The 72089-nt window shown below is 43.7% G+C and overlaps 1 protein-coding gene across 1 annotated transcript; it reads left to right on the top strand.

The window, feature by feature from the left end:
• Nucleotides 1-16361: 16361 nt before the first annotated feature.
• On the top strand, nucleotides 16362-49629 carry DMBX1 (diencephalon/mesencephalon homeobox 1). Its single transcript, XM_035123753.3, has 5 exons — nucleotides 16362-16554; nucleotides 41963-42129; nucleotides 43302-43480; nucleotides 45638-45992; nucleotides 48664-49629. The coding sequence occupies exons 2-5, from the start codon at nucleotides 41976-41978 to the stop codon at nucleotides 49062-49064; spliced, it is 1089 nt and encodes a 362-aa protein (XP_034979644.2). The 5' UTR covers nucleotides 16362-16554; nucleotides 41963-41975; the 3' UTR covers nucleotides 49065-49629.
• The last annotated feature ends 22460 nt before the right edge of the window (nucleotides 49630-72089 follow it).

Genomic DNA, 72089 nt, shown 5'->3' on the forward strand with positions numbered 1-72089 from the left:
GTGAAGCTTACAGAAAATTCCTGCCACACTTCACTAGCCTACCACCACACTTGTGAAAGTTTTTTCCTGTGATTTATTAAAAACTAAAGGCTCTGGTAACATTTCCTCTGTGATACGTTGACTCTCTAAATGCCAGCTGACACCATACATCACAGAAGACATTTTAACCAACCATGATAGCCATTTCATTCCAGAAGGCCAGTAGGGTTGCAAGGTGATTTGTACTTCCTCATATTCAACCAAATTTTCTTTGTATATGCTGGGATAGAATTCTGACTCCCTTTGAAGAAGCCACAACAGAGCCATAGAGTTAGAGAGGGCCTTGTAGGCCATTAAGCCCAATTGCCTGCTCTGTGCAAGAGATCCAGAACTGGAGCATCCACAACAAATGGCCATCCAACCTCTGCTTGAAGATGTTCAATGAGGGGAAGACCAGTGCTCCTGTGGGTAAATGAGTCCAACGTTGAACCTTCAAGAACAACATATTTGTGTTATGAATAGTGTGTGATCTTACCCATTGGTGCTAGGGGTGCGGGGCGCCGGGCTCTCAGGGGCACCAGGCCGAGAGTCCGGGGCCTGAGAGTTAAGTCTGGGGAAGAGCCCGTTCGTCTGTCAGAGCGCCATGACGGGCTCTTCTGCTGCGGGCGGGACGACTGAGCCAGCGAGATGCTGAGGCGGCTGGCCGGCTCCATCCTCCTGCGTGCCTGGGACTGGGCAACCTGGGGGGGGGGTTGCCAGGCAGATCTTTGTACCCTGTGTGTGATGTTCCTTCGTAACAGGTATGGGGAACCCTTGGCACTCCTGTGTTGCTGAGCCACAATTCCCATCATTTCTGGTCATTGACCATGCTTGTTAGGGCTGCTGGGAGTTGTAGTTCAGCAACATCTGGAGGGCCAACGATTCCCCTACACTTGCTTTATAACTAGGTCACTGAGCATTCTGCACACATGCACAGAAGCCTGATCCAAATCTGAACCACAAATACCGTGAATAGCCTGGGAGCCAAATTAAATGTGATTGTGGCAGCTTCACCTGTTTAAATCTGGGTTCATCCTGCTCACCCATAAGGCAAGGGATCTGTGCCTTGATTTTTAGATCAAAGGGAGTGTGCAGGTAGAGGAGTACTCAATTCTTCTCCTGCCTGTGATCTACCACCCACAATCTGCCCCTCGTAAATCTCCTTAACTAAGCTCTAATACTGAAGTTCATCTAGGAGAAAATTGCTTCTAGGAAGAGGCTATGGGGAGATAAGCAGAGATGGCTCCACACAAGTGAGCTCTCAGCCCTTAGGACCTGAACAAGCTGTCAATGGTAGCAATTTCTGAACATGGTGATGGCTTCCATGGGACCAGTACTGTATCTGGAGTCAGGGTTCAGCATCTGCACATGGGAACGAGTTGTGCCCTTATTCTGGTACAAGCACTCTGCTGCCCAATCATATGAGCAACAATGGCAGCTACTATAGGATAAGCTCCTTAGGCTAGAGACAGTTCAGACCTAGGGTGGTCAACATAGTATTCCATTGGCCATATTGAATAAGGCAGATGGCAGGACAGGACATTGGTGCAGAAACTTAAAGACAATCTGAAAGAGGAATTCCTGTTTGTGATGTGACCACCATTTGACTTGGGCCTTTAGTAAACAGGTTTTGCAGGGCTTTGCATTGTTCCCACCCTAAATAGCTGTTTGATCACAGATAGCAGCTAGGCAGAAGAACTATATGTAAATGTCATGGAAAGCAATCCCATCTGGGTTACTACATAAACAAAGGAATCACACATGCATCATTGCTGTGGAGCAGACCCTAGGAAGTAGCCACTTGGTTGGTTGATTGATCTATCGATATTGATTTTGGGGAAATGGGTGATTATGCTTAGTTCTTAAAGAAGTGACATTAAAAGTAGCAGAATTAAGTCAGCAGCTTGATGCCTTTTCTGCTAGCAATGAACATTGCCAAGCAGCTGAAGCATTTTCAACTGACCTTTGCTTTTGCCTTTTGATTTTTTTGTCCCCAAAATACTCCATAATACTTGTATTTTGTCTCTTTTAAGATTATCTCTGATTGATTAAGCTTTGTATCAACCTCAGCTATAGCTGAAAGACTTATCAAATCCCAGAAAGCAGATTCATCCTGATTTCAAAAGGGAATTGCTCTTTTATCCTGTATAAGTCTTTGTGGCATTTTAGATTTTGTATAGGAAGAAGGATGCAAGCAGGAGATGTTTGGCTTTAGGTCTGTTTAAAAAAAAAAAAGCAAGAGACTAAAGCAAATATATATTTTTGCAGTAATATCCATAGATAAGGGAAAGTACAAAAGGATAAGAAGGAGCTGATGCAAAATATAAATACATTGCTATGTGGTTGCACCCGTTGTCAGGAAAAAAAGTAAGTACAATGAAACCAAATCAAATCCAAGTTGTTCAGGCCCATTTTAATTCCACTGATCAATTTCACCACTATGCAAGCATTTAACCAGGCACACATCAGAGGTTCTTTAAAACTCTGTGACTCCTGGCAACAACAAATAAATGAACAATCAAACCAGCATACTTTGTGCTCCCAGAGCAAACCAGAACTCCAGTAAAAATTGAATACATTGGCCACATTTTTACAATTTTTTCCTAATGAAACAGAAAACCATGTGCATTCTTGTTATCAGCCTCTCCATTACAGCGCAGATGAGCACATCTGCTCATAAAGGCCACCAGATAACTGACAACAACACAAACAGGTTATGCCTGTGCAGGAAACATGTTTCCAATGGATTGCCTCCTCCCCAGTCATGAGAAATGCACAGAGAGGAGAATTATAGCAGCAAACAGCCATTGAGAAATCTGGTGATCATGTGTGGTTCTGTCTATTAAAAACCCCACATAATTTCGAGCCTACTGAACAGAAGAATCAGATTTTTTACATTTCTTTTTTCTAATGAAACAGAAAACCATGTGCATTCTTGTTATACATGCTCAGTACTGCAAATGAGACTTGTGACTAGTATGTATGTTGCTGGAACAATGTGGGAGCCACAACAGAACCATGATTTCCATGGCACAGTGACATGATGGTGGACCATAAGGGTAAGAAGTCCATAATGCAGCTCTTCGTCCCCATGCCAGTTGACTGAATTAAAAACAGCGAGTGACCCTCACCTGCACAAACCGCCTGCACAACCACAGGGAGTGACCCACATCTAGGCTCCTCCCAGAGGAGGAAGCATACTCCTATGGCTCCTGTACTGCTGCAGACTGAGAGACATGAAGATGCCTTTGAAATGGGTCCAGGATGCATTTGATAAAGGCATTTGGCCTTTAACTATTGGGTGGGATCTTTTAAATGTATTTCTTTTTCCTCTTGATTTTAATGTCTCTATGTGGGGTCTTCTGTCTGCCTGTTCCGTTGCTTGTAAGTCACTTTGGGTTGCCCTCGGCAAGATAAAGCGACCATCGAATAATGGTAATAATAATAATAATAATTAATAATAATAATAATAATATATGGTCCAGAATGTTAGCAGCCTGGACTTGCCACACCATTTAAGCAACTACACTTGGGAACTCCCTGCCTTTGGCTATCGATAAGGTGCCTTCACCGTATTCCTTTTGGTGCCTGCTAAAAATGTTTTTGTTTAGCCAAGAACACCCAGATGTTTAGAAATGCTGGTGTGAATTTTTTATTCTTTAATTTATTTATTTAAACTTATTGTATGTTCTAATGTGTTGTGAATTTACTCAAGAAAACACACAGGCAAATTAATGTTAATGGCACACGCACATTGCTGCAAACCTACTTGGTCTCATATAATTCTTCTTCTTTGGCGATCACTCGTAGCCATGCCCTGAATCTAAATCCACAGAAAGTAGAGAATGCTAGTCCACTTTGCAATAAATAAACAAGAAAATAAATATTTGTGTGTGTGTTTTTAATTGTCCCAAAGGAAAACAGCAAAGACATTTTCAGTGCATATTTGAATGGAGCTGAAACCCACAAAATAACACATCAGTGGATTGCAAAATGACCAAACCAACACTTCAGCACAACTGACCCATCAACCAGGACTGATAATTTGCATCCAGCCAATGGGGGAGGCAACATGTGATCCAGTGCCATCCTTGGAGCCAGAATGAAAACCATGGAATATCAAACTAGTATAATCATAATATTCCAGATATTATGCAGATGGATATTTGACATGCTATATACTTACCTGGGCTAAGTCCATTTGAAAGCACTTCCTGGTCAGTCTGCATAATCCCCAACAGGCCTTCGGGGGGCATGCATATAGTAACTGTATTTTGTACATTTTCATCCCTTTTTTTCTGCAGTCCAGGATCCTTTTAACCACTTTCAGCTGTTCCCCAGCACAAAGGGGACTGCAGAGAGGGGGAAATGTTACACCTTCCCACAATTCTGATAGAAATCCCTATTAATAGTAGCATAGGGCCAGTCATCATAGAAATCTCAGGTGAGGGAAGATTCAATCATTATGTGCATATTCCCCAGCATATTCTGTTGGGGATTACCTATATTGACCAGGAAATGTGCAGAATTTCCTCTTCATTGAAGGCTTAAAAGCATATTTTCCATGATGCTGGTGAATGTGCATAATAGCCAGTTATTATGCACATTAACTGCTCAATTTACTGCTCAATCCTCTTAGCAGTGCCCATGGCTTTACAGTGAAATGAAATCAGCCCAAATGTGACCCATAGCTATAGCCTTTTCTACCACGTTGACTCTTCCCCACTTTAAAAATGGCGCAAGTTAAAATAATTGTATTCCCCTGAAATAATACAAAACTAGCTAAGTGATGCACTAGACTGTGTTTGAAAATCCACACATATTTAATTCCATAAATAGCTTGGAAGCAGGGAGGGAGACTAAGCCAGAGCACCATAATTCTTCATCATAGCTTTGCAGGCTTAGCAGCAGACCCACTGCTGAAAAATGCTTCAAAAAACAAAATAAATGATCTTCTGGTTGCAGAAGTATTGATTTTGCCCAGATCCAGTAATAAAGAGCAAGTCACCTGTAGGTAAAACTCTTGTAAAATATATTTTATACTCTATTAGTTCTAGAGATAGAGCTATGTGCAGCTGAGAGAAAGGGAGAGAGGGAAAGATGGCAAATATTTTCTGCTGAAGTATTTCAGGCATGCGTTTTCTGACACTTGTTGAATTATCTGAAACTGAATTTTCTCCTTCCATTACTGGAAACCTATTAAGCATGCTTTTGGGGAATCAGTGTTCTAGGTCTTGCTTTACAGAGGAGCAACTGACTGTAAAATAGCGTGCCTGCAGGGACCTGATCCATGATATACTGATGCCAGGGCTTCCAAATATGCCGGAAGATGAATTGGAATCAGAGACTTACTTTTTAAAAAATCATTTTAATTTGATTTTTCAAATATTAAATTGTAACCATCCAAATACATTTCCATATATTGAGATTACTCTGAATCTCGCAACTTGCCCACCCCCTTCATGGGGTCCTATTCTCAACATTTACAACTGCATATTATTCCATACTCTAAATTTTATATCAGTCCATATTATCCACAGTACTTGTTACATTACAAGTGGATTTAAAATCCTGCTAAAGTTTCCATCTGCTTACAGTGGTCTCCTAAATACCTTATCCATTTTTCCCATTCTTTTTTTAAGTTTTTGTCCTCTCAGTTCCTGAGTTTTCCAGTCAGCTTTGCCATCTCGGCATAGTCCATCAGCTTAGCTTGCCATTCCTCTCTGGTAGGGACTTTGTCTTCTTTCCATCTCTGGGCCGGAATCAGAGACTTTCAACCCACTCTAGTAAATGCCAGAAACTCAGAGCAACGAGGTTTTTGCTGATATAGGTAAAGGTAAAGGTAAAGGGACCCCTGACCATTAGGTCCAGTCGTGACCGTCTCTGGGGTTGCGCGCTCATCTCGCATTATTGGCCGAGGGAGCCGGCGTATAGCTTCCAGGTCATGTGGCCAGCATGACAAAGCCGCTTCTGGCAAACCAGGGCAGCACATGGAAACACTGTTTACCTTCCCGCTGTAGTGGTTCCTATTTATCTACTTGCATTTTGACATGCTTTCGAACTGCTAGGTTGGCAGGAGCTGAGACCAAGCAACGGGAGCTCACCCTGTCACAGGGATTCGAACCGCCGACCTTCTGATCAGAAAGCCCTAGGCTCAGTGGTATAACCCACAGTGCCACCTGGGTCCCTCAAGACAAATGCCACATGGCTTCTACCAGGTCCCCTGCACTTGTTTAGAATCAGGCCATATCTACTAATTGCTTCATTATGTGGATACCTCATGTCCTCTTCTTCATTGCATCCTCCTCCTGTCATATGATCAGGCAACGGCAAGTTTATGCCTGTATCCTGCCAGGCCCAGCTCAGGGTGTTGGAACTGGTGTAAGTTTAGAAAGCCCTAAGCAACTTGGGGCCTAAATACTTTAAGATCAGTAGCAGCTGGTGACATGGTGTGGACAGCGGCGTAGCTAGCCACTCGGGTGCCTAATGTGGGGGCGTGTCCTGCAGCTGGGGGCGGGGCGATCCGCCCATGGGGGCGGGGCGAGCTTCTCTGACGCTTGGAGCCTCTCCGCCGCCTCCCCCGTAGTCTCACACTGCCGTTTCAGGAAGCGCAAAACCTGCAGGCTCCTATGCCACCACTTCACTCCTAAAAAGTTTCGTGAGCCCAATTTAAAACTAAAACAAAACCTCTTTTTTGTCACCCTCTCTAAGTGATGACACCTGGGGCAGATGGCACCCTCCCCGCACCCGCCTTCCTCCACCACTGGGTGTGGAGGCACCTACTTGACCTCCCAGCGAGTGAGCTACTGCTGCTTACTGGAAGAGAGAGGCAGGTGGGTGTGGCAGCAGCCGTAACAGCATGCACCAGGAGGAGTGCCGGATTGGCTCGGCCAGTATATCTGCACTACCCCGGCCTCAACAATGCCTTGCCACTTCTGTGCCCCTTCCAGTAAGCAGCAGTAACTCACCTACTGGGAGGTCAGGACAGTGCCTTCACCCCACCCCATCCCCATCTGCTACTGTTTAAGCTTCACCTGTCCCCCTACTGGCTACCCTGCGCTCTGCGAGCAACAGGGAAGGAGGCCCTGCTCATGGTTCCATTGATGGGTATGGTCCATGGAACAGTGAGGTGAGACAGAGCCTTCTCTGTAGTGATGTCCTGCTTGTGGAACGTCCTTCCTGGGGAAATGTGGCTGTTCCCTTCACTGATAACGTTCATGCATCAGCTGACATATTTATTTATCCATCTCTTCAGTACAGACACTAAGCAGTCCATCTGCTCAAGTATTACTGTATTTGCTGTCTCGGCTGCTTTTTTAATTTTGATATAGATTTCATTTACTATTTTAACTAAGGTTTTATGATTAATGTATCATGTGTGCTGCCCTTGGCTCCTGCTGGAGGGAGATAGAATAGAATTAGCAGCAGCAGCAGTAGTATTTATTGTTATTATTTAATATTTCTTTTTAATAATGATGGTAATCATTTGACTTATAGTGACTTGGACGGGTGTTTGGTGCCATTTAGTGTTCACCCAGATCTTCATTTAAAATTGGATAGAATTTCTTGAGTTCTTAAATTTCAGATTGGTTTTAACCTGTTAGGGTATGTTTTATTCTGTACAATATTATGTTTGACTGTGTATTGTGTTCTGTTTTTCATATTATGTACCCCATTCTGGGATTAATTTTAATGATGAAGGGCTAGAAATACTCTAAATAGATAAAATGTTCTCCTACTGGCATGAGCTACATGGGCACGAGGCCAAGAGATTAGTTGCCCAAAAGATACAGATCACAGTAACCATCACCCCAAACTGCAGGGTTTCTCTGGCATAGTCACCATTGTAACCATGCTAGACAGATAGGTAACACACCACCAACTAGTGTATGAACAGTCTGAAACACTGATTTGTACCACAGAGCCTAGGGCTTGCTGATCAGAAGGTCGGCGGTTCTAATCCCCGCGACAGGGTGAGCTCCCGTTGCTCGGTCCCAGCTCCTGCCAACCTAGCAGTTCAAAAGCATGCCAAAGTGCAAGTAGATAAATAGGTACCGCTCCAGTGGGAAGGTAAAAGGCATTTCCGTGCGCTGCTCTGGTTTTGCCAAAAGTGGCTTAGTCATGCTGGCCACATGACCCGGAAGGTGTACACTGGCTCCCTTGGCCAGTAAAGCGAGATGAGCGCCACAACCCCAGAGTCATCTGCGACTGGACCTAATGGTCAGGGGTCCCTTTACCTTTACCACATATATTATAGCATATGACACAGCCCTTCTTTTTGTACCACTAGAGAATGCAGGTGAACAAATGTATGATTGAACAGGACCTCTCACATCCATCTAAACTTTCTGTAGTTATAAAAAAAAATAGCTGTGACATGCTACCTTTCCAGAGGCATAAATTTTTATTTTATTATGGATCACTCTTGCAGTTTCCTCATTTGCAGTACTGTCTGAAGTGGTACAACCCCAGAAGAAATCCACCAAGTACTCTTGGATTGTGTCCAGGATATTAAGGCCAGGTGAGTAGTATGTCAGTTTTCTGGCAAAGCATTCACCAGTGCAATCCATGTATACAATGGCAGCAGAGGCTATTCAAGGAAGAAAGGTTTGACATCCAAAGTGGGGAAATTCTCTCTCTCTCTCTCTCTCTCTCTCTCTCTCTCTCTCTCTCTCTCTCTCTCTCTCTCTGTGTGTGTGTGTGTGTGTGTGTGCGCGCGTGCCTTTTCTATACACATGTTGTAAGGACTATAGAGATTCTAGTGGAAGGGCCTTCATGCCCAGTGTCTCAACAGTGTAAATCAGAAGGTGCATTTGCAGAAGAACTTCTCCCACCCATGGGAGAGGTTTGACAATTTGCTGACAAACTAACATGACTTGAAATAAATCATCCCATAAGGAAGCAACAAGCTGACCTGTGAGAACCCAATGTTGATATTGCTCCTTTGGTTGATTGGCCCATCTTGCCTGCTCGGTTTGTGGCTACCTGCCATTGGACTTTGTTCTCATCTAACACAGAACCACTATAGGCTCCATTCAGTTTTCTTCTCGCTTGCTGGGGGCACATGCATTGAATGAACACATCCAATGAAAATATCCCTCCCAGGGCCTGGAGGAGAGTACCCTGTGCATCTGTAACATGGATATTCACAGTGCAAGATATTTCGTGAGTTTCACCAGATAGGTTCCAGCCTTATTAAAGTACACCCTGTTCTCAATTAACCATAGCTGCTATTTCAATGGTTGGCCAGAAGGCACATTCAGCTTTTTATTCCACATTCACACATGCAGAGTTGTCCTATGTCAAAATGCTCTGACTCTTTGTATGGGACACTAGGATCTTGTCAAACAGACATGCTTCCTTGGCTTACAGCGCAAGCCTAACCTTGTCTACTCAGAAGTATGTCCTGTTGAATTCACTGAGGCTTACTCCCAGGTAAGTGAGGTTATGATTGCAGCCTGAGGTTTTTTTTTTAAAAAAAAGAGCTTTGCTTTACATGCCTGTATAAAAGGAAAGAAATATAATAATAATAATAATAATAATAATAATAATAATAATAATAATAATAATTTGTACCCCGCCCATCTGGCCGGGTTCCCCCAGCCACTCTGGGCGGCTTCCAACAAAACATTAAAATACAGAAATCCATCAAACATTAAAAGCTTCCCTAAACAGGGCTGCCTTGTCAAACCTCTCCCATGGGTGGGAGAAGTTCTTCTGCAAGAGAAAAGATTATTTGTATCGCAAACGTGGCTTCAGTAAACACCAGTGAAATCTTCACTCAGGGATCTTTCAATCCAGAAAGAAAAGGAGGGCAAAACAACCCAGAATCCTTGGCAGGAACCAGTACCTGCGATGCCTCGTGACCCTGGGATCACCTTGCATCAGAATTAGAAATCATCAAAGGGGTGACACAGCAGTCAAGGTGCCCACTTTCTACTCAAAAAGAGGGCAATCAGTTGCTCATGTCATGAATATATATCAGAAAGTGGGTTGGGACTGAATCAGCCGAGGTGTAAAAAGGAGCATGTCAGGGAGCAGGCCAGCCCTTTAAAGCAGGTACCTTGAAAGGAAGTGGGGGGGGGAGGGTGAACCTCTTTAAGATGAAGTCTGTGCTAATAACATGTCCAGAAGATGGCTTCTGGCAAATTGCTTTGTTATTCTTGTCAAAAAAAAAAAGTCCCTTGGAAGCAGTCAATTTTAAACCATATATCAAAATGATTAATTGCCCTTAAATGAGCAGATGCTGAAGTACCCTTGAATAGAGGCAAAGAGGCTAAAGCCTTTTTGGATTGTGAGCCTAATGTATTCATTGAGTTGGCAAAATATCATTAGAGCTATTAATTAGCTGCAAGAACGCATGCTTTGGAGAGTCCAAGGTGTTCCTGTTTGGGGTCTCTCCCCACCCCGCAGTTTTTTTTCCCCTGGGGGAAAGGGTCTTCCTGGGATAAGGGAAGCAAGTATTTTAGCCTGTGGAGAAAATGCTTGATGTTACACAGGTTGCCTGTTCTTTTGTAAACGGAAGCAGGGCTGTAGCTTCGCCTCCCTGGGATCGGAAACGCTCCAGAGCGGTCCTTTTGGACAGGATCCTAAAAGAATCACGCGGAGGGGGGAAGTCAAGCTGCAGCGAAATGGACGGCTCTCACTTCCTAAGGAATGTATGTGTACAGGCGGCCCGCCCCGGGGCTGATCTTGAGTTGGCTGGTATCGAGGAAACCGGAGCAAAAACTGGACCAGGCTGGCTCCACCGTAGAAAGGCGATGGGCTTTGCAGAAAAGCTTCATTCGCAACCATCCAACATCATGTAGAATGGAAACAATTTCGGGACCCTGCCGAAATGGTTGCTTTTTGTAAAACATTTGCTGCCCTGTGGGCGTGTAAAAGAGAAATGCTGTTAAGAAAGATTTGGGTTGCAAGAGCCAAAGGAAGGTGTTCTGCACCCACAAATCTGGGACCTTCCTGCTAACTTCCCCCAAGGACTTTGGGCATGGGGGGGCCGAGGGGGGAGCGGGAATCCTGAGTCCCCTCAGCCCACACTTCAGACTCTCCGGGTATCAACAAATCCCTAAAACTCAGCCTGCTCAGGGTTCTTTTGAAATCCTGCATCAAATATGTTTTCAATGAATTCATGGAAAGGGGGTGGGGGTGGGCTATGGTGGAGGGGGGGGAGAGGGAAACTTTTTAAATCTGTTTAAGTTTATAAACAAGATTAAAGAAACAATGTCAAGGGTCTTATGGAAATGGTGATAGTGCCCCTTTAAATAACAGCAAGCGGAGATTTTCTATATCACTGTGCAGTTTAAATCTGTCTTGATGGACTGGACATTAGTCCTCCTTAAATCCTTCAGAAAGCAGCTTTAAGGAAAAAGGCTGAGAGGAATTTCTTCTCGCTTTAATTGCTTAAGAAACGGTTCCCACAATGAGCGGTGGCCTAGATTCGCCTCTCATTTAAGTTCTGATTTTTAAAAGTTCACAAGTTAATCCCCTTTCAGTCTCACACGAATGCAGTTGGCACAGGGGGACAAAGTAATGGACAATGTGCGGGGGGGGGCATTTAAAACCAATTTTTTTAAAGGGGGGAAATCCAATCCCTTCCCCCACCCCAGCTAAAAAATAAGGCGGAGGGGGGACGTAACCGGCATGGTGTTGATTTGGTTAAGCAGCTATTTTAAGACCTTGTTATCATTAGAATACGAGGTGACTTTATACATCATGGCGAACTATCTGATATAGGCAAGGAGATGAAAGGGCGCGCCCTCCCCTTTAACTCTCCGTGCTGGAAGGACGCAGAGAAGTCAAAAAGGAATAATTCCAACATATTTCCAAGGAAATATGGCTAACCCACCCACACATAAAAAAGCACCACCACATTTCTTACGCCACTAATTAGGATGCAATGAACTTTCAAAAGGGGTGTGTGGGGGTGAGCACTCGAGAGATGCTCATTTTAAAAACTCTTTAAACTTAACAGTAAGGTTCTTCTCATTTTATTTTATTTTATTTAAAAAAGACGCTAAAAGTTGTCACTCGAAAAATAACGGTGAGGTGTGAAGTAGTATTTTTTTAAAAAAAAAAACAGAACCTAGTGTTGCACTAAAATAATTATCAGAGGAAGTGGGAATAAAATGGGTGATGCTGGTGAAATCGCAGTTTTGACAAAGATTGGAAACTTTGATATGGAATTTAGAGAGAACGGTTCGAATTAAGTCAGTGGTGTTCATTCCCATACAGGCGCTTCGAAATCTCCCATCAGTCAGGTACAGGAAAGATTTTGTTATGTAGAAAGAAACTGGATTTCTTTTTTAAAAAAAATAGATCTAAACTCAGATTACCATAAAAATAAAGAAAACATGGGGGTGTTATGTGATAAAGTTGTACCAAGTGAGTTTTCATATAATCCATAGTAAGATTAATGAAATGAAAGCTGATCTTAGAACATTGTTGCATCAGAAGGAAAAACGTTCCTCTCTAAAAACGGTGGAGTTTTTGACATCCATTTTTAACCAGTTGCCGTCTAGGAAAGAGAGTTTGGGCCGCATGGGTGTATATTATTTCAGCACACCTGTTATAATTTTTAAAAGTAGTGAACAAAAATAATAATTTTATTAAAGTTCATAGAAGGAAGTAAAATATGTTTTACCAAATTAGAATTAAAGCTTCTGCTTTTTTTGTATAAAATTTGATTTACGAAATCGGATCCTGCCCTTTTACTCAACAGATTTGTTTGGTCTTCCGCATTTTACTTTCAAAATCTATTCTTTATAGATCAACTGGCAGGGTAACATCGCCGCAGGGTAACCTAACCAAGCAGTATATGGATAGGTTCTCCTCTGTGTGTGATCTTTAAAATAATAATAATAACGTTTCAACCCAAACTACGATAATTAAGAAGACCAGAGAAACTTGTGACCTTTGCTAAGTCCATCTCTCTCTCCCTCTCCCTCACAGAGTAAGACAGAATAAGGTATGCTGTAAAACAACAGACGTGAAAAGGTAACTTTTGAATCGAACTTCTCTCCCGCTTCTGCCCAGTCAAAAGAAGCGCAGGGTATTTATTTGTTTTGGCAAGTGCCCCCCCCCCCATCCACCAATCGCCGTCACAACTCCGAGGAGCTACAGGTTTCTAAGGAAGGAGCTGTCCCTAAAAGGGCAGCGTGGGAGCGACAGAAGAGAGAAGGGGACCGGGATAGAGACGAGGGCGTTGCGAGGCGTTTGGGAAGAACTGTTTCCGGGGATTTGCAGAGGAACACCTAGACTAAAAATAGGAAAAGGGTTCTGGTCTCTTTCCTCCACCATCGCTACTTCCTCCCTCCCCGCCAGTTTTAAACTTAAGTTACTGGCTTAAACAGACCAAAGGCAAGGAAGATTGATTGAAGCAAAACGCTAAGCGCTTTCTTTCTTTCTTTCTTTCTTTCTTTCTTTCTTTCTTTCTTTCTTTCTTTCCTTCCTTCCTTCCTTCCTTCCTTCCTTCCTGTCGCCTTCTATTCCGATCAGTCTCGTTTTTGTTTTGAATGATACACCGCTTTGCCATAGCTGCCAAGTTATCCCTTTTTTACAGGGATTTTCCCTTATGCTGAATAGGCTTCCTCGCGAGAAAAGTGAAAACTTGGCAGCTATGCGCTTTGCTGAAAACGGGTCTCCTTCAAGTTTTCCCAAGAAGACCCCACGCGTTATCAATGCTTTTTGAGAAGCCTTTCAAAACCGAAAAAAAGTTTGCACGAAGCACGTGGGGCGGGGGAGGGAGAGAAAGGTGACAAGATGGCAAGCTGGGTTTCTGACCTTTCCTACTGACCCGATTTCATTTTCCTTGTCAGGAAAAGAGAGAAATAGATAGCTCCGCGTGACACCTGCAGGCCAGGTGATCAAACTTTTCTGAATGAATCAGAAGAGGAGGAGGGGTGGCTAGCGGCGCGGGGAAGTCTCCCCACAACCCCATCTCCATCTCTGGAGAGCCTTCCAAAGGAACATTTAAAATAAAAATTCATCTTCAGTTATTTTTCTCTCTCTTACCCCTATTTGTTTGGAAATAGATTTAAATAGCTTTGCTCTTTCTGGGGACATGCGCGTTAAAAAATAATAATCATATTTCGTTTCTCTCTCCCCCATCCCCCCTTTCTTTAAGTATTTCAGCGCCTAAGACTTTATGATCTCCACTGCGTCTTCCACACACACATACACACTTTTTTTTGCCAGAAAATATATAGGCTTAAATTAAAAGGTACTCCTTCTCTCCTCACTCCCCCCTTTCAGTCTTTCTTGTTCCCTTAATTCCTGCCTAAACGGTTTTGCTCTGGGAGAAGAAATCTTTTCTAGAGGAGGGGAGGGGGGAGAAGCCCTCAAGAAGAGAAGGGTATTATTGTTTTAATCCTCTTATCCGCAGTCATTTTAAAACAGGGCGTTTTGGAACCTGAAATGGCGTCTTGTCCTCCCCAATCCCATCCTAAATCCTTCTGGGATGGGAGAGACTCGAAAGGCAAAGAAACCCCCTGGCATCTATTAGCGGTCCCCGCGAAGGCTTTCAACAACTGCCCTTTTCGGCAGCAAAGGCATGACAAAGCCGAAAAGCAAATAAAACCAACGCTGCGCAGTTAGTCAACTCTGCCAAAAAAAGAGAAAAAGTGGGAGACAGAAAGGGAGCTAGTCTTGGCTGCCTGAGGAGGGAGAAGGGGGCAAACTAAGGCAGAGACCTGCAAGGTCCATGCGTAAGAATGTGTGTGCGCGTGTGTGACGGGAGGTTGGAGGTGTGTGGGTCGGTGTGTGGGTGACAGAATAGAAATCCAAGGGGGTGGAACCTGTTCTGTCCACCCCATTGTGCCACATCTACTCCTCCCGCCTCGTTTTAATCCCTCGGATTATGTAGGGATCCAATCTTAATCCCACCGGGAGTCATCCCGCACATCCAGAGGTGGGGAATGGTGGGAGCCCCCCCCCCCAAAAAAACCCCGCATGGTGGCCCTCCCCAAACCCCGCATGGGCCAATTCACTTTCCTACTACGCCTTGCCTAGATGTTATTGTTTATATCCAGTTGCCTCCTCGTTGTAATAATAGAAATAGTAGTAATAATAATAATAGTAGAAACCACCTCTCTTTACGTTCCTATGCCAAACACGTTGGTTTGGGGGGACAGGGGCTTCACTTCCATCCAAACGGAGGAGCGGGGCGGGCGGGTGGAGCTGTGATCGTCGTTAAAAGAGGGTCAGAAGCATCATCAACTGCGAAGTACACCACTGAGCACGCGCTGGCGCCTCAGGGTTAGAGTGTAGTAATCGGGCCAAGGTCAAGGGCTCAGTCGCCGCAAGGCAACTTCAGACTTTTTCCTGTTTGACCCGGTGAACTGGGATAGGTGATCTTTTCTCCATAAGCCTCTTTTTGGAGATCCCTCTATGCGTTACACCAGCCTTCGCCAAGCTGATGCCCTCCAGATGTGGTCGAGCTAAGAAATCCTGGCAATTTGCCATTTCTTATAGACATTCCGGCCAACCACATCTGGAGGGCACCAGGTTGGCGAAGGCAGCTTGATATCGAGGGCAGGCTATAGTTCTAGGTGAAGGCAAGAAAGGGCCTTGGTTTTTGGGGCTAAAACTGGACTCTAAGGAAGGCACTAGGTGATTTGATGCATAAGTGTATTGGAAGTGGCAGCAAGTGCGTCTGTCAGACGCAGAAAGTCTGACTTTAAAATTTCCAGAGAGAAACTGACCTGATCCGAAAGGAAATGCGTCATATAAAGAGCGCGCATTTGCTCCCAGTGGATCGGGAGGCAGCCGATCAGGGGGCAGCCAGCCAGTCACGCCGGCCCTGGCAATGCAGCATTCCAAATGTGAAGGGGATGTGAATTGTGTGGCGATGCTTGGCAGTAGGCCCTTGCCAAAAGAGGCAACTCCTTTGCGATCAAACGTGGAGAAAAAGGCCAAGAGGCGTTTCTCCGCCTTGGAGAGCCGCGGTCACTTTTCTCAGGCTTAGATCCACCACCCACTCGGGCCACTTATTAAACTCTCCTCTGCCCCCTCCGTTTCTTCCACGCCAGTCTGGCTTGCTCTGATGATCTTCCAGGGATTCAATTAGACTGTTGCACCTGACTAGGCTTGGAGTAAATGACTAGAAGGGGAGGGTGGCAAAAAAAAAGGCAGCCCATCCACCCTACTCCTCTTAAGTTGCTATTAGAAGAGTAAGAAGGAGTGGGAGGGAGACTTGGCGGCGGCGCGGCGGCGGCGGCGGAGGGGAGAGATCGGCAAGCCTCCCTCTTGATTGACAGGGTGAAGGACCATTGAAAATCTTGCAGGGGAGCTCCCAGGTCTGTGTGAAGCTCCTTTTAAAAATCCTTCCTGATTCCTCCTCCCCCAGTAGATGGCAGCTTAGCAGGACCCAGAGACAATTGGGAAACCCGGAGCAGGAGGAGGCTGGAGTAAGACGAGCGCTCCCCTTCCGCTCCCGAGTCCCTTTCTGGGCACCCCACGCTCCCGAGTGAGACCCTGACGGAGGCTCCCCCCGGGCCGACTGCAGCCGAGCCTAAGAGAGGCGAGACTTCGGCTTCCAAGGTATGGCCTCCCCAACCCGCTTGCCCCTCCCTCGAACTGCCCGGCGCTCGAAACTTGGCCCAGATGTTGGTCCTTCGGTGCGTGGATCCCCCGGCGCAGAGCCTGGGCGAGCGAGCCCTAGCTAGCAAGAAAGGAGCGTTTACACCCGGGAAGCGCGGGGAGGTTTTGAGACCATGGCTTTCTCTCTCTCCCTTCCCCTTGCTGATCTGGAGAGGTGGATGGGACTGGGCTGTGTGGTCGTGGGGCTCGTTTCTTCGCAGCAAAGTTTCCAAAGTCGACGCTGTGCTCTTGCGCCGGTTGTCACGGGCCGGTTTTCTATTTCACAGCCAGGCACAGACCCCGCGTGTGAGTGACTAGGCGGCTACTGACTAGGCGAGGCTTCCCATCTCTCACCGTTCACCCCAATGTATCATTTCTGGCCAGATGGCTGGACTGCTGTCCGTTCCGCCAACTCTTTCTTCTTCCTCTTTTCCTCCCCTCTTCCCTTTGAACGGCTCCGCTTTTTGGGTTTGTTCTGGCTTGGCTTCATTTGGAATGCATTAGTTTGCCCCGTAAATGTTTTTTCCCCTCTTTACCCCTCCTTCCTCACCCCACTCCCCTTTACTAAATAGAGACAAATCTCTTGCCTCGCTTTTCGAATGTAATTTTAAGCAGATGGTTAAATAAATAAAATTCAGGCGCACAGATTCGTTTGGTTAAAAAAAGCTTTTGCCTGGCGAAGAGGCGAAGCCGCGCCGCAAATGGTTTTAATACTCCACTTCAAATCTTCAAACTTGTCAAGTCTCCCCTTTGAACTTTCCCTAGTACATGCTTCAGGAGAAAGTGAAGAAGGTGAAAGTTTTGTCTGTCTTTGTTTGTGTGTGTTTAAAAGATACTTCATTCTCCTACTGTTTCCCCCGCATCCCATCTATTTGCCTACGGGCAATTAACAGCGCATCTCTTCGTCTGTAGGCACCAGTGGTAGATTGTCAATTTCACCCCTATTTACATAATGATGTTTTAATAAGCTAAACAGCCTAGCGAGGTCCAAGGGGGAGAGAAACGGGGGCGAAGGGTGGGAATCTGGAGGCAGAGGGGCGGGGGGGGGAGAGATTTCAGGCAAAGAGGAGAAACCAAGCGCTAGTGGTGGAGATACCGGTATAGCTCAGTAGCAGGAGAATGCAAGGAGGAAGGGTCTGGATTTAAGATCGCATCTGGGTTTTTTTACCTGGTGGGTAAAAATAAATTAAAATTGCCGGGCGTGCAAACGCTGTTTGAGAGCAAAGTATGTGGCCTTGAGATCCCCCCCCCCAACCGCTGCTAATGCGAGTCAGCTGTAAACATGCCGGCAATCCAGTTCAGCCCCAAAGTGGAGGCACTCCGAATTCGAGGATTACGCGCACGAAATCTATCTATGCAAAAGTTTATTCTGAACCAAGTCAAGCCAAGTTCAGTGGGACTTCTTCCTAAATGCGTGTGCACAGGATTTCAGAGTCAATGAGACTTTAATGCTGCAATCCTATACACACTTACCTGGGAGTAATAAGTCCTAATCCCATCGAACTCAAAGGGCATTTCTCCTGAGCAAACATGGATAGGACCGGGACGTGCTGGCCTTTTAAGGACTCCGAAACTTTGCCTTCACTTGAGTTATGGATCACGCTGCCTTGTAGTTTTCTGTTGTTGCTGGTGGTTTCCTTGGTGAAGCCAGACGCTCCATCCTACTCACCCCTGCTCGCTCATTCTTTCCGCCCCCGTCCTTGCAAGGCCCCAGTTAAAATATGCTTCAAACCCACATGCTTAAATAGACGACATTCGAAGGGGAGATCGGCCTGCAAAGTTGACAGCCAGAGGTTTCCCTCGGATCGTGGGCTAGCGGGTAAGGGAAGATTGGAAGAAGAGTAAGCGTGGACGGAATGTCTGGGCAAGGACCATTTCCCTCTCCCTGGGTAAATCGGGACACTTAGCAGAGTGTAGTCAAAGATATTTGGCAGGGGAACCTATGGCTCTCCAGATGTTGTCGGACACCAGTTCCCATCATCCCCAGCCAGCAGGGCCAACAGTCGGAGATGACGGGAGTTGTCTTACAGCAACATCTGGCAGCAACCTCTGGAGGGCAACCAGCCTAAGCCGCCCCACTGTGCACTTGAGTGAGGGTGTGCCCCTGTTTGGATCCAGGCAGATGTAGATTTGCATATGGAGGAGGAGGAGTTCCAGAAAATCAGGAAATGGGCTTCCTTTCTTGGTGGGCCAACCCAGAATGCAGGTTTTGTACCTTTAAGGTCCCTTGAACTTGGTGAGAGGCGCACAGGATCGGGTTGCGCCCCTTTCAAAGTCAAATGTCAAACTTCTGGGCCACCATCAGGTGTTTGGAATTCAGTCTCGGGCTTAACCATATAACTCAAACTCCATGTAAGCAACCTTAAGCACACTTACTTACTATCGAGTAAGTCCCACTGAACTTTGTAGGCTTAACTCCTCTGAGAAACTTCCTTAGGATTCTGAGGGGCCATTTAAGATCAGGCTGCTCTGAAGAACAAGAATTCCCTGACTCTTTACAAAATGATTATCTGGAGAAAAGAAAATGGTTTTAAATCATACTATCCGCTTATTTTATTCTGATCAACACTAATATGACGTTTAAAAAGAAAAAAGTTTTGGTTTCCTGTTACTTCTTGAGTAATGTTCTGTGGGAAGCAAAGTTTGAGAAATAGTTTTCAAATGCAAATGCAGAGGGGAGCTGGAAATCGACTTTTACAAAAAAATAAAAATTAAATCATTCCAACTTCCGGACAAATGTATTTTACCTCGGTGATTTCAGTAACTCATCCGTCCGCGTGTGTTCGGCTGCTGCCTCTTACCCTGTTTCCCCCTTTTTAATACATAGTCATAAAGTAAGCCATGGCAGGGTTTTTAAGCATTTGAGAAATATAAGACATACCCCCAAAATAAGCCATACTTCCGCGCCATGGAAACCAACCCCCACAGGCACCTCCACTCACAGAGTCACTCCATGCGGCCAAGAGCTCTGCTTAACAGCTGATCGCGCTCCCGCCTTGCTGGCTGCATCCCCGTGCTCCGCTTGCCACCACCGCTTGCCACCACCGCTGGGCTCACTGCTTCTTCCTTGCCTGGCCCAGCCAAGGAGCTTGGAGCACCCTGCAGCGGCGGGGGGAGCGCCTGAGCCAGTGGCCTCCACCTGGCCTGGCCAAGGACGCCTGCTGCCCCGCCGCCCGGAACCGGTGGCTGCTGCAGTGCTGAGCACTCAAGAGAGCACAGCAGCGCCCTGAGCCGTAAAAACCGTACCAGTAATTAAAAAATAAGACATCCCACCGAAAGTAAGCCACCCTGTGTTTTTTTGAGGAAAAAAAGTTATAAGACGGTGTCTTAAAAAGGGGGAAACACGGTATTTAGACGGTTATGTGGTGTTTGCCATCAGGCCCGAAATCCAGTATCCTTGAGAGGGGAGCAAGCCATAGCCATTCACGATTTCATGTCAGATCCGCTGCCCTGCGTTCCGATTCCAAATTGCAATGGCAGTGAATAAATTGTCCTCGAAATGTCAACCTGCCTTTTCTAGGAAAACGTCCCCTAAACGAAACGAGTTAAGTCCCGCGGACTTCAACGAAACTTTAATTCCCAAATAAATCTGAAGGTCGCAGCCTTTTAAAAGTGGCGCGAATCGAAAGATAACTGAGAGGGTCGTTGAAACAGCTGTTTGTTTGAACCATTCATTCTTACGGAGCAACCAAGCAAGAACTGAACTCAAACCGATTGTGTAAAGTTTACACCCACAATGGCGGAAGTCGGGCAAACACGCGTGACTTCTCCACTAGCAATATATGTGCTGCGTGTGTGTTCCCCGGAAGAAGGTGATCGGCAACCGTTTAAGCCGAAATACTTGGACTTAAGCAGGTTTGGTTTCATGGATGTAGTAAAGCGCGCCAAGGTTCTAGTCCCTAGCACGGAGCCTTAACGGGATTGCGGATCGGGCTCAATAAACGACGCCAGTCCGGCCCTGTATCGCAGAGGGCGAAGCTGGTTCTGAACATGGCTGGTGGTTGTTTTAAAAGACACCGGCTTCCCAAAAACAAAAGAGAGAGAGGGAGGAATGGCGTGTGGGTCAACTAGGACTCCTAGCCGGCTCTAAATGAGACATGCGAGGCACATTCGTTTGTCCGTAAACTAACAGGAAAGCAATGGACTTGTCTGCACAAATAAAACGTTTGTAGAAAACAAAACCAAAGTGTGCACAGGTGAAAACCTACGGTCTCTCTAACTTTTGCATTGGCTTTCTCCACAAGCAATGGTTTGTTTAGATCTGGATGGCAACCCCCCAACCCCTCCATCTTCATCTCAAGACCTCGAGTCAAATGTAGGCTGCAGCAGGACATCGGCTGGAGCTCTGCCCGTTAGCCCCGAGGTTTAGTTTCTGACTGCCTATAGACCGGGACTATTTTATTTTATTTGTATTTTATTTGCTCCGGCTTCACTCTTTAGGGAACGGTAGGCTGTTGTTCGTAAGAGGCAGCAGGTAATAAATATTAGTTCGCTGCCTTCCATAGCTGCCAAGTTATCCCTTTTTTAAGGGATTTTCCCTTATGCTGAATAGGCTTCCTCGCGAGAAAAGGGAAAACTTGGCAGCTATGCTGCCTTCTGATATTTTGGAAACGGTGCCTTTTGAAAGCGCTCTAACGTTTCTCAGCGTCCGGGTCCCAAAGAAGTAAACTCGGAAGTCAAATCCCGTTCACGCCCAATAGGCTTTCTCTCCCCCTGCCCCCATTAAAATTGCAGTCCCCGCGAGAAGCCCAATGGAACTCAAGGGGATTTCCTTCTAAGTTGACACGTTCTAGAATTAGGCTGTAAATCGCTGGAGATCTCAAGCTAAGGCAATACTTTGAAGCAGAGTTTCGTGTGTGTGTGTGTGTGTGTGTGTGTGTGTTATACTGTTGATGACAAAACTCGCTGACTACACTGACGAGTTTCCTTGAGTGTCTTTAGAAATTTGGCGAAGCTTTGGCACTTGTCATTTCCCCGATCCTGAATGTTCAAGGCGTTCGCAAAGGCTGCGCGGATGTTTCCTCTCCTTGCTGCGGGCCGATTTAAATCCCTGACATTTAATTTTGTTCAGGGAACTTCCCGCTGGTCCGGCCTGTCACCTCGCCCCAGCTGCTAGGATAACCACCCCAGGATGTCTTCCTTGGGGTCCCTCTGCCTTCTATTGTACAACCCATTTCCACTCGCCCCCCTTCCCACCCTCCTTTCAGTTCCACTTGGTTGACTCTTCAAATTTTCCATGTAAATGACAGTAATAAATATCTAATCATGTCCTGCAGCTATATATATACGGCTCTCTGAGCAGGGCCTCATTAATGAAACATCAAGCAAAAGAGGGAGAAAGTTTCTTTCTTTTCTTCTTTCTTCCAGGCATTGTGGAGAAAACTGTTTGCGAAGTACCCACGAATCACAAGAGAGCGTGGAATAGCCTAAGAACGCCGTTTATCTCTTGTATTCATCATCATCAACAAAAAATTCATTTCGAGCCCTGTTGGCTGGCCAGCTTTATATACCTATTATGTAGCTATGAGTGTGTCGCGATGTGTGCGGGGAAAATAATGCTAGGAACAAATAGGAACCTCCATTTAAACAGGTCCGACTTTATAAACACAATCCACGGCGGAGCGTCTCCTGCGCAAGCTCATTTGACATGAATGAGAGAGGAGAGGGAATAGCTTTTGCGCACCCTTCACTCATTTCAGACGAGGTCCTGGAGGTTCCTGCCATTTACCTTTTGCAAGATCGCTATTAAGAATCTTTAGATAGCTTGTCTCAAAAGGCTTGCGCGCGCGTCCTATAGCGAGAGTTTCCAACGGGAAAAAGTGGTTGTTTTTTTCAGCACAAATGAACTTTCTCTTCGCACCCCCGGAAAAAGAAAACCTATTTTGGGTACTGTGTGTTAAGCAGCCAGGCCAGATGGGGTGAGGAAGGAAGAGAGGGAGAAAAAACAATATCATAGGCTATTAGTATCTGTTCTTGGGTCGACCCGCTACTGGGGGTAAAGGCAAGCTTCAGGGTTACTCAGAACTCTTCGTCATGCTCGCACAATTCCTACCCAACTGAAAGATTCGACGCTACATCTGTTGGGAAGTGCATTGTTTACCGAGAGGAGAAAAATAAGGAGTTGGGGGTGAGGGAAGAAGGAACGCTGCGGATCAGGACACGAAAGCAAAAGTTAGAAAGTGAAATGGACAACATAGGAAACAAAACCGACAAGAGAAAATCTACAGCATACGAGAAAGCAATGGAAGGGAAACTAAGGCTGCAACCCTACCCCCACTTACCTGGGAGTAATCCTCAATTGAATTCAGTAGGACTTACTTCTAAGTAGACATGGTTAGGCTTGCGCTGTAACTTCCGTTTTTGGACTAGCGGCAATTTTGCCCTTCATTTGCCCCGCACAGAGAACAAGACACTTCAGACAAGTATTTGGAATCAAGTTATTCCGCGCATCTTGCCCTTAGAGATCTTGATGGGAAATCCGTCTCCCATGGGGTTGTTTATTCTTTCACCGGAAAACTGACACATGCCCATCAGTGGCGTGACTCCCCAACAATTAATTGGACCCATAAAGCGCTCTTAATGCCAGCGGGGGCGGAGGGCGGGGGAGGTTGAGATAAGTCTGAAATGAAAGCGCACGAGATATTGTTCCCCCAACGCTAAACAAATGGAGTGATTACATTCTCTCCAAACGCATCAGTCACGCTACATTAAGCAGCAGAGAGCTAATTATCCCAATTAGGAGGCTGATTTATAATTAATGGCTTGGACCAAGTGATAATTGGATGTTAATGGATAACAGTTTTGTCTGGAAGTAGCCCCTAGCTTCCCTAAAGACCAGCTTGCCTTTCCTTCCTCCCTTTTCCACTACTTTTGCTCAAACCAAATGAAGGAAAAATAATAATCTGCTATTAGGTGAATCAGTGAGAACGGTAAAAACTGGAAAGGAAGGTGATTGTAGTGTTAAGTAGAATCAGTGGAAGTATAAGACTGGGAATGATGGGTCTCAGTTATACAAAATCTTAGGGCTGCAAGGGACTATGCCGTGAGGGGTTTAATAAAAGTTTTGCCATTTAAGCTTCTAGAACTCATTGTTTTAGTGCCAATAAAAGGGGTAAAGGCTGGAAGCAAGGCGATTTTAGTTAGTCTGGGCAGTGTTATGGAGAATAGATGGGAGAGTATAAGATTTGGAATGACTGGTCTCAGTTTAACAGAATCTCAGGGCTGGGAGGGAATATACCAGTACATGATCTGCTTTCATATGCCTTCCAGTTGCACCCATTCCCACCCCACCCCCTGCTATTATGTAAATTGCTAAAACATTTACTGAACTAATGTCCAATGCAGAGCTTGCCTGCCTGACCGCTCTGTGCTAGTGTAGAATTGCATTCCATAACTTTGTTTGCACATGTGCCTGCCAGAGGCTGGGAAGTTGGAAAATTTTAGTCCTGGGGTGTGTGGGTGCTTGTGAATAAAGTGTTGTGTCTCAATAAAGACAGCTGCACACATAGCATAAAGGAGACAGCGAGAGAGTGCGAGACAGAGAGGGAGAGAGAGAGACTTTCTGGCAAGGACAGAAAGAAACTGGATTTTCCCCAAATTCTTTGTCGATGGTCCCCTGCGTGCTCTGCTACTGTACTCTGTCCTGTTCAGGGCTGGCCCTGCCATACAGCAGGACGAAGAGACCTGCTTTGGATGGCAGTTCACAGACAAGGACAGTAACAGCAGGACTTTAAAGTGTTATCTTTGGTGTGTGTGTAGGGAGAGGGGGCCTGCGTTGGACTGGCACCAATCTTGTTCACTTAACACTGAAGAACTGCACACCTTGTTTTCTTCTGCCAAATGACAGAGTATGTAATAACTTTCTGCACTGAGATGGTTTCCTTCTTTGTACAAAAGTGTGTCTGTCTGTTCAGAGCAAGCCATTAACAGGAGAAAGCACCAGATCAATTGGGAACAGAAAGAATAACGAGTGGCTCTCCCCTCCCAAACATTTATTTGTGATCATTTATTGACATCTGAGAGGTAAACTTATACAAAGCTAGAGTTGGCATCCATCTGTCTCAGGAGACAATGCTGTGCACCTCTGGGAATGAGGTCAAGCTGTTGGGGGGTTGCAGTGCCTGCTGTGGCTGTATAATAATTATCATTAGCACATGTCTCCGAATATCCTTTTGGTTACATAGTCTTGAATGGCAAATCTCTGTCTCTGTCTTTTTCTCCGAAGCCCTGTCTTAAGACAAGAACGCCAGGTTTCACTTTCAGGTGGTTTTAGAATTGATTCCAACTTGCATTTTGTTACAAAGGAATTTCAGGTGCTTATTATTGTTGTTATTAATAATATCAAATATACTGCTTGGTTGTAAATAGAACCTCTAAGCAGTTTACAAAACAATAGTGATAATGATAATATGTGTGAGCTATGGGAATAATCACAGCAATGCACCTTATCACATCCACTATCCAAGATTTCTCTGCTGCTTTTGGACCAAAAAAGTGCTAAGGCAGCTTAAAACAGAAAAAAGCCCTACAATATTATACTAAGAAAATACAACTTAAAAAAGTTTAAGATGGCACTGTCTTAATAACAACTTAAAAAAAAAAACCCGACTACCACACCTAAAACCAAATCAATATCCTCTGCCTAAAAGAAAAGAATTTTTTTTTAAAAAATGAAAGGGTCAATGATCACCGCATTGGGTCAGTGTCTGCCTAGGCAGTAGCTCTTTATAAGGGCCCCAGACAGGTGTTGGGGTGCAGAGCAGCTGGGAAAGCTGTCCTCCAATTGTTCCGAATGCAGCCTCTCTCCTGTAGAAATGCCTCATCTGCCCTCTCCCCAACCGGTGATTCCAAATATAGGTGTCCATTTCATGTTACATGCATGCATGTGCTGGTTGCCTATATACTATGGGCAGGGCCAGCCCACCCATAAGGCAAGGTGAGGCAACTCCTTTGGGTGGCAGGATCCACAGGGGCAGCTGACCTAGCCTCCAAGGAATGCCTCACCTGCTGCCTCTGTTGCAGTGGCAGCGACAGCTCTGATACTTTCCCTGGAGGCTGGATTCACAGCCTCTACAGCAGGCACCCCCAAACTCGCCCCCTCCCCCCCCGATGTTTTGGGACTACAACTCCCATCATCCCTAGCCAACAAGACAAGTGGTCAGGGATGATGGGAACTGTAGTCCCAAAACATCTGGAAGGCCGAGTTTGGGGATGCCTGCTCTACAGTGGCCTCTTGGCAGATAGGAGTTACTGCTAGTCTCCTCCCATCCTTGTTCCCAATGTATGTTTATTCCCACCCCCAGTTCCTGGTGCAGATCTTCACTCGCCCCTTCTTCCCTGGCTGGAGCAGGTGGTAGGCACCATTTTGTGGTTTACCTCAGGCGCCAAAATGTCCTGGGCTGGCCGTGGCTAATGGACCAGGTTCAAGGGCAGGTATTAATTTACAAGGCCCTTAACAACTTGAGTCAAGCACCTCAAGCACTGCCTAATCCCTTATATCCCTTTTTAATCCCTGAAGTTTTGTGGCATGGCTCAGACCCACAGCTCGTTTCTACCAGGAGCTGTGTATTCAGTACTGTGGGCCCAATTTTGTGGAACTCTCTTCCAGCTGACGTCAGCCAGGCCCCCTTCCGGCACCGATTGAAGGCATTTTGATTTCCTCGGGCATTTTAATTGGTCTGATTTTATAGTTTCTAACAGATTCCTATATTTTCTGTATGTTATTCCTTATACCACTTAGAGACAGTTGCAATTAAGTAGTACATAGGTTGTTAAAATATAATAAGAAGAATAGTAATATTAAAGACATTAAGATATATCACGCATATCTATTTCTGCACTAGTTGAAATCTCTCTTAATTGCCCCAGATTAAGAGAAAATGCCTCTTCATTAAATCCTCTTGAAGAAAAAATATATATCAGGGTAATCTAATATGAGATCTGGTCCTGGGTCTCCTCTGCATGACCATATATGAAGGCAAACACAGCACTGAGCAGCATCACTTTGTAATGTGATAACTACTATAAACAATGTTTACCGACCACGGACAGTAGTTATAGTTGGTGTGATGTTGCGGCCTGACAGAGCACGCTCCAGCGACCAGAGGATAGAGTTCTGTCCACTTTGCAGACTGTGGTACCTGTCACAACATAAGGCTTATTAGCTGTGCCCTGAAGGGACAATATTAAAGACTACCAGAAAAGGCTCCTTCCAGGTCAGACGAAGTGGACACTGTCACGAGAGGCCAGGAACTATTTGTTTCTCTCCACAGCATTGGTCTCTGTAGCCTGTGGATAACTGTAATGGGTTTTGTCCCCAGAGTCATCAATCTCTCCTAAACACCAAACACATCATAACAAAAAGCCAGAGAAACAAATTCAGCAGTGTCCAAACCAAAATGAAGACTTCTGGCTATAGCAGCTGGGCGTGTTGTGCGAGGGTCGGGATCAAATTGATCAAAGCCAAACAAGCAAACACATCTGCATTGACATTACTGCTGGAAGAAACCTCCAGATGAGATGCCTGAAGTTAGATTCCTAAAGCTGTGCTAAAATACCTAAACCAAAGTGGCCCAGCTTTTGCTCGGACTCATTTATTTTGTCGTTCTTTCTGTTGCTTACATTAGGATTTGCAAGTGCTTTAAAAAATAAACCTACATTGAGTTCATAGATAAAAAGGGTACGAGTGCAGAGAAGGAAACATATTATTTCCCTTTTCAAAAAAGACTGCCAAATTAATTTAAGTTGCTACCAAATCCCTCTGAATTTCTTAATTTTTTTTAAAATCAAGGATCACAAAAGTTTGTACTTTTAAGCTTCTTAAAATTAAAAAAAAGCTTCTTAAAGTTATTATAGTGCCAATAATAACAATTTGGCTTTTCAGGCCTGTTTGCTCACTTCAAAAACAATCAAATATTGTCATGTTTGTAGCTTACCACCTGATCCAGAATTCTGTTGAACTGAAACACATCTGATTCATCTCGGCTAAAGTGAATGAGGCTACCACCCAAACCCTAAAACATGGCTTCATGTGTGTGTGATATGTCATGTCACTATTTTCCCCCTCTGCATCATTTTCTCCAACCTGTATAGAGCCAATGCTCATAATGTACATCATGTTATTAGAGTGATATACTTCAACACATTACACTTGTTAAAAGGGTACAGGTTCTATTCACCAGCTCAGTACATGGTGGAAAGAACGATGGTACTATAACATACATAGCACATGGATTTATTGGGCAGAGTAGCACCATGGGAAGAGGAAAAATAGTCTCAAAATGAGTGTGAAGCCACTCAGTAATTTATTTCCAAGTTAAGATTGTTGTACGTTATCATCAATTTATATTCAAGAAATGTGTTTTATTTTGGGGGTTGCGGACCAGGGAATAAAAAGCAGAACCTATCTTTGACAGATCTAATGAAAAGCAGTAGCACCAATTCTGTCCATGTGGACCAGCTCTCTAACAGGTCCTTGGACAGCATGTTTATAGTAACACATCTGGAAGCATGTGGTCATAGTCTGTGTGAGCAAGAGCCACACAAATAAAAATCAGTGGGTTATATCCAAAATGGCAGAACACTTTATTTTCACCAGTTCCCCCCTAAGGAACCTCTAGAAGGTATGGGATATGCTGGGTCGCCCTGCAGCTCCATCTGCCCAACGGACCACCACACATGCACTGGAGCTTTCTCTTTTCTGGAGCAGATGGGAGGAAGGGGATGGAATCAATGGCTGCCAGCCATGGAGACTATGCTCTTCCTCCATTATTGGAAAGAATATCTCTGCATACCAGTTGCTGGAAACCATTGTTGGTTTCCCAGATGCATCTAGTTGGCCACTCTGAGAACAGGATGCTGGACTAGATGACACACTGGCCCAAACCAGTGTTATTATGTTATTATGGAAGCTGGTTGCACCAGCAGAATTACATATGCATGACTTTGGCTACTACCCAACAGCGTCTCACCAACCTTGCACTAGCAAGAAGCACTTTTGCTACTGCAAATTGACCATTGGATATACTGTACAAGTCAGTGTCTTTGATGCCTGCAAAGCACAAAGTTTCATAACCACAAGGAAGCAATCACTTTAAAAATGAACTGTGCAAAATTGTCAGGCAGTATGTAGCAAACAAGTCTATACTGGCAGAACAGATTATCTTTTTCATCTCAAATCCTTGGAGTAGTTCTGATTAGGCTATTGTATATAAGCATAAGGAACATGCCATTTGTTTTTGTGTAACACACAGCACAAGAAGTCTCACACTGCTGCAGTCAAATTATTTTACGGCTTTCAATTCTTTGCTGATGGGTATTACTTTTCTACTTAGTTGAGTGCTTAATTATTATTATTTTAAAAAAGGAAAATGTTATGTGGACTAAACACTACATGGAAAAAAATACAAATCAATAGAACTTACGCTCAATTAATGTGCCTAGGCTCTGCTATTCTGCATATTTCCCCCCAAATATCCACCTTGTTAATAGGAACTAAAAACAGATCTCTGTTGCCTGTGCATTCAGCATCTGTTTGTGAAGCATGTGCAAGAGAAGACCCTCATATTGACGGAAATTAAGAAAAAAAGCAAACAAAGAACAAAATATGTTACTTTTTGCTGATTCATTACCTGTTCTGATTGGGAGTCCCAATTTCCCCCTTGAATTAAATTGCATATGTGTTGTGGGGTCCATCTTTCCCTCCATCCCTTTTTTACACAAACAAATCTACATGCAAACTAGGGAAAAGGAGAGGAGACAAGACAAGGGGAAAGAGCAGTAAGAGTTTCTGTGCCTTGCATGATTTAATTTCATTAAAACATAAAATAAAAAAATCCTTTCTATTCTTCCACCATGCCAGCCAGTTTGAATCACATATTTGAGTCTGGATATGCAATAATTAATCACCAGATTATAGGAAAAGATTCAGTGTGGCATGCCTTGTGGTCCAGCAATCTCCTGTCATTTACGAGGGACATGGTTGCTGAACAACTGTTCCATGTATAACCACTTAAGGAAGTGGAGTTCCTAGCAGAGTACATTCTAAAAACCTCACTTTGTGCTGGGCATTATGAAGCCTTCTTAGGCTCGGTGGTGTAGGGAGGGGTGTGTGGGCCACCCCGGGTCTCATCACTGAGGGGGGTGACCGCGGGGCCTGGCCTGCAGCACACCTGAGCCATATGTCTCTCCTGGGGAGTGACAGTGGCTCGGGCACCTGCAGGCTCTGCGCTGCCCAAAATGGCAATGTGGGGCTCGCCCTGCCCGCTGCTGCTTAGGCTCTCACTATTACCCCATCTGTATGGACTAAGAATGACTTCAAGAACATGTGCAACACTGTGTTGGCCTATGACCACACAGCAGACTGATACCGCCTCTCGAAGCAATTAGACTGGCATTGGAGATCTCATTACAGAATCCCTTAAAGATGTCTGTAGAAGCCTGTTTGATGGAATTTCTGATGGAATTTCCATGGCCCACAGACAGAAAGAGGAGGTTGGCTATCAAAGAGCAGGAGATTTAAGAACTGTATGGCTCATGGGTAACAAAAGAAACATGCATGGATTGCTAGAGAGAGAGAGGGAGAGATGCCTAGCGGCTAGCTAGACTAGACAGACAGCCTGTCTTCCCAGACTATATGTGACCTGATTTGTCCTCCATAATATGTTCATGTGTTCGGCACCAGGACTGGGCTACATGCATGCTTTATGTTAAAGATGTGAGGAACAGGAGCAGCCAATGTGGGAGCGCAATGTTGCAAAGCTTCCCTCCCGACAGTGGCAGTACTTATGCTTACCTGGATAGTGTGGGATCGGGGCAGGACGGGAGTGTTGTGGGCTCTCTGGCAGAGCCAATTCAGTGCTCCTGCCAGTGAACCCCCACAGCTCCATCCTTGATGCTGCCCTGTCCCGCCCAAGTAAAAGGCAGTAACACCACTGTCATTATTGCTTTCCCATGTTGGCTGTGCCTAGTGAGGGGGTTCTAAACACAGGCATAAATGCATTCATGTCTCAAACTACCACCCAGTTTTGTAAGGAGACCAGCATCAAAGCATCTTTAAAAATATCTTTCCTCCCTGGAGAGAGAGTCCTGTAAGCAGGTTGCCCCTGCCAAGAAGTCCCTCTCCCGCAGTTGCAACCCACCTCACTTCAGATGGCAGGGACACCTGGAAGAGGAAGATGAGAATACACATACCTTTCAGGTAATCGGGTTTTGAAATAACGTTCTTCAAAAACTCTTCCCCCCCCCCCGGCAGTGTGGAAAAGGTGATCAGGTAACAAGGTCAAACCGAAATCCTGACACTTCTCCCTTGTGACAATGCTGGGTGCTTTTGCAGAAATCACATGGCATTCCCTTCAACCATGTCTTTTCTCCTTCACAGAAATTGTCATACAGACTGAGCCAAAGAAAGCATGTATTAGAATGCCTGTCTTAAGATATGGACAGAATTGAATAGATGATGATGATGATGATGATGATAATTTAAAATAAACGACCAGGAGAAACTTATCCAAGTGATCATTCAGGCACAGTGATGTGAGTTTCCAGTAGTTCAGTAGCATGTGAAATAAGACCTGCAAAGTGACATTTTTAATTTTTTTGCTGAGTACCTTCCCCCCAAATCCATTTTAAAATCAAAATTGCTTTTGTTACTACCACCCCCCCTTTTTTTCACAGTCCATTGACTTTTTCAAAATTTATTATGTCCCACTGAAATAATTGGGGCTTAACTCATTGAATTCATTTAAATGGAACTTGGACCTGGCTAAAGTTGGTTGTGGCATTTTTTGATGTTGCAAAGATACACCTTTTCTCTAGACCTCACTATGCTATATTTTGTCGCTGTGGAAAATGCAGTTCTCCCCACAGGTTGCATATCCGCTGCAACTGTCATGCGGCGTTGCGGCATGTAGGTGCATGAGAGCAACACACACATCATAATCCCATGTGCACAAACTTGGAAACAAGTCCCACTGTGTGGAGTGCCACTCCTACCCCTAGGTAAAGGTAAAGGTAAAGGACCCCTGACAGTTAAGTCCAGTCGCGAACGACTCTGGGGTCGCGGCACTCATCTCGCTTTACTGGCCAAAGGAGCCAACGTTTGTCCGCAGACAGTTTTTCTGGGTCATGTGACCAGCATGACTAAGCCGCTTCTGGCGAAACCAGAGCAGCGCACGGAAACGCCGTTTACCTTCCCCCCAAAGCGGTACCTATTTATCTACTTGCACTTTGATGTGCTTTCGAACTGCTAGGTTGGCAAAAGCTGGGACTGAGCAACGGGAGCTCACCCCGTCGTGGGGATTGGGGGTAATTTGCCACACTTCAGCTCCCCTGAGAAGAAGACTCAAAATGGTTTTGCCCTGGAGAGGAGTTGGCAAAGGGTCAGGTGGGTTGTCAGGCCAATCAGGGTGAGGAAGAAGCCAGAATTTCACCCTTCAGTTTGAAGCACCCTCTCTATGCAATAGTTGCTTGTTTCAGGGCTGAGTAGGATTTTTTTGGGGGGGTGGGGTGGGGGTGGGGGAGTCTCTGATTGGCCTTGGGAATCCTCTTTTTTGCCTACTCTGTACTGCTGGGAGTCCTGTTCTTGGAATGCCTTTTTTTTGTTTAGTCAGTTTTTAGTCTGGACAGGAAAATGTCCCAGGCATTATTGGGTTAAGGGCACTCTTTGTCACCCTAGGATGCCTTGGCATTTGGCCCTTTGGGCCCGTAGGTTACCATATGTCCCTGTTTCCCAGGGACAGTCCCCGGATTTACAAATCAGTTCCCTGACAAAATCCTATCCTTCCTAACAAAGTTGAAAAGTGTCCCTGGATTCATTGAAAAAAAAATCTGGTCGCCTTACTTTGGGGCACCTTTCAGGCTTTGCAAGACCGGAGTGCACTTGTCATGTTTACATACCCAAAGTTCTTGTAGTGAGGAGGAATAATTCTTTCCAGTCCTTTACTGTGGGGTAACAGGCGACACCTAGTAAACTTGCCCAAGAGTGGGGAGGGACCTGATTCCTCCTGCCTTAGGGGACTTCCATGTCCATACTATATTTTGATTTGGCTATTATTTATTTATTTATTTAGTTGTTTACAGATCCTCTCTGTTGGTATATTATTTGATCCTCTTTTCACCACAGTTGAAGTTTCGTGGGTCTTCTTTAAAAGTGCATTGGAAATCAGCATTTGTCTAGGTTAATGTGTATAAGATTGCAGCTTCAACTCACTACCATATGCGGTGTCACATAATTGTGAAAAATAAAGGGGCAACTCGTTTCTCCCATGTCTGTGTCTTTTTTTTTCTGAATATATGTTTTAAATTTGATATATCGGCTCACATTTTAAATTTATAAAACATAAACTTTTTTTTTTTAAATGCATGTTAGAGACGAGGAAAAATTCAGTTTGGTAAATTGGACTTCCAGAAACAACATGAGAACTGTCACAAACCTACCTTTCAAAATTTGCACTTCTCTGAATTTTATGATACAGTTCTCAGTTGTTGTTTTTTAAAAAGTGTACAAATTGCACACATTAGAGAAAATTACATGCAAAAAAAGCCTAATGAAAAACACGCACTAAATTCTGATGAAATTTTGTGAGGACTTTCAAAACAAGCAAGTATCAATTCACGCACTGATGCAGTAATATGCTGAACCGAATGTAAGACTGGAAAAAATGAGAAACTAATAAAAATTTAAATTGACAGAACAGTTAAATTGAATCATATATGTGCATACTGGAAAGCTAATTTAGCAATAAAAAGTCTAAGAGCAGCACAACGTCCCACAAGTATTGCCGCCTGCTATCTCTGAAATGCTTTCCCCTTTATTTCATTTTAAAAAATAAATAAATATTTGCATTCCCCTGTTGTTCAAATCTGGTGCTGAACTGCCCATCCAGACCTTTTTGCATAAAAACCCACAAGGAGGTTATAGGCTCAGCACAAGTATATACACCATTATCCATTATGTGTGACTGAACTATTGTGCTCCTGGCATGGGGGCTGCAGGTGTAGCATGCTAAATTCAGACATGCAATCACTTACAGCATGTTTTATATGCATGAATGGTAGCTCCCTGTGGGATAATTTGTGCCGACACTCAACAGGGCTTCAGACAAGAACCCGTTTGCTTGACATGGGTTGGCTAAGGAACTCTTCACAGTACTGTCGTGATCTGCACCCCCCCAGAATAATGTGTGGATCAGAACAGAGATACCATTCAGAATTTGCACTTCTTCAAATTTTGTGACGCAGTTCTAGGTTCAGAAAAAGGTATCAAAGTGCATTTAAAATGTGCATTTTGAGACTATATATATATGCATGCATATCTTGTGAAGAAGCATGTTTAAATATGTATATTTAAATATATATTGAATGTGGATTTTTATGCAGATTAATGTGAAAGCAGGGTGGGGTGGACTTATGAACACAACAAAAGGAGATGGAATGGAAATAGACTGATCTGTCCATCCCTAGTTGAAAATAGGGACACTTTCTATTTCTACGACCCCATTCAGTTTTAAAATAATGAGTTTAAAAGCCTTGAAAAATGAAAAAAAAATGATTGGAAGTTAGATCAGATAATGAAACACTATGATAGTATCTCTGAAATGTTCAGTCACGGTTAACAATCTGATGTTTCATGATGGTTTTCAAATGCAGTGTGTTTCATTCAGCGATCAACTGTATGCAGCTCCACAAGTCAGATTTAAGGAGAACCACCTCCAGGGTAGAGGGCATCACTAGGAAGCAGGTTTGAGTCCTCACCCCCGACCCTTCTCATTTAAGAAATTAAAACAATGACAATGTGCTGATGATATGGCAGTGTAACCAGAGAATGGCGTTCACTACTTTTAACAGAAGCTTTTTGTAAGCATTTGCACCGGCCCAAGCAGAAATGTTCTTAATGCAGACTATACATTAGAACTGAAAAATGACACTTCGGCAAAGGAACAGTAGCAATAAATCCTTGTTGCCTTAGAAGTTGTCAAATTGAAATGACAATCTTATGAAATGCTAAAAAACACCCTTATGAAACACCCTTTCCTGAAAGATTCCAACATTAAGGCCACATAACCAAAGCCATTAGAATAAAATATCAGCGAAAGATTAAAATACAATGTCAGCAAAATTCTGTACATATTTTTCTATCAATGGTTACAAGCCTAGTTTCCTGAGATTCAACCCCATTGGTATCAATGGGATTTCCTTCTCAGTAGACATGGGTTATGGTGATAGTCTCATTTAAAGGTCATTTATGTTGGAGAGTTTAGAATTCAAATCTACTGAGATATATAGTTTTCAGTAACACACACACACACAGGCTTAAACCCATTGCAGGTTAAGTATCCTGATGCCTTTGTTTTTCATTTCAACTTTATTTAGATCTTTTAAAGGAAATCTTTTGAACCCTGATTTATTGTACATAGAGAGTCAAAAGCTTTTTGGATGAATCTGAGAGAAAGTTGCAACATTTCATTTATATCCCCATCAATTATAAAAAGGGAATGTTTCCATAGTTTTCAAGTATCCTCTCAGGAACAACAACATTGATTTAGGGCTCAGAATTCATTTATTTTTATGGGAATTTTGGAGCCTTTGGACCCGAAAGGTTCACGAAATACAGGAAGGAAATGGGGGAAACATCTTGCAGAAATCATTTATTTAGAGCCCTCCTAGATATGTAAGGGACTGTCACGACATTGTTTTGAACTGCAGCCATCCCTGGACGGAATATGTTTCTCTCATGAAGGTGTGTGGAATAATACATTAAGAGGAAACGGGTGTTTATATAGTGCTCATGTTGGGGATTCGGATTCATGCTTTGCTGTGAAGTAGAATTCATGCCTACCTACCCTCCTGACAAATTAGACAATGTAATCAAGAAAGGCAAATGCAAAGACGAGAGCATGGTGAGATGCTGCCACAGATGGTCAGCAACCTAAAATTCATGGGCCAAATCCGATCCATAGGTGAGTGGACTTTGACTGCTACTGCTGTTTTGATAGCTTGGCATAAAAACCCTATTCTAGTCAAACGACAAAAGGAGTTGGGAGCTCCCTGCAGAATTTGCACCCCCTTTTAAAAAAAGGCTACCGTACTTATGCAGCCTCTGCTCTTCAGTATCCATCTCCAGAACTTCCATCACCCTAAGGCACAAGGGTAATAGGAACTGTTGTTGTTGTTGTTGTTGTTGTTGTTGTTGTCCTATGATATGGGTGGGGAGCCCATGGAATTCCAGGAGGAGTCCAGAAGATGTGTTGGTGGAGGCTGAGACGTGATTGGAAGCAGTTGGGTAGCATGGAGGACAGTGGCCATGGTGGTAGGAGGGGAGTTGGGCACACATAAGAGGTGGGATCATGTGTTATAAGAGGGCCAGTATACAGAGAACAGTTGTCTATATGAAGGGCTGTTAGAGGCAGCAGTGGAGGGCATGCTGGAGCAGAGCTGCACACTTGACCTCTGTTCATCTGTGACACTGCAGCATGCTGAGACAGAGACATAGCTGCCAAGTCTCCCACTGAAAAATGCGGGATCAGCAGCGGTGCGGCACCCGAAGTCACTTCTACGCATGTCTGGACATGCATAGAAGCAACTTCTGGTGCCGGCGCTGCCCGATTTCTGGTGCCCATACATGTGGTTGTTGGGACCTGCTATTGACAGTGAGTCACAGCAGGCGTCTACCAACAACAGTGACTCAGGACCGACTGGAACCTGTATCTTCTGGAAGGCTGTACAGTATCTTCCTTCTTCACTGTGCTTCTGTAAAAAACAGGTGTGCTGCACCGCGAGATGCCTTTTGCTAGTGCTTGTGCAAGAGTTCATGGAGTAGCACCAATATATTTCCACTCGCAGTTCTTTAGATCCCAAGTCACACTTAGGAAATACTCAGGAAATATGGTACACAGTTTTAATTGCCCCTAGCACAGAATATGGGAGCACCAGAAAGGATGCTACACATCAAAGGAAGGAAGATAAAGACAAAGAAACAGCAGGCGCAGGGTTTAGGTTGACACCTCCCTCCAGCCTGAAGGGCTTTCTGTAGGGTTGCAGGTGGCTGCAGGTGGAAGAGGGGAGAGGAAATCGTCCCGTTAACTTCCTTAACCTAACATATCTTAGGATGCAAACCAATGGCTTTAGCATGGCTTCAGGTTTGGATCAGCAAAGATCTAAAACCTGGAGAGCAGAGCAAGGCAGATGCGAAAACTAGAGAAAGGATAAAAAAAAAATGAGTGAAGAGCAATGAGTCATTGACTGATCAATGCAAACCACTAAAGGATCTCATCGGGGTCACTCCTGGGTCCAGTCCTGTTCAATATTATCCAACAGTAATTTCTGAAGTAAGAACTATGTCCTGTTCTGCATTGGCTTGAGGCCAGAGCAGGAAGCTGTCTAGGCTTATGCTCTAAAGTATACTAAGTGGAAATGCTTCATAAGAAGGCTGCAGAAATTATAATGGAGTAGAAGATGTAATATGAGAGGGGAAGTAAAATTGGTATGTTTATGAACCTATGACTCTCTATTTAAAATGCTGCAAACAACGATAAAAGATGGATAACAACCATTTCCAATAGGGCAATGGATAAGAAACCCAGGAATTGGTATAGAAATTAGTTTCCCCCCCCCACTTCCCCATTAGTGCTTTCACCAAGCGCTTTGATGATGTCGAGTTCATGCTTTATCCTCTTGAGAACCTTTCCTTGATTCGTTCGGTGCTACAGTTCAACTAGCTTCCTACCAAAGCTGGGAGGATGTGATTGGAGCAATTCTGTCATTTCAGTTGCATGATTTGGGTCATTTTCCTTGGTTAATGTCCATAAGAACCTGTATTGCAGAATCAGAGATGACACTGCACCAGGATTATCGTACAAATTTTGTCAAGAGCATATGAAAATGAGCCTAAATGTCCGCACTAAAAAAGCAACAACAGCAACTAACAGTTCAGAAGAGTTTTATTTTTTATTGCAAAAATTAGATTCCTTTTCAGAATCTGATATTTATGATGAAGGACAGCAAATCAGGGTGTCAAATATTGGCAGGAAGTGACTTTTAACAGCGCAAACTCCTAGTGAAGTGTACAGGTCTTAGTAGAAAAAAAGGGACAGTTTTGTTCTTGAATTTTGGGATTCAGCTCCTGGTCTGTCATTTAACATCACAGTATTGAGGCTAATCTCACTTGCATCAATTGCAGATGCTTCCGTTTCCTATTAACTTTGCTTTCACAAACTTCCCTCTAATTCTTACCCTCTTCAAATCTGCAGCATAGAGCATTATGGGAGCTGCAACCATTATTAATAGGAGAGGTGAAAGTTCAATTCCCTATCGTAGTAAGGACAACTTAAGATATGCTCTTTTCACTGCACAGTGTTAATTTATATAATATACCACCTAATCAAACTCTGCTGTTTATTCTCCAATTGGCTGCAGCATTACCAATGCCCTCCAGCCACTGAACGACATAAAAGATGCATTTGCAGATTTTGAAAATTAAAGCCATCTATACAGCCAGTGGGGAAGATCAGCTTATTTGGTTGCTTAATGAAATATAAAGATTATTTTAACCAATGTAAGCACAATTCGACAGCTTGCAAAACACTGCTGCAGCTTGACAAATGGCCTCCACCATTTACAAAAGAAAATTGCTGCATAGTGTCTTTTAAATATTTAATTTATTCTATTTGGAGCATGCAGGGAAGCAAATGGGAAGTTAACTGTGATTCTGCGAGCCTACAAAGAATGGATCTAAGAAGTTGTTCATTCTTAAATTCAGGTTAGAGATAACAGGAAGATTTTAGTACTCTTCTCCACAGACGTGCTATTAAAAGCAGGAACTACACTAGTTATAAAACCAAATTGGGTAGATGTATGGAGAGATGTTTTGATTTACAGTATGATGTTTCCATCACAGCCTATTTGTCAGGAATAGATTTTTGTACAGTATGTATTTTTGTGCCAATCTAATGGATTTTCTAGTTCAGACCTTCAAGGGCCAAGTTTCCCAGGCTCAAATCATCCTGGAAATATGAGCATTCATTCAGTCCCCTCCTTAAAAACTCAAATGTAATTTCTTATGCAACCTGTTCCACTCATAAATATTTCTTCATAACTAACAAATTTTGTACTCCGAAATTACTTACCTACCTATTTCAAGTCTTGTTCTATCAGCTGCATTCCCCCTGTTCCAGCAACAAAAAATACAGATTTGGTCTGGCAAATCCTAATGAATAAATCCACCCTGTCTTCTAGTAATCCAAAGGGTCCCCCCCCCCTTGTAACTTTCTACTGGCAGGTCACTCTTTTCCTGGGTGTGAACACCCAAACAGTGTATGTTCTTCAATAGTTTGTGTGGGTTCAATTAGCTTTGCTTTCAGTGTATTTGCTTTGTGCAGACTACCCTTTCCCATACATGAGTTTTGCTGTTGTTGTTAATCATGCCTTTCTACATTCAGCTGGGGTTTCACACCATGGTTTCTTCCATCATTTCCCAAAGATGCTTACTGTAAGATTTTGTGATCTATGATCAGCATATGTGGATTTGTGCCACACCCTTGTCAGGGGCAGACTTTGGTCTTTCAAATTTCAGCTGCACCCTGTGTGAGCCCAAAATCTGGCACTCCCCCGCCTACCACCTTCTGTTCTGCTCAATTCACTATATCAAAACCGCAACACCCTGTGACACCCTCTAGACTTGGCGCCCAGTGTGGCGGTACTGGTCACATTGCCCTAAATCTGCCTTTGCCCAAATGATTCATTTTATTTGATTAGGTAGTGCATTTCATCTATCATGCAACTTGGGGTGGCTTGCATGAGTGTTTTTCATGGGCAGTCTCCCATCCAGGCTCTGACCAGACCAAAGCCTGCATTCCTTTAGCTAAGCTTGAGATGGAGCATAGGGAATCAGGTGGTTTTCAACATGCTTTGAAGTCAAGTTATTTATAGCCACCTGATACGTCCACTTGTTTGGAAATGCTAGATGGAAATATTTTCACAAACAAACTACAGTGTTGGACATTCTGAGTTGGATTTGCACCCAGAACAGAATTCCCTTGATTTGATATTTGCTTAAAATTGGCGGCGGCTTGAAAACTATTAGAGAGCTCAATGTTATAAAATATGAACTATGAAACTGTTGAAGATGATAAATAAGGGAGGAAAACCGGGGAAGGGGGGAGGGTGGGGAAGCCCACAAAATATGGTTTAACAATTATGAATTTAACAATTATGATGATTTTTTTTTGTCTTTTTTCCTTTTTGTCTTTTTTTTCTTCTCTTTTTTCTCTTTTTCTCTTTTTGTATTTTCTTTTTTTTTTGGTATGACAATAGATGGTTGGATGGATGAACTCCTGCGTACTGCCCTGGTTCACTGGAGCTCCCTGGTGGCAGGGGGGGGCTTCGGGGGCAGGGGAGGGGGAGGAGGACAGAAACCCAATCATAAAATGGACCACTTCTGACTGTTCACCTGCGTGGGATACTTCTGTGGCAGGGGAGGACCCATGGAGGGGGGTGGGAAGAAGGTGGAAAAGGTGTATATGTATGTACCATCTTTTGTAATATCAATAAAAATTATGTTTAAAAAAAAAAAGAAAACTATTAGAGAGCTCACATCCTGCTGAAGGAGCCTTGTGTTTTAATTTCATTGTTATCACTCACAGTTGGAGGCATATGTTTGTGATAAACTTTCATCTTGTCCAGGCTAGGCCAAAACATTTTTCTGCCTGAGGCAAAGGACAAGAGGGTGCTTTTCCTCATTCCATGTATCAAAACCGACTAAGGTGGCATTTGAATCTTACTTACTTCAGCACTGGCAAAGGGATAGCATCCTCCACTACACTTGAGGGAAGATACAGGGCAAGTAGCACACAAAGCTCTCCCCTCTCCCCACCCTTCAGCATCTCCCACCTGAAGCAACAGCCTCATTCTGCCTAATAGTGGGGCTGGCCCTGCATTTTGTCTCCTGAGCCAACACATGACCGAGAGCTTCACTTGCTTGTACTTCGTCCTTCTCCCATGGATGTTTGGATAAACTACATACGTAACCGGTTATTACTATTGTGTGCTAAAACTTCTTCTGCATGTGCCTGATTTCCATGGGAATTATATATACTGCTTCACTGCCTGCACACTGATTTGGGGTAGCTGGAATATATGTTTTGTTTTGTCAGTAAATTACACTGGTAGCTATGGTACATAGATAGTCAGTATTCCATGGAATATTTAAGATTCTCTCTCTCCTGGAGTGCCTGTTTAACCAGCTTTGTTATTAAAGTTTTATCAAAAAGTGTTCATTCATTTTGCAGGCATGCCACACGCACACACTTTCTGATACAGGAAGTACAGGCTTGTCAACAGGCAATGTTACAAAATACCATACTGGGAATGAGATTTGGGTACTTAGCATCCATAGGAGAAAATAAAATAAAAGGGCGAACCACAGCACAGTTCACCAGAATGCTTGTGTTATGTGTAAATGGGGTACTGTGCCATTATCACTGAAAAGGGACTTGCGGGAGGATCATGGGTGAGGTCCACCTTGAATAACAGAGAACTACTCCTTTTTCCCCAATGTGGAAAGGCCCAAATTGTTGGGAAGAAAATTGTGAGAGCCAGGATTCAAAGAATAATGAGATTTCTAAGGCTAGAGGCAACCCATTTTCCTATGTTTGAAAGATGACTGGTTAGAAATGAAATATGCCATTCTCCCTTCTGGTGAAAACACTGAGGGAAAGGCAACTTTCTCTCCTAGCAGCCTGATGTACTTCCAGAGCTTTACATTAGTTCAGTCCACTTCTGTTCATGCATTTGTCAAAGCCGTATGTCACAACAATGAGGGGAGGGGAATGCAGGTGTAAAAAAAAGAAACTTCACAAGATCAGTTGCTCTTTTTGATAACCAGCTGTACACCTAGATAAAACCATATTATGGTCACCAGCATTGTTGTGGCTAACCTGGACAGAGGCAAGGTGGGGCAGCAGCAAGGTAGGGGCCATACCTGTGCACTGTCAATCTGTTACTCTGACTGCTGCACCTGCATGGGCCCATCCTCACTGCCACCCATCCTCAGTACCATTCAGGTAAGCAGTTGTGCCAGTGTCAAGGAGGTTGGCTCTTTGGATACACTGGTAGGTCCACATGCACTTCTGCTACACCCCATGACCCTGTGAGCTAGGTTAGGCTAAGAGACCACGACTGGTCCAAGGTATGGTTGAACAGGGATTAAAGCTGAAGCGTACATACCTTGAACTTGAGAAAAGTGAACCTGATGGATTTCCATGTGGAATTAAATTTCCATCTGCATGATTGATGGTTTCACATCAAAGGCTGACTTTGCATTCGTTGCACTAACAGTCTCCTCCTCCTTCTCCTCCTCCTCTCTCTGTTGCTACAGGTCTTATGTCACCATGCAGCACTATGGAGTGAATGGCTATTCTCTTCATGCCATGAATTCTCTGAGTGCCATGTATAATCTTCACCAACAGGCAGCACAGCAAGCTCAGCATGCCCCAGACTACAGGCCGTCTGTGCATGCCCTGACGCTGGCAGAGAGACTGGCTGGTAAGAACAACTTATGGATCTTGTCTTTGCATTGGGATAGTGTACAGGATTATGACTGGGACATGGCTGAAATGACAGCTGAATTTTGAGAAGACCAAAGGGTTGGTAATTTCTAAAATCCCTGAAGATGAGCACAAATCCAAGGAAATGCAATAGCAGCTTAGTTGTGCAAAAGGTCCTGGACTTTATGTGAAGCCTCCAGAATAGTGAGCAAATGTTAAGATAAGCAAACTGGAATTTTAATATTTTGCTTCATGCACTTATTTCTCACAAAGTTGCATATAGAATCCAATAGATATATAAAGGTGCTATACCAAATTTAGAAATTGCATCAAGCTACTCTGACTAAAACATATGGCTGTACAGCAACCTGCCCTTTCAAATTCCAATACACAGCATTTGGACTTTGCTCTTGCCTGTAGGAGCTTCCAAATGGCAGGTGGAGAAGGTGACTTTTGCAACTTCTCCCTCCCCCTGCAGCCCACATTCTGGAAGAATGTGGAAGAATGAGGGAGGATGGTATTGACATACATCACCTCTCCCCCATCTCCACCAGTGGGATCCCTCCAATGGATTAAAATACTTCCATGGTTAGGAGATGATTATCTTCTACAGATGGTCAAAAAGTCAGGAACCACCAGAGGGAGAGTGCTCTTGAGCTCAAATCCTGCTTGCTGGTTTCCCACAGACAACTGTTCAGTCCCTGTGAGAACAGGCTGCTGACCTAGATGGGCCAATGGCCTGATCCATCAGGCTCTTCATATGTTCTGATGTCAGCGTCACTGGATTACAGCTCCCAGTGGCCTTCATCATTGGTCATACTGGCTAGGGCTGATGGGAGTTGGAGGACAGTCATATCACTTCTTTAGGCCTCAGTTTCTTCAGTTGAATACAATAAAAACAAACAGCATCTAGAGAACATTCAGAGTTTGGCTGCTATTTATGTAGATCAGGTATCGGGAACCTGTGGCCCCCCCAGGACCTACCATCTCATGAGGTCCAACCAAATGGAGAGGCCTATCTAAAGCTACCTCAAGCTGTACACTAGAAACCTCCCCGTTTATTTAAGCTGCTTTGTTAGTTGCCCAAATGCTTTTCTTTATATGATGCACACAAATTGCACTAATTAAATTGGCCACTTCTCTTGTCTTCCAACGGCTGTACGTTTCAAGACATCATTTTGGAGGCCCGTTATGGCTCCCAGCACCGCAAACAGAGGAGAAGCCGCACAGCTTTCACAGCCCAGCAGCTGGAAGCCCTGGAGAAAACTTTCCAGAAGACTCACTATCCAGATGTGGTGATGAGGGAGAGGTTGGCCATGTGTACCAATTTGCCAGAAGCCAGAGTTCAGGTACCCATAATGTTTAACCATCTCATGTTAACCCTGTGAAATTTTAAGTGCCTTGGAATGGTGTGCCTGGGTGTCAAAACCCATTTCTACCACACATATAAACATTTCACCTGACTTCACCCTTAGTCCCAGATGTTGCTTCCCTTTGCATCATAAAAATAGTATGTCTTGTTTAGGTATAATGGGTAGTGCATGCATATTTTCTACCCGGTGTGCTTTTGTGATATGCAGAGCTATTCATTCAAAGGACACTGTAAAGTTTTTAGATCCACAGCTACCATGGCATGGTTTCACAACCCTCTTCATGAGGCTGTGCATTCAGGTTCTGTGCATACAAGACTACCCATGGTACTTTACTTTTAAATCCTGGCATCACCTGTGTGGCCATACCAACTGCACTTCCAAATGCATAGAGAACAGACAACTTTCCAAACTATATTGTCACATGTCCTACTCAATTAATGCGGGCAGGTGGTTGGTGGTAGTTAACCCAATGGGTGCTTGGGAGGTGAGCCTATTTTGCTTTGTAAAAACAAAAATGGTGAAAACTTTAGTGAGCTATAAAATAAAAAGAGCATAGCAGTTCAAGGGTTCACCATTGGCCATTTCTGAACCATGAAGAGTTGGCTATTTCTAATGTAGCATTCTTTCGGATCATAGCTTTCATTGCTCATGAAAGCCTCCATTAATCTGGTGCCTTTCAAATGGATTAGACCACAGCTCCCATCAGGCCCAGCTAGCACAACTGTGCTGGCTAGGGCTGATGCTGCATGGGCATAGCCAGGATTTTTGTTAGGGGGCAAAACCTCAGTTTGCTATGTATTTTTATTGATTTGTATTGGTTTAGGCAGCTGCCCACCCCCACCCCCCCCACCCCCGGCTACACCCATGGCTGATGAGCATTGTATTCCAAAGCATCTGGAGGAAACCAGATTGGCAAAAGCTATTCTAAGGAACAATATGTCAAGGGCTGGCTCCCAAACCCCAGGAAACAGCTCTTGGTTCAGATGGTGTCTAATGCTGCATGGACCAATGGTACCAAATAGTATGGGAAACAGCCTTATTAGAAAAGCTCACCAATAAACTGAAACTGACACAGGGACAAATGGAAGAAGACGCCTTCAGCCCGGTATGGCTCCCCTTTATCACATACACAGCCCAACAAGACAACGACAAGAATCCACCAACAGCATACGAATCAACATGGCTAACCTGATACAAACACACACACACACACACACACACACACACACACACACACACCACTCACACATGAAAACAAAGTTCACCATAGCCTATCACAAACAAACAACCACACCCTAGGCCAACCCCAACCTCTCTCACCACCAAAGAAACACAAGCGAATAGTAAAGAGAACCCACACAAGTGAAGTGGACACAAAACCCCACACATACCTTAAGTAGAATAGAAGCATTGCCACCCGACTCCACCCCCACGCACCATTCCCCCCTCCCCCTCCTCACCACTTTTCTTCCTAATGTAACACTAATGTCTCAACAAATGAAACTGATCTGTAGAAAATGTAACTTCAAAAAATAGACATTGCACATACTTTTGTAAACCAAGAAATCTTTAATAAAAAATATGTTGTTGTTATTTGTATATTTTTTTTAAAGATGGTGTCTAATGACCAGAATCTAAACCCTGAAAAGTATTGCATTGTCAACACTCCTTAAGCCCAACCAGTCTGGGCCAGTAGATTCCCAGACCTTACCAGACACTACTGAGATTCAAAAGAAGAGATGGCTCCTTAAGCCTCTGTTTAACCACATTAGACCATAGCAAGTAACCAAAATTTATTAAAAGATATTAAAGATAGTAATTTAAAAAACCATAGGAGAGTACAGTTAGAAAATACAATTAACAAATATAGTTGTGAATTAGAAAGCACAGTCAAGGATTAAAAGATCTGGTTGGGAATTATAAACAGGGAGAAAAAACCAAGGCTGTCTAAGGCAGTCCCTAGAATAGGAAATATGATCTTCCAGGTAAACAAAGATTGCCCACCAAGTGCAATGTCAGGTAGGGAACAAAACAGGAAATACCACAGAGGATACAGACTACATAACACTGTTAGATTACACTGGTCTAATTTTAACCAATTTTCCGGTCCCTCTCCTTCTCTTCCAAACCAAGGTTTGGTTTAAAAACAGGCGAGCAAAGTTCCGTAAGAAGCAGCGCAGTCTGCAAAAGGAGCAGCTGCAGAAGCAGAAGGACTCTGAAGCCAACCACAGTGAGGGCAAAGCAGACACTCCCGTCTTAGAAACACAGACTCCGACTCCTGATGCAGACAAGTCCATGAGCCTGCCCAGTGAAGTCAACACAGAGCTCAACCTGACTCTCTCGGAGCAATCGGCCAGCGAGTCGGCAGCTGAGGACCAGACAGACAGAGAGGAAGAATTCAAGATCTCGCTGGAGGAGAACAAAGCGGAAAAGAGCCCCGGAGCTGAAAACAAGGCACTGAGCAGCAAGAGAGCAAGCCCAAAAGCAGGTGAGGAAGGAAAGCAACATTCTCCTTTGTGGGAAGAGTTTTGATGCGAGCAGAGCCTAAGGATGGGTTCAGAAACAAAGACTTTTTCTCTTGCCCACCAGATAATCTCAATAGGCAAGGGTAGCCAATGTGGTACTCTCTAGCTTCTGTGAACTACATCTCCCAGCAGCCCCCAGCCACTAGGGTCAAAGATCATGGATAATAGGAGCTGTACTTCACAGCATTCGAAGGGCACCATGTTGGCTCCCTCTCTTTTAAAGGATCAAGCTAGCACTTTCATTCCAGTCACTTAATGTGCAAAGAAAACATACACACCACAAAAGGCAGGTTGTGCACAGGAACCTAAGCGTTGAAAAGATTATGGTGCCCCCCATATGTAATTCAAAATAAAAACAGTATGAAACCATAAAATAAAATTTTAAAACAAAAACAAAATGAAACATAGATTTGTTGCAGGTGTTGGCCAGGGATGATGGGAATTGTAGTCCAACAAACCTGCAGAGCCCCATGTTAGCTAGCCCTGGACCGTAAATGGTTATTATTCCATATGTTTTCCACAACATGTTTTCTGAAACTCATGTAGGGAAGATTGTTTAAGAATTAAGTTAAGATCTGGTTGATCCCAAATATGTGAATCACAGTTCTACATAAGGACATATGAAGAGCCCTATTGGATCAAACCAAAGGCTTATCTAGTCAGGAAGGATCCTGCTTGCCCCAGTGACCAGCCAGGTACCAATAAGAAGCCACAAAGCAGGGCATGAGTGGATCAGGCCTCTTTCGCTGCTGTTCCCCAGCCACTGCTATTCAGAAACATACTGCCTCTGATCCTGGATGTGGTCATCATGACATTAGCCCAGTTTCACACATAACATTAAGGACTTTGTGGCAAAGCATATTTCTGTTTCCCATTTGCGCTATTTCTTCAAAGTGCTTTACAATCATACTGGCTGCTGATATGCCTCCTGGCCAAATCCAAGGTGTTGCTCTTAGTGCATAAAGCACCAAGCAACTTAGGGCCAGCCTACCTAAAGGGCAGCCTTTCTCCATACATTCCTGCTCAGACATTGAAATATGCTTGAGAAGTGTTGCTAAAATGGCACTTGGCATACCGGCACCCAGACTGTGGAGTTTATTGCCTCTGCATTTTAGGCACGATTTGTGTTTAGCTTTAGGTGCCAGCTTAAAACTTTTTTATTTATTTAAACAACCTTACCTTGACGTGGCACATTGCTGTGTTCTTTGGATCTTTGCTTTTTATGGTCCCCCCCCTTTTGACTGCATGTTGATTTTATGTACATCACTTTGAGAAGATCTATTTCTTGATTCAGCGGTATGCAGACACTTATTTATATAGACATACATACCTACAGTGTTGAGCCATCTTTTCTACATATGATATGATACGATACACCATACTCAGCTGCAGACTTCACCCCCATGGTGAATACAATTCATTAGGGATTCATAGGCAGCTTCTGTTTCCAGTGAATAGGTAGGGTTAAAAAAAACAAAAAAATCACACAAGCCGTTTATCCTCCAGTATGTTCAATCCAGGCAGATCAGACAATTGCTACTTAAAAGCTTACTGCATAATGCATGCACTGTGCAAAGTTGACTGCATTATTAACCTAGTGTTACCATCTATCTGCTGCCACATGGTAATCTGTGGACGGAGAGTGGTGATGGCAGGGAGCGTAGCCACATGGTGGGATGCTACCCTCAGGTGCCATGGGATAGGCCAATTGCTGGTTGTGTTGATCCAGCCAAAGTCTAAAAGTCTAGTATTTATTTATTCATCCATCCATACATACATACATACATACCCCGCCCATCCGGCTGGGTTTCCCCAGTGGGTGGCTGCCAACAAATTTAAAACAGAATAAAACTTCTCTAAATAGGGCTGCCTTCAAATGTCTTCTAAAAGTCAGATAGTTGTTTCTTTCTTTGACATCTAATGGAATGGTGTTCCACAGGGCGGGCACCACTACCGAGAAGGCCCTCTGCCTGGTTCCCTGTAACCTCACATCTCACAGGGTGGGAACTGCCAGAAGCCCTCGGAGGTGGCCTCAGTGTTTGGGCAGAATGATGGGGGTGGAGATGCTCCTTCATGTATACTAGGGCAGGGGTGGGGAACATGTGGCCCTCCAGATGTTGTTCGGCTCTGACCCTCATCATCTCCAGGCAGCATGACCAAGGATGGTGGGAGTTGTAGTCCAAAAGCATGTAGAGGGCCACAGGCTCCCTATCTTTGGTCCAGGACCAAGATCAAACAAAATGTTCCCTTCCTATGATTTGCCTTCAGATCTTCTCATCCCAGTCTCTTGGCTTGCCAGTCCCTGGACATTCATGTCCCCATTTGAACAGGGTGTAAATGTGCAAATGTAGGAAAGGGGGGGGGACCTTTTCCAACTCTTGGTGGGAAAGGCAAGGCAAGTGATTGGTGCTTCTTTCCCAACACACACTCTCCTTGCACTCTTACACACACACACACACACACACACACACACACACACACACACATTCTGTATCTTCCAAAGTTGCCCAGCATCGCAGCAAGCTGGATATAATATGTTTTGACCATCAAGAAAAAACATTCTTTTCAGGTTTGAACTTACTCTGTGCTGCTGATAATTTTTACTGACTTTCTTCGCTGTGCTTAACAATGCAGATTCCCCCATCAATGCCACGGCCACGCCATCTTCCAGTAGCGGCATGTCTCAGACACACTCCTATTCCTCCTCGCCCCTCAGCCTCTTCCGCCTGCAAGAGCAGTTCCGCCAGCACATGGCAGCCACAAACAACTTGGTCCATTACTCCTCCTTCGAAATGGGGAGCCCTTCCACCATGCCTTATTTGGGCATGAATGTCAACATGGCACCCCTAAGCTCCCTGCACTGCCAGTCTTATTACCAGTCGCTCTCCCACGCCCAGCAGGTGTGGTCCTCTCCTATCCTGCAGGCTTCATCCTCTCTTCCAAGCCTGAACAGTAAAACGACGAGTATTGAGAACCTTCGGCTGCGAGCAAAGCAACACGCTGCCTCACTGGGCCTGGATACTTTACCAAACTGAGAGCCAGGCAGGGGGGTGGGAAATGGCAAGAACCCAACCAACAGATGACCCTAAGGAAGCGCGCCATGTCTTTGCCACTGAATGGGTTTGTCTTTAACACACGGCACAGCTCTTGGCTCTGTCCCACGTCACGTTGCTCCCACCAGTCCTGGGGGAAATGTTGACCCAAGTCTCCTATAGCTCTGGTTTCCACGTCAGACATTGCTACTGCCTATTTCCACTGGCCCATTTAAAAAATAATAATAACAACAGCAACCCAGAGGAAGGAAAGATGTCTTAAAATGTGAACTTGTCTTCAGAACTGTGAGTCAAACTATGTAATGTTCAGAAAGATGCTTTAGATGGCGCTACGATAAATGTGATTGCTTTGTTTCTTTGCGGGACTGGAGAGCTTCATACTGTACATAGTTTATATGATGTTGAAAATGTTCCTTCACTTGTGTGTTAACGTCAGTGTTGCCTTATGCAGAATTGTGAAGCACCTCCCTTCTCTTTTCTTTTACATTTATACTTAGATAGTAGATAGAATCAACTCTATAATAATAATTATAATAATACAAAAAGCCAGCTGGTTTAACTGAATGCTGTTCTGAGCCCCCAATGCCATGTTCTCCACTAGTTCTTTGAAATTGCCCCATTTTATTAATATCAGGTGATGGTTGCAACTTTGTCCTGGTTAAAGCACTTCCAGTAGGACAGTATCCAATTTCTAGATGAGTTCTTCAAATGAAATGAGAGGCATGAACACACTAGAATTTTTTGGATGAAGAGACTTTTTCTGCCTGCTGAACTGTACACACTGACTGTGCCATTACAAGATTTTAGCATGCCTGCGTGTAAACTTTGATACTAATTTGGACAATGGAGAGCAATTAAAATGTCTGAATGTGCCATCTTCCACTGTTTTTTATCAGTTGCAAATCTTTGATAAACAGAGTGAAGGGTTAAAGAAAGATTTAGCAAAGTAATTAAAAATGACCCCCATGCCAAATTATTTCTGGCTTCAGATGAAAAAACTTGAAGAGGACTGAGGTCTTCAAAAGCAGAAAACAAATGAATCAAAATGCATTACTAAGATCCATGATCTGGTTTACCTGCAGCAAATGACCACAGGGACAATTCATATACTCCAGAGCTAAGCACTATGAAAGGATTTGATGTAAAGCTCAAACCGAAAGTGAAGGGACTGAATACTTGCTTCCAGGCAATGCAAGAACACAATCCATGGCTAAAGAAACCTGGCATAATGCCTCAAGCTCAACCTGTGTCAATTACATGTGCCGTGTGGATACTCCAAGGGAAAACATGGAATGTGAGATCCAGTCTTATGAGTCAGTTCCCTGCAGCTAATGCACATGTTAACTGGATGGGTTTATTCCAAAACACACATTAGGGCAATACATCTACTAGGCCAACCAAAATGTCACAAAGTAGCATGCAAAGTTAGGCTAGATGATAAACAAAAGGGTGGGTGGGTGCAAAACATTGGCTGATGTTGGAGGCATGGGGCTGGATTCAACCTACTGGCCCTGCCAGCAGAATCCCATGCAAGGACTTCTGCCCTCCCCACTGCAATCCCCCAAATTGGCCCCGAAGGGATCAGGAGGGATGCAGTGGGAGGAAAAGGCAGATAGTTCCATCAGGCAAGCAGAAATGCTTATGCTAAGGGGGCACATTTAGTGCTATGTTGAATTTTTTTAATCCACACACTTTATGTGGGAAAAGGTAGCAGTCATTCATATAAGGCTCTGCTGGGTGATATGGCGGTTTGGGAAGAAGAAACATACAGTAGTTAACCCAGCATTTTTGAAAAACAAAAAATCCACCCACTTAGTTATGCACTGCAGAATAAGGTCAGGATCTAGCTGTAGATCAGGATCAATGTAACTTATTAGGGAAGGTCTGCAGCTCAGTGGTAGAGCTTTGCATGCAAATGGTTTCTAGACTTCATCCGTAGCATCTCCAGCTAAGGCTGGGAAAGACCTCTGTTTGAAATCCTGGAGAACCAGTGCCAGTCAGTGTTGACAATCAGTAGCATAGAGTGGTGTGGGGCACTGCCACTCACCTGCAAAAGTACCGGCAGAACCAATCAGGCTTATTTATTGTGCCCTGCTGACTTTGCCACCACCTCTGTTGTGGAGTGGAGCAGCAAGGGGAGCGACTACAGGTCAATTACCACCCCACCATCCACTAAGGTTGATAATATGGAACCAAAAAGACCAATGGTCTGACTTGCATTGAGGCAGCTTCCTATGTCCTTCAACTGATCAACTTCCAGCCTGTTAATTTTAGAATTCAGCTATCTTTTTTTTACAAAACCAAGAACTACAGACAGGTCCTTTCAGTAACCATGTGTATTTTGTCTCCTGACCGTTATTCTTTTTAAGTCAGTATCTCTCTACACCTAAAAAATAGTATTTAAGAGAACTAGTTAAACGGCACATTGATAGCTTTTATAATACACACGCACACCCAAGAGATATAAAGATCAATAAAGACATCAAGCTCACTTTTTAGAAAGCTGAAAAGTGAGCATGATGTCTTTATTGATCTTTATATCTCTTGGGTGTGCGTGTGTATTATAAAAGCTATCAATGTGCTGTTTAACTAGTTCTCTTAAACCAAGAAAGGAATGTACGTGTGAATTTATTTATATGCTCATTCTTCTTCCTTGCATTGTCTCAAATCCTTTCACCTTGACCTTGAAATATTTATTCTGTAAAATCTGCATGAACTCACAAGATCGTTCTAAAATGAGTTTACCGTTCCACCCACTATGAGTGCCATAATGTCTGGTATTTCCTACTCCAAAGTGTCATAAAACATATCACAAGAAAACACAAGCTAGGTTTATGATTTACCTATTGTATTTTGCACAAAATTGTAGGATATTGATCTTTAAAAACAAATATTGTACTTCAAGAGAATACCACAAAATTATTTACAGTGCAATCTATACATCCGGAGTCCCCGGTGTGGCAGCTGTGACCTCCATAATGCTCTCAGACATGCTCCTTGCCTGCCCACCAACACGTTCTGCTCCTCCCATTCTTAAAAAAGAAAAAAAGATTTTTGCTGAGAGAGAGATTCTTGTTGGGGTGGCCCTGCATTTTTTTAATGTTTGTTTTGTTTTGTGGGTCTGTTGGTCTTTTACCTGTCTTTTTGGAGGGGGAGTTCTGAGCATCACCAGGTCCGCCCCCGCCCCCCCGGTAAAGTTGTCATTTTGTGGTATGCCCAACAACAGATTCTTAGATTGCCAAAAGTGTCCCTGGCCACCAAAAGGTTGGGGACCCCTGCTATACCTGTCTACTCAGAAGGATTTCCATTAATTTCAATTGGGTCTAATCCCAGGTAAGCGGGCACAGGACTGAAACTTTAGGGTGGCTGAGACTCCACAGGATTCTACAGAGCTGCCTCTCTAAAGGCATTGAGCGGGATCTATGGTCAGAGGCCTTTCTGATGGGGCGGTGAAAGGCTCTGCTGCCACAATTCAATGGAACTTAATTCTGAGAAGACACGCATAGGATCATCACACTGTAAATTTCATTAAATTTAATGATGCTGAGGCCTGCATTTGTCCATACCAACAGCAGATGAGATTAGGGTTTTTGTACTATATGATTTCACATTGCAGGTGGAGGGATCACATGACTGAATGGTCTTATGCGCACACCCACAAAACAGCCCATGTCCACAGAAAGCTTAGACATTCGGGAGAAAGGAAGGCTGGAAGCTTCCTCCTTGGCAAGATATTGATCATCTTTTCCCAATAGTAATTGAAGAAGAGTCATTCTCTGTGGAGAGCAAGCCAGCTGTCGGCTATTGGCTATCTTTCCTGGGAGTAAAGATTTCATTATGATTCAAGCTGATTGATAGAATCACTAAACACCAATTTGGGTACCAAACAAAAGAAAAGAGAACAGCACTAGAGAGCCCTTGGAACTTACTAAATCAGCCAGTGGAATAATAGGAAGTTGTGTATAATGCTTAAACCAGCTTTAACCAACATGGTTCCCTCTAGATCAGGCATCTCCAAACTGCGGCCCTCCAGATGTTTTGGCCTACAACTCCCATGATCCCTAGCTTACAGGACCAGTGGTCAGGGATGATGGGAATTGTAGTCTAAAACATCTAGAGGGCCGAAGTTTGGGGATGCCTGCTCTAGATGTTTAGGACTGCAACTCAAATCAGTCCCAGCTAATACTTGGGGAGGGCACCTGGTTGGTGAAAGCTGACTAAGGCTGCAATCTAAACACATTGAACACAGTGGGACTTGCTTTTAGGTAAACCAGCATAGAAGTAGGATTAGGGCTGCCATACACCTGGGTTTTCCCAGACATTACCGGGATTTCAAAGGTGGAATTGATGTCCAGGGGGAATTTCTGAACTGACTTGCCCTGGATCTTAGGCAAGTCAATCAAATAATCACATTTTTGGTATTTTTCTTTAAAAGAAAAAGCTGGACAACTTTGGGGTCTTGCTAAAAAAAAGCTCAACAACCCTAGTTGCCTATGGTTATCTGCTTTCAGTGTGGATAAAGGGACAAAAGGACAGGGAGTCTGTTAACAAGCGTCCTGGGCTAAAAAAGGTTGAGGGTGAAATTCCTTCTAAAGACCTGCCCTGACTTACCGGTAATGAGGATATATATTTCCTAAACTATGCACCTAGTATTGAATTTAAATGGTCCTCTCTGGTTTTGGAAACTCTTGATAGCTAAAAAGGAGAAGGAATGGCCAATTTAGATGTGTCTTGGTGGGTGGGGATGTGGAAATATTTTAGCATCTGCTTTGTGAAGTTGTTTCATGTTACTGACCAATGAGTTCCCAGACACAAATATGCATGCTGGCCATATCTGAATAAGGAACAAAGCATTTTAAGGGGGGGGGGGACATCAAAGCTATGTACCATATAATTTTCTGTAAAGATAAATAAAGAAATTAAGCTGTAATGTAACAGTTTTGTGCTGTAGGATTCACTATCTGGCAATGCAAACATGTATAGTATTTATTTATTCTGATAGTTTAAAAAGAAATACGATTGTATTCATTTGAAACAGGCCACAGCATGATGCCGTGTACCCAAGTTGTGTCTGTCTTAACTTTATGTAAAATTGCCTGTTTTCATATTCCGATAATAATAAAAAAATGTGAGGGGAAATGGTTTGCAAGTTGTTCATCGGGATAATTTTTTTGCTTATTTTGACTAAAGATTAGGAGAGTCTCATAGGGCTCAAAGGAAAAGAAGCTGGATGGTATTTTCTGGCCCAAGGAATTCCTCAAGTCAGGACCAAACTAGGTGCTAGGCGATTTACATTGTTAGTGCTTGGATGAATGATGTTGGGGTTTTTAGGGAGGAAATGGCAGGTACTGGGTAAGGGTGCTGAACTGGAAATGTGGCACAGCAAAAGGGCTTTAACCCTTTGTCTCTATCATGACCTCAGTTGGAAAACTTCCACCACCACCACCCTGTAATGGAAGGGGTAGCGCCATGAGTAATGGCATGTCTAGGTTTGACCCTCAGTTTCCTGAAAATGCAAATTTAGTCTGTTAGGGAATTGAACTATTTTAAAGTTCATATTTTATAGTTCCTAAAATAATATACCATTAATAACTTCAGTTTATGCAAGTGTAAATACTGCTCCTTTTTCTGAAAGAATAAAACAAAACAAAAAAACCCTCATTGATCTCTGTCCAAAAAGCTGATCCCATGCAGAACAAATCCAGTTCCAACTCTCAAGCTCACAGAAGCAGAACATGCTGTACTTTTCCTTGGAAGAGGTATAGTGAGGAGGAGGATCTAAGAATTTGTGCCCTGAAGTGCCTTGCCTAATAGTGAAGATCAACTGGTGCAATAGTTGGGTCTGGAGCAGAGCATTGACACTGACCTTTGCTGGTATGGAAAGTCACGGATTTTTGCCAAAATCACAGCTAGCCCAACAAGCTGCAGTGCAGAGCGGGGAGATGTTACGAAGACTTGCTCTGAGCAATTCACAACTTAGAATTCACCAGCAGATATGGATAATTTCCATAAAGGTAAGGATAAGATCATCTGAAGAAATATGTACGTACATACTGGGAGAGGTATGGGGGAAGAACCAGCATTAATACTCTTCAAAGTACACTCCACTTGAGATTACTCGGCAAACGGTGTAATTGGGTGTCCCTGGCAACATGATGAAATGTGCCATAAACATCAGAAAACCAATGCTGTATTAAACCTGCTTTTCATAATCTTCTCTCATTTCCCAGACCTGAGATGCTTTTATTCAATTTCTCCTGACTAACTTGATATGTAAAGCCCCATAAACACAGCAATACGTAAAGCTCAGGAAAATGCACTTATTACTGATGTTTCTCTCCAGCAGCTAAGTTGCTGGTGCAATTGAGAGTAATTCCATTATTTCTAAAAGGTTGCCTTATTTCTGTGAAATGCTAAGTGGGGTGGCATGTTACAAATTTATTTTTGATTGCCAGTCTTGACGCATCGCTTTTCACCTTGATCTGCACTGGATCCATTAAAGCCTTGCCAACTGCCTTAGCATCAGAAATAATAACCAAATAAAATTCACATTGCATAGTAGTAAAACTATAATACAGGCTTTCCCCTACTGGCATGAGATCGACTTGTGCACAACCACATATACATGTGGTGGTGGGAAATGAATAAATAAATAATTCAATTCATACCCAGAAATAGCAGAAGAAAGCTGGCGAATACTCATGGCTTGTGAGCACATCCTCCCTTGAGCCTGGGGAGGATGTCAGTGAGGGTGGAGGAAACCCTGAAGATACCTGAGGCGCACCAGGACTTTGTTTAGGCTGCTCAGCCTTGCAGCCTAACAGCTGGTGTGCGGGGTAGCGCAGCAGCAGCTGCTACTTTCCTGTGTGTCCATCAGCTTCCTGCTGCCCCCAGAGCTTCAGGTCTAGTTGTGGATATTTTTGGATGCAGTATTTTTGGTATGGATTGAAGAGAGAGCAGCAGAAAAGGAGTTTAAAGGGTGCTCCCCTCTTTATGTGATTTTTCTTAAAAGTGCAGGGGGCCAGGACATAATCCGCACATAAGTTGGGTGGGGGGATGCATGTATAAAGTGAGGAATTCAGCATAGTGCTATAGCAATTGTTTCATCTGTGCAAGCTTCTCAGCTTGCCAGAATAACCCCTCTGTCCTCCCCCCGAACACCCGTTCTGGGGCTTACCTCACCCTTGAGCCAATTTCAGAGGTGGGGGGAAAGGAAAGAGGGAAACTCATTGTGCTGGTAGGACCCGTTGTTCTGGCTGCTAGTAGTGGAACTTGTAAGTAGACTGGGATATCCTTAAGCAGACAGTGCAAAAAGTAGTGTCTCTTAGCATGCAGAGAGGGCTATGCTCACACAAGATGTATTTGTGGAAGTTCTTTTCACATTAACAGCAGTGCAGCCAGCAGAGACAATCCTTCTCACCTTTCTGCATGTATTTCTGAGTGAGTATGTGAAGCCTCCTATAGCTTGCTACCAAAGGAGAGTATCTGAATAAAAACGAGTGGCACCTGCAACAAGATATTGCCATTTGGAGTGTCCCTAACCAGGATCCCAGCCACCCCATTCCATCTCCCACATTTTTCCATTTTATCATAGTCAACATTCCATCGCCACTTAGCTCAATCCACATTGGGCAGTTTGGGGTGGCGTCCTCCATCTGCAAATCTCATACTTTTGTGAATTTGTGGGGTGTGGGTGTGTGCATGCCAGTTTGAGCACAGAAGTATCAAGACAGAGAACTGAGCTCTGTGATCACAACACTCCAGGCCCTGAAAGAGTGCCAAAATAAATACTGTAAGGGTTCTCGGGACCAGAAAGAAGCCTATTTCTCGATGGCATCATATCATTTGATGCCTTTGACCAACCAGGTTGTGAAGAAACATGGGAAGCTTCCACCAGAAATCCATGTGTGCATTGTGTTACATCAAAAGATCCCAAGGTGTTTCATGAACATTTGACAATGAAGTAAAATAACAAAGCTATTGAAATGTGTTCAAGGAGGATCTGATGCTTCACACAGATGTAGATCTTCCTTTTGGTGTAACAGAGATATGAGTTTGAATATTGCAATGTTGTAGAATGTTCAGAGCTTGGAAGGTCTCCAATTCCAGCTCTAGCCTCTAGGCAGGACCTGTAATGGAGGCTGCAACTGCTACATACCTAACCAGTGGCCATTCAGTTAAAATTGAATGCCTCTGGTGAAGAAGCACCTACCGCTTCCAAGACCATCAAACAGCATTCAAGTGAAGGGAGGGACAAAACTCCCTGCCAACAGAAATGGCATCACAGTGAGGGGCAACCACCTGTGCTTTTGTGGCAAGTATAATGCAAGCCCTTATCTCCCTACCCTATACCCTTATCTGCAACTAAATGAACAATAATATTGGAAGTACTGTTTTGGGGATTTTGAACTTTATAAAGCACTACATAAATGCTGAGTACAGCTAGTTTTAAGGATCATCACTAATTTTTGTTAAACACGGCAATAGTTTCTCAAAAGCTTGTCTTCATATTATCCACCTGCAAATATCATCTTGCTCCATGGTTGTTTTCAGAGAGAATTTGCTGGCCAGCTCTGCACCATGATAATGAGGCTTCCCTGCCTTCAGCTGAAATTCATTATAAATCCATCCTGTTGCCAATACTAGACAAGATTGTCCCTGCATTAGATTGCACTGTATCCACAAGAAAACACATGGATGATACAATAAGCAGGAAATCATGTTTAATGCCCAGCCATCTCTGTAAAAGCTGTGGTTGTTTTAGGTTTTTTTTTGCTGATTTGTAATTCCATCTTTATCAAATTGAAAAGGCAAGCTCTTTCTTGCTTGGGAGATAGTTGAGGCGTCCTGTAGCACAATTTCTTTTGAGAAAGAAAGGGGGGAAGTCCTCAGAGCCTTCATAAATTGTGGAACATTTTGGACAATAACAGTTTCACATTGTGCTGCTGACCATAGCTTCTTAAAAATCTAAAGCTCTGAGAATTTACATTTTCAGCAACAATAACAAAAGTTTCTAGTCCTCGGTGTAGGAGTTTGCCCAGACAACAGCAAAACAAACAAACAAACAAAAACCAAAATTGCTTTTGTTGGTTTAATACTGCAACCTGAAGCATAATGGTTAAGGGACCGAGCTATGAACCAGTAAGTCTTTGGCTTGAACCTGTCTTCTGCCAGGAACTCGCAGGATGGCCAATGGCTACCCCCCATCTTCAGTCCCCCTCCCACTGCAATATGGGAAATAATGATACTGACTTACCTTAACAGGGTTGTTGTAAAGATGACTAGACAACATGTGTGAAGCACTTTGGACACCTGGAAGCACTATACATTGTAAGTATTTAGTCTGAAAAGCTATTTGGCACAAGGACGACAGTGGCATGACCTCTACTGCCAAATCCCCTCCTATGCCAAATAGCAACCAGGTGCTTTGGGTCCAGATGATGCCACAAGAGAAAAGGATTAAAGTTAGTAGTGGCCCTTGGGGTGCGTCTCTGACCCTGGCTTCCCGATGCCTTGAATCACTGCTAGTGACTGAGAGGAGAAAGGGGCGAGGCAGCAGGAAGATTGGCCAGCAGATCCTGACCTACCTTCTGCTCCCCGTCCCATTCTAACAGACCCTGCTGCCCCCAAGCTTTCCCAGTCCTGTTCATGGAAAGGACCCAGAGCTAATCCATCTCTCATGCACTGCTGCCACAGTTCTCCTGCTCCAGTCCTCTTCCAGCTCCAGACATGATGTTTAAGGAAAGAAAAAATAAATGCACAAAGAGTTACACATTGCAAAAGTTATCCAGAGCTGAAATTGATCCCTCATAAATTTTATTTTTATTATCATTTTTTATAGTGTGCATAGTATTTTGTATTCTAGCTTGGTAATGCCACCTGAAGCTGTGTTCTGTTCACTTTTCTGTTGTTGTTGTTTTAAATTATCAGACTAGAAATTTAAAAAGAAACAAAGATATATGTTTATTTCGTAACTAGCACCCAAGCAGCCAGTATTTTAACAAACAAAACCTGCAGATGTGGCAATGGTTTCACCCTTCACAGAGCTCTGGCAGCAGCAATATGGAGTTTGGATTGCACTATATTTGTGCTCAGGGTGTGACCCGGGCAAGCAGCAGTGACCCTGTTGTAGGAAAGAAACCACCTTTCTATGCAGAAAATAGGTGAATCTTCTCTTCAAGGCCCATATGAAAAATGTATTTTTTCTCTTGAAAGTTGAAATCATAGTTGAGCTTTATCATCCTTTTTACTTTCACATTATTCTCATTATTATCCGACCATATATCCGTTGGGGACATATTTTCAAGTGCAGTTCAAAGTGCTATCTATTTTCCACCCAAGTCTTGCTGATGTGGAAAGAAGGATGTCACTTTTCTCAAAAGGATATGTTTCAAATCAGTGGGGAACTGATCGGAAACACTTTTGCTTTTGCGCACTGCACTTTGCTGTTTGACAGGAGGACGTGGATGTGCAATTCTCAACACAAAAATCAAAACTTATGAAAATTCGTCTCAGCTCCAGTTGATACACAAGAACCAATAGGATTGATATGCAGAAAATTCCTTCAGGGTCATACTTAACTAATACATCTTTAAACTATGCACTCTATTCAGAATTATTTTGTTTTAAATGTCCCCCCCCCAGTATTCACGCCAAATTACAGTTGGCTCAGAGAAGATTCTAAACAGTTCTAAACCATAAAAGACCCCCAGATTGGTGGAATCTGCTTTCTGACATGTTATCGCTGATGCCAAATGAGACAGAAATACAAGTAATCTTGTAAAATGAAAGCCAAGGACAGACCTGTCCCTGTCTTAGATGAATAAGTATCCCATTACATTGAGGAATGACAGCCTCGAGCTATGATTATGCCACTATTATATTCTAAGCATCATGGTTTGTCAGACTGAATACATTCTAGTAAAATAAAATAAAAAAGCATCCAATTTATAGTCAAGCATATAATCTATTATTTTGCTTAATATCTCTTTGCTTGGCTTTACAGATTATTGGACAAAATAACACTATGTTTAAGCATGTGTTTAGAATCTGATATAATACATGTTCTCGCCAACCCTTGTACTTAAAAAGACATAAATAACCCCGTTGAACTCTGTGAGTTACACTGGTAGAAAAGCCAGCATGAGGAAGATTACAAACAAGATCAAGGGTATTTGAGAATGATGCATGTACATTCCCCCATTTTGTTTATAGGCAATTCCATGGAGAATGTTTCTTTAAATATCCCCCTGGTCTCATAGACAGATGTGTTTTTTACGGTACACTAACAACAGCAAAACACAAACAGAAACATTTCCATGTCAAGCAACTATTCAAAATGTACTTCCATTTAAAGAGGCACAATTAAGCGCACTCGGATTTCAAACTCCTTAATATGCCATTGTGGCTTTACAAACGAACAGCATGGCATTAAGTGAATTTATTCAGAAGCAAGCATGTAATAGATGCGAGCAAATAATGGGAGGCATAGAGTAGCATTGGGTTAAAGGATTAAGCCTTTATAAATGTAAACATAAAGGGCATAAGGATATCTAGGCAATGATGTGCCCCCCCAAAAAACAAGATGTAGGCCACTAGGCATTCAAGCAATGGTACTGAAAATCTGTGAGATAGTATGTCGCTGAATGTCAGATTCTGAAATAACAAGTGAATGTTCTATACAATGAGATGCTCGCAGTTCTGATGGGGTGGGTGGGAGGGACCAAACATGGCAAACTTTGCTGATTTACACCAAGTGATAGAAGGCATTCACTCTGAAGAAGGGAAAGTAGAGATTCTGCCAAGGCCTGTGCTATGCATCTTGCCTGCTCATAAGTCTTTTATGTGCAAGAATCCCTGACTCTGATGTACCAAAACTGCAATATGTCTGTGATCAGACCCCATATTTATTACTGGCGCCATTACTGTGTCTGCCCCCTTTCCTTCAACCTGAGGCTCCCTGCCGATCTGTTTGTAAACAAAACATATGTGGGCCAATGAAGGAATGACGGCTTGTGACACATGATGTCAAGCTGCCCAGGGATGGGAAGGTGACATTGGACTACACATGCCATGTTCCCAAGGTGCACTTCAGAAATGTGCATGTGCTAAAATTGAACCATGGTTCAAAAGCTGAGAATATAGAAGAGAATGTATAGAGATCCTGTACTAGTCACTGTAGACAATGCAGAGCCAGATGAACCAGGGGTTTGATTTAGTATAAAGCACTATCCCATACTTCTAAATGTTCCCAGGATACCTTGCATACAAATTTATGCAACAGACTCAGAAAATTGCTACTCGGCACCCAATTGCAACAGTAGTCAGGGCAGTATTCTATGATCATGTCCTGTCAGTGCAAGTATTTCCACTTTCACAGTGGGTCTTCCCAGCTCTCTTCTCCCCACCCCACCCTCTAGCACAGATTTAGTCAGGGGTGCATGAGGAGGAAAGTCCGAGAATGTTCCATTCCACAAGCAGAAATACTTGTGCTGAGAGATCATTTGCCTTGACTCTAGGTTGACTTCCACTCTTAGTCTGCACTTTGCCAGCTAAAAACAGTGTGGGAATGTTCAGGGAGGCAGGAGAGGATATATTGTTTAATTATATCCTTCCCAACTTGTGTTCAAGTTCTACAATTTAGCAGAGTAACATTCCCCTTTTAAACTTACACAGCGGATAACGTTTTTTGTTTTTGTTTGCTAGGCTTGTTCAAGTCTCTAAAATAAGTTTCCTGGTAATTCCCCTTTTATTCCCTCTTAAAAAGAATAGACACGACATAGTCTTGTATAAAAGTATATAAAAATAGTTTACTCACATTCTGTTCACAGAAGGATCCCAGAAGGCAGACTTAGGTTACAAAATGGAATCTATCCCATGAGGATATAGTTCCTTTGTCCTCTCTTGGCTGGAAGGCAGGAGAGCATCTCAGGCTAAGGAGATGTTGCTTCTTCGAGGATTGGAGTCAGAGAGCGAGGTGGCTGCCTTCCCTGTGCTATTTTGTTACCTGCACAGGTGAGGTCACACTCACCTCTGGTCACATGTAGCGGAAGTTTGTCCCAGTCCAGGAGGAAACAGGAAGTTCCGACTGGCTGGTCCAGACATCCCCTTTTTATGTCCACTCTAGGAATGTTGTATTTGACTGTTTTGTGTTTCACACCCCGCAAACAGAATCTACAGAAGCACAACAAACACACTTCCAAGGCCTGCCCTACTCCCTAACCTTTCCCCAACCCAAGCAAATCTCCCTCCCTGCTACATCAGCCTCTTTCTCTGCCTTCCTCCATCCTTGATCCTTTCTTGTGACTTTAAGATGGCAACAGGAAAGAATTCCAAGTTTGTGCTGGGAATGCACACTGCAAATAGGCTTCCTGGTATGGGTGTCCTAGGATCACACAATAGTGTGCAAGATGGCCCTAGAGAAAGGATTTCAACACATGGAGGGCCACAGGTCCTCACTCCCTCTGCTAGGCTTAATGGTAACAACACCTAAGCATTATGTATTCCTTCCCTGTTTACCTTTGCCTACACTTCTCTCCCCTTCCTCTGTTGTATCCCCCATTCTATGTCAAATTTTAGCCTGGAAGGCCCTGGGGGCAGAGACCATTCCCTGTGTGGTCTGTTAAACCTCCATGCTGGTGGAGATGATGATAGATGATAGATGATAGATAGATGATAGATGATAGATAGATAGATAGATAGATAGATAGATAGATAGATAGATAGATGATAGATAGATGATAGATAGATAGATAGATAGATAGATAGATAGATAGATAGATAGATAGATAGATGATAGACAGATGATAGATGGTAGATGATAGATAGATAGATAGATGATAGATGATAGATAGATAGATAGATAGATAGATAGATAGATGATAGATAGATATGGCCTCCAACAACAACACAGTGGCATAAACCCCATTGAACCCAGTGGGATTTTCAATAAACATGCATAAGATCGGGCTATACACTGGCTAGCATCCTGGGTGGGGAAATTAATTGCAGCAACACTACCTATTAGCACAGCTGATAGAATTCCCTTTGACTCCTTTGTAGTTGCTGTCACCTCCCAGCCTTTCCACCTCATTTTAAGGAGAGGTTCTTTCCATGCAAAGCTGCAGCTATGACAACTAGAGTACATTACTAACAGAGCCCAAAGCTTCACTTTGTCTCGGTCCTGAGCCACAGGGGTAGGATTTGGAACAGCACATCTCTCTACTCCTGTGTTCCCTCGTCATGTGAAAGGGAGGGCAAAAGGCAAAATCCCCACCAGGACAAAAGGAACTTGAACCCCATTCAGAGTCTTGACAAGCGCTAGCAGAATATGATCCTAATCCCATTTCCAGCATTCTTCTTGCTGCTTGGCCTCTCTGTTCTCTGCTGTATTCTTCTAACTGTCACCGTGGCAAATCCCCCAAATGGAAATAACCGGGCAGATAACCATCAAAGGGAAGCAGAGAAATCTACAGTAATTTCACAGAGTTATGGGAAAGAAAAATAAGTGGGTGGTGGAGTTGATAAAAAGATGGTCTACACGACTTGCCTGTCATCCTTCTCCTATTGTATTCCCAAGCATTTTCTCTCTCTAAGCAATAGTGTTTGAGGCCTGTCTAGGATTATAGTAATATTTCATTAACAGTTGTGCATAGCTGCATAGGCTATCCCTGTTGGGCTGGAAGTACAGACACCAATTTCGTTTTTCTCCTAGCTGGGGCCTTGTGTCTTTGACATAGGACGAGCAGAAATTCAACAGGTGATGGTTTTCCTACTGCTACATCTGTGTGGAGAGTGGCTGTGTGTCCTACTTTATGGCATCCTGTAATTCAAGGGCTGTCTGGTCGTATGAACAGCTACCATGATTCAAAATCCAACACTCAGTGGCTGCTTCAACTTTGAGTAGAGAAAAGCAAACAAACCACCAACTATGGCACTTGAATTTTGTCACTTTCCATTTAAATTTGTTTTCAGCAGAGCTCCTTCAATCATTGTATTGTTGAGGTTTACAGTCTCTTTCATGCAGATTTTAATAGAGTTGGTTGTTTAATAGTTTTCTTAAATTTCAGCAATGACCGCTCCCCACATCAAATGGGGGGGAGCCTTTCATGATCGTGCACAGCCCCCATGATCCCATGCTGCTGTCATGAGCAGTACTTGACTCAGTATCATCCTCTTTAGTGCCCATACCTCTCTTCTGAACTGAGCTCACAGACTGGCAGATCATACCAGTCCATAGCTGCCACGTCTCCCGTTTCTCACAGGAAACCCCTGGATTTTAATCCATTTCCCGCTGTTATCCTGAATAGAAAAAAATCCCGGAAATCCCCCGAATTTCCTACCTGCCAGGGAGGCTCCATTTCGGGTGCCACTCTGCCCATGTCTGGGCACCGGAAGCGACTTCCGGTGCCGCGCCGCTGCTGATTCTGCGTTTTTCAGCGGGAGACTTGGCAGCTATGTACCAGTCAGAGGGAAGTGGCAAAAGTATGAGAAGGGCCCTTAGAGTAACAGAATATCTTTGTTTCCATTGTGCATCAGTACATCTTCAGTAGATATTTTTGCTGATACTGTATCAACAGGAAGCCAAACAGGGAATCATATTGTTGCAGTTGTGGGGTTGTCTCTTCAACAGGTTGAATGACTATGCCTAAATCAGCATAGCAGAAACCTACTTTGAATTTCTGCTTTGGACCTTGCAGTGCCTCTTCTTGGGTCTCATACTCAACTGCCATTTCTTTCTCCCTTTTCTAGCTTGTTCTGTCTCAGTTTGGTAGTATTTCTAGCCCCCTTGCAATCCCAGAAGCATCTACGAAAGCTCTCATCCCACATGTAGCCCACGAATTAATTCTTGGCGACTTGCAATTGGCTTGCAGCTGAATTTAAATCAGCTTCTCTACTTTTGTAGCAGCTTGCTTGTAAAGTTGACTTCAAAACGGATGTTCTACTATGTAACAAGGGATACCACAAGCTTGAACTTACAGATTGCGTCAGCAAGGGCCTTAGCTTCAATTTGCGAAGTATTTCCAGATAAATCTTTTAGACTTGTCTCATCAAAGATCTCTATTAAAGCATCATATAATCTACCAAGATGCTATCTCAGTGGTTTCAAAGCATCAATCTGTCAAAGCACTGATCTGTCTAAGAAGAGTTTCTGACATAAAGGCACCTGTAGTCTCTTTCAGTGGAACAAATCTCAAGAAATGGCACATATCCCAAAAGCCTCACATGTTCCATGCTGTATCATGCTGCCCAGTTGCTTATTGAGAGATTCTGACAGTAGATTGGTACAGGCATGCTGCTGCTCTAGGTATCAGCACACGGCTTCTATTTTTAAGCTTGTCACAATGGAGGAGGAAGAGGCAGCCTCAGATAACCTCCAAGGACAGGTGACCAAAAGTCCTTGCTTCTGATTGGCCCCTTCTTCCTATGGCTGCAAGTAGGCCTATTAAGCCTATGACTGTCAGGTCCTAATTCATCTCTTTAATGTTGTACAGTGGGAGGAATGTAGCCCCTCTGCTGCGGTGTAATTTCACACTGAGGAGTCTGATGGGGTCCCCTGCAGCCTTATCCTTTATGGATCAGAAAGCCCACTTTCTCTTTGTGTTGGAGAGCCCACAGATTATCTCCTTAACCCTTTTTGTGCCAGACCGAGATTGAACCAGAGATGCAGCTCCTTCCTTTTGACATGCCTCCCAACCTTGTGGGTGCTTTTAGGCGCACTTCGTGGATGGAGGGAGGGCTCTGCGCATAACAACTTTATTTCTCCCAAGTTCTGAAAATCACAACAGTATGCAGTTGCATATTTTCCCCATTGCATTATAATTCAGTCCCCCTTCCCCAATCTATATATAGCCAAACAGGCCTTCATGCCTTCCACCAAAGTAAAAATCTCTCTCTCCACAAACTACTACTAATATCCCTCCTTAAGACCTTCTTTTTAAGCCTTGTTGGCTTCCCAGATGCACTTCTCTTCCTCATCCCTTGCACAGGTGCTCTTCTCTTGAAGATGAAGCTGCAGCTCAGCAGGACAGCACAAACTGAGAAAGGCTCCTGTCTGAAACCCTAGAGAGCCACAGCCAGTCAGTGATGATATTGAGCCTGATGGACCAATGGGTCTGACTCAGTAACAACAAATACAACAACAACCATTTATTTATATGATGCCCATCTGACTGGGTTGCCCCAACCACTCTGGGTGGCTTCCAACAAATTAAACACATTAGACACAGTAAAACACCAAACATTAAAAACTTCCCTATACAGGGCTGCCTTCAGGTGTCTTCCAAAAGTCAGATAGTTGTTTATTTCATCTTCCTACATTTCTTTCTACACTTGTCCTGGAGACAAAGACAACCGTACAAACCATACACTAAGAGTGCCCTGTAGGGTGGACACTTTATGGCTAGTAAAGCACAGTAAGGTCTCTCTCTCTCTCTCTCTCTCTCTCTCTCTCTCTCTCTCTCTCTCTCTCTCTCTCTCTCTCACACACACACACACACACACACACACACACACACACACACACACTATGTTTATCTGCCGTGGCACAACCTGCTATTTACTCTATGGAAGCGAAGCCTGGTCCTAGGGTGCCCTCACAGTTACGACTCAGCATGCTTCTGATGGAATAGAGGAAGTCAAACTGGCCCAATAATTATCCTGTATTAAGCCAATCCAATTTGGGTTGTTGGGGAGAGTACTTGACTTTCAGCTATAAAAGACATGCAGTCGCTCACAGTATACAGTATAGAGGTTACACAGTATACAGTGTAGAGGTTAAAAAACCTTTTCTGTACGTGGAAGTTACATTCAACCAGCCATCGCTCATAAGTGTGATGCCTTGAAATGCAGAGGTATGCCAACATCTCATTTCTCTGTGCACCATCCTAATGTCATTAGCTATATCTGCCTCCTGTTTAGGGACGGAGGGAAAATTCAATTCAGTATGCATTTAAAACCAAATTTATCAGAAAGAAGCAGGCAAAAGGAAAGAGTGAAGTACCCCCTTTCCACACATGAACTTTCAATGAGCATCACGTGGCTTTGACCCTTAGGACAGAGGATTCCATAGACATTGTTTCATTTCAGTCATCGTCCTGCACCTATGTTATGAAGGGTGACATCACATAGGCCATTAACACTGCAGCTTCTTAAGGATAATGAAAATAAATTCACACATCTCTATCTTCTATTGACTGAAACAGCTCTCCCAGGCTTGTAATAATCCACCCAAATCACCGGGGTTGGAAAATCCCTCCCAGCTGCTTTCCAGGTGGATTAGGGACTGTCGCTATGTCCTAGTGTCAAGTATCAAGTGTCTCGTTGGAGGGCTTGGAGAAATCTAATAGGAGCATATTTTCTCTTCCCTCTTGGCCTGCATCTATCTCCGCTTAGACCACATCATCTGCTCTGCCTTTTTCCTTGGCACCAGAACCAACTATGCAAGGCATCTGCATCAAGGCAAGAGGTGTAGCTAGTACTCATAAAGCCAAAGATAAGCACAGTTACTGAATGCGTCCAACAGGACTGTTTCCATCTCCAACCTAGTTTACATTGGTGGAGATGGAGCAGGTGCCATTGTCCATTATTCTGCAAAGGCTACTTTGAAAACTTTACACTAAGAGGATTGTAGGAGTGGATTTGCTCATATGCCTAACATGCTTCCTTTCTTCCATCACTATGCAAAGGTGACTTATTGCACTGCCATGAGAGAGGAAGTGGGGTGCAGTAGTTAGAGAGTTGGACTAAGACCTGGGAAAGCAGGGCATGTAAGTTCCTGGGTGACCTTGGGCCAGTCACTCCCTCTCAACCTAACCTACCTCACAGGGTTGTTGTGAAGATAAAATGAGGAGAGGGAGAACCACGTACACCACCATGAGCTCCTTGAAGGAAAGGTGGGATTTGAATGAAATAAGTGAAATAATAAATACCACAAATTGGCACACATCCTTCTGATGATGTGCTTCTAAGCACAGTCTTGTTTTGCTGCATTGTTGTTCACTTTGCAACTGGACAGGTATATCAGTATATGGGTCAGACTCAGATGGTATGAGAGGAGACTGAGAGGAGATAGGATAGCCATCTTCAAATATCTAAATGGCTGTCACCTGGAAGATGGAGCGAGCTTGTTTTTTTCCCTACTCTAGAAGCTCAGACCCAAACCAATGGATTCAAGTTACAAGAAGGGAGATTCTGACTAAACACCAGGAAGAACTTTCTAATGGTAATAGCTGTTTGACAGCAAAAGGACTCCATTGGAAGGTGGTGAGCTCTCCTTCCTTGGAGGTTTTAGAGAACAGGCTAGATGGCCAGCTGTCCTGGATGCTTTAGCTGAGATTTCTGCATTGCAGGGGGTTGGACTAGATGACCCTCGGAGTACCTTCCAACTCTACAGTTCTATGAACCTATGATTCTATATGTGTGGACAGTTGTCCTCCATTGCAAACTTTACTCCAGGAATGACCCCGTGACCTTCCATCGGGCCCAGACAGCAGGCCCTATATCAGGGATGATGGGAGCAATAGGTAGCAATTTCACCTTGCAGATCTTCAGATAACCCTGCTAATGATGTTAATTGCTTACAGTTGTATTTCAAATGTAATATAAATTTGTTCCAGTCCTTTTGGAATGCTTGGTCTCGCTGGTTCTGGATTCTTCCCATCAGTTTCTCCAATTCTGCAAAGTCCATCATTTTCATCTGCCACTCTTCTTTTGTTGGTAGCTCCTGTTGTTTCCATCTGTGGGCTAACAAATTTCTTGTCACAGTTGTTACATATAAGAACAATTTTTTATCTTGACTCGGTATCTCTCTCTACCCACTATACTTAATAAAAGGCTTCTGTTTTGTTTGTTTTTTAACAAAGGTGTTTTAAAACATTTTCTTTAACTCATTATATATCATTTCCCAGAAAGCTTTTACCTCTTTGTATGTCCACCACATATGGTAAAAAGTACCTTCTTTTTCCGTCCCTGATTTATCCTACTGGATAACAGAAAGTCAATGGATATGTGGACATTTTTAGAAGAGAAAATAATTGGCCCGGAATGCATGTTGCGTTGCAACCATGAATAAATTGGGAAAGGGGCATTGTGCTTACTAATTATTACTGTCCATTCTATTTAGGACACACAAACACACAAAATGAATGAACAAATTTAAAAGTCAGTAAGATGGCCAAGAAATAAATCATGTTAACAAAGTATGTTCCCAAATATTCAGGCCATCATACCCAGTCAACAGGAGGTGCAGTAGCTCCTTGTGGTGTGATACACTTTGACTACAATCCACAGGAAGCTAGGTTTATCTACATCCCATTGAAATCAATGGGAAAGGGGACAGTTCCCTTCATTTCAGTAAGATTTAGGCATGACTCAATTGCACACACAAACACACCCTGGATTCCATTCCTCCCTCTGTAATCCAAGACTGCCTGCAGCCACAGGCTGATGGTACAGCCTAGTAAGGCCTGCTCTCCTTTCAGACAATCATCCGCCTCATCAAATTAATGCTTACAAAGCACTTTGCAGCTTGCCCAAAGTTCTGGAAAGCCCCATCCCATTGGCCAAAGGTAAGACTGTTTGTTTGGGCCTATGTGGCTTAGCTAGCTTTGCTCCAGACTTTAGTCTCCCATTTTGATAGGCTCCTAAATGAAAATCCAATAATATTTTAAGCAGAATGAGTTCCCATGAAAGACATTTTAAATCCCTTGGCTCATCATACCTGTCGAGGAAGCGGAGAGATAGAGGGAGGAGGGGGGAAGAGGGAGGGAGGGAGATAAAGCACCACACTCTCTTCTCTTCCTAGAGGGGTAACTCTTCCTGTAACTGTAGTTTTACTCCTCTGAGCAGAATCCGCCCCTTCCCCATCTTGCCGATGGAGGACAGCGGCGGCTGCATCCCACTTAATAATGAACATGTAAATAGGACTATGGGCTTTTGAGTGGCATAACCCCTAAGTCAGGGAAGTTCTCCAAAGCAGCTACAGAAGGAATAAGACTTTATTCCCAGCAGTGAGAATAACTGATAGGGAACTGAATGAGAGCAGCTCATGCAAATGCTTTCCGAATTAAGCTCCATCTGAAGTTAGAAAGGACGGATGATAAACACCCTCAGCTTTAAAATGGCAAAATATGCTTTGCAGGCATGAAGCGGGAGCAGTAACAAAACAATCTGACATAATATTAACAGCAAAGCATTTCTTAGGCGCTGGGCTGCGGTTACCTAAAACTAAAGTCCATTAAAGAGCCCTAACTGTTATTTACACTTCTAAATCTTAAAACCATTAACAAAAGCCACTTAATTCAATTACTTTCCCAGGGCACCGCCATTATTACATTATCGGAGCAATGCTGGGTTACACACTCTGTGCGCGTGCAGGCGCCCCCTCCTTCTCCCTCCCGCTCCTCCCCTCCTCCCACCGCCCAGATCTCGCTTCCCCTTCTCTGCTGCTGTTGCGTCGAGCTAATGGGGTAAAGTGAAATGATGCCTGTCCCCATTGACAGGTTTATGAGAATTTAATAAAGCGTGGCATGGATAAAATGAGATATTACAAGGTCGCACAAAGCTGATTGTCTCCGACACGTCAGCATTTTTAGGCCCAGATATTGACAATTCCCAGCCTAATCAGGCTATTTGGCTGGAAATATATTTGTTTGTTTGTATTTTATTTTGTGTGCTGAAGGGGCTTCTGGGCTTTGCCCATCCTTACTGGGGCCTGGAAAGTTGGAGAAGGGTTGCACCTCAGCGGCAGAGAGCATGCTTTGTGTGTAGAAGAGGCAGCATCTCCTGGTAGGCCTGGGAATGTCTGCTGTGTAAAACCTTAGAAAGCCACAGTCAATCAGTGCATACAAAAGTGAGCAAGTTGGACCAGTGGTCAACCTCTAGTCCTCTCTATATTGTCCTTGAAACTATCCATAAGCCACAGTTCCACTTCAGCTAGGCCTACTTTGCAGCCCCCATCAGTGGCTGGAATATGTCCTTGAGCTTCTTGCTTGTCTGGATGGTGAACACTTTAAATGTTGGGATGCAACTCAAGTTTGCATTGGAAGCTGATGTGTCTGCATAGAAACAAGTAGACAGAGGACCCTCCAAGTTTTCTAGACTGCTCTTTCTGACTGAACTTGTGCTGACCTTTCCTCAGGTGCTGGAATGATACTTCTAGGGTTGTTTACCTCATTTCCTTCCTTCCTTCCTTCTTCATCTTCCCCTTGGAAGAGGTGACATCTTGCTGAGATGCAAGAGTGAGTACAGTTCAATGCACCTTCCCCTTAATTAGCTAGAACTAGGATCTTTCATGTCAATTATGCATTTCCCGTAATAAACATAGATTTCTTATTTTTTAAAACTCTCGGTGTGATTATATCCAGAGTCAAGTGTCCCCCTCCAATAGGGATTCAATATTAAGTTCTGTTCTGCTCAGCATTTTAACTCCAAACACCAACACATAACATGTAGAACTACAAAGGGGTATTGCTTATGTCTGAATTGCTGCAGCACCTGGCATCCCTTAAGTGTCCAAGCTAACAGAGAGGTCTTTACCTGGAGCTGCAATGCCCAAAGTATTAGCATGACATGGGCGTAGCCAAGGGGGGCAGCTGCCCCCCTAAAGCAATACAAATCAAAATCTGAGGTTCTGCGCCCAAAAAAAAGCCTACCCCCCTAACAAAATGCCTGGCTACGCCCATGTGGCATGAGATTATTTTCTGTGCCTCAGTGTTCCTCTGTGCTATAATACTGTGGGAAATGAAGTTGGAACCACAAAGAGACGAATTGCAGGCAGGGATCTCTCCCAGCCCCACGTGGAGCTACCAGGGATTGAACCTGGGACTTTCTGCATGCAAAGCAAACTCTTTACCACTGAACTACAGCCTTTTCCTAAACCCACTCCAGCCTTAAAGTGCTTCAAGCGTGCCATCTATATATTTAAAGAAGGAATACTTGTGGCTCTGTGTAGTGCCAGTTTATAATAAAGCAACCCAGTCTTATATTCTCCCCACTCTTTTCATATAT

The sequence above is a fragment of the Zootoca vivipara genome, chromosome 7 (genome assembly GCF_965207765.1).
Source record: "Zootoca vivipara chromosome 7, rZooViv2.hap1.1, whole genome shotgun sequence".
NCBI classification, from domain to species: domain Eukaryota; kingdom Metazoa; phylum Chordata; class Lepidosauria; order Squamata; family Lacertidae; genus Zootoca; species Zootoca vivipara.

Bases quoted from the DNA above. Each gene is read 5' to 3' on its own strand.
- DMBX1 (XM_035123753.3), top strand. From the start codon at position 41,976: ATGCAGCACTATGGAGTGAATGGCTATTCTCTTCATGCCATGAATTCT. The intron at 42,130-43,301 runs GTAAGAACAACT...GTACGTTTCAAG, and splicing joins GCTGGCAGAGAGACTGGCTG to ACATCATTTTGGAGGCCCGT. The intron at 43,481-45,637 runs GTACCCATAATG...TTCCAAACCAAG, and splicing joins TGCCAGAAGCCAGAGTTCAG to GTTTGGTTTAAAAACAGGCG.